Genomic DNA, 72,089 nt, shown 5'->3' with positions numbered 1-72,089 from the left:
TGGAACATTGCCTGTAACGTTTTTTGCTCCGGCAAAAAAACGCATCGCGCCACATCCGGCTGCTGCGGCGCATTTTTCAATGCATGCCTATGGATGCCGGATGCGGCAAAAACGCATTCCACTGTTTCTTCCACTGCGCATGCTCAGTAGCGTGCCGTAACTGGAAAAAACTGGACCGGCCGCATGTAAAAACTTATGCAAAGGATGCGGTGTTTTCGCCGCAGCCGTTGCATAGGTTTCACAGCCGGATTGAGCCGCACGGCTCAAACCGGATGTGTGAAAGTAGCCTTAGTCATGACATTCCTGCTGCAGCATGGAAAAAAAAAAATACTGAGGCAGTGGCAGAGAGGCAGCACTGGATCTGCAATGGGCAAGCATTTTTGCATTTTACACCTTTTGCAAGCCTAGAATGTAATAAAAATAAATCATCCTGGAGAGCAGCTTTAATGTAAAATGTCTAATAGTTGTACAGTACGCTAACATTGACGGCCCATCCTTAGGATACAGATCAGTGAGGGACTAACTTCCAGCACCATCCAATTTTCCAAAGTGCTTTATTTCATCAACATGTGCAGTTAAAAGTAGCGGGGAGTTAAAGGGGTTATCCGGCTTATTTCGCTTTTTTTTATTATTTACACTATTGGGCTACATTGGGGCAGGTAAGTAGATGGTGAGCACTTACCTGCCCTGCTGTCAGCCCCTCTCCCCCGGCTCAGAGCGGTCATGTGACCGCTCCTGCCGCGATTTTGCTGCTTCCGGTCATTTCATGTCTACATGGGCAGGACCATGTTGACATGCAAATCTGCCACTGCATGTTGCCGCCCTGCTGGGCGGGTACAGTGCGATGAGCCCCGCCCCCCTCCCTGTGCGCTGCTATCTGTGCCCTGTATGTCCTGGACAAACACAGGGTTGCCCTCTCTGTCTAGGACACTGTGAGTGCTGTTTGCCCAACAGTGTCCTCAGCTCATTATGGCTACTTTCACACATCCGGTTTGAGCAGTGCGGCTCATTCCGGCTGTGAAAACTATGCAACGGATGCGGCGAAAACACCGCATCCTTTGCATAAGTTTTTACATGCGGCCCGTCCGTTTTTTTCCGGTTGCGGCATGCTACTGAGCATGCGCAGTGGAAAAAACCGCATGCGGCGACCGGATGCGTTTTTTTCCGCATCGCGCCGCATCCGGCCTCCATAGGTATGCATTGAAAACTGCGCCACAGCGGCCGGATGCGGCGCGATGCAGTGTTTTTTGCCGGAGCAAAAAACGTTGCAGGGAACGTTCGATCCGGCTGCGGCATCGGCTAAATCTGCCGCATGCGGCAAAAACCGGACCGAACGCAAGCCCCTGCGGCACAATACGGCACTAATGTAAGTCTATGCAAAAAAACCCGCAACCGGCGTTACAAAAGCCGGTTGCGGTTTTTCTGCAGAACGCCGTATTGTGCCGCAGAGCAAAAATCCGGATTTGTGAAAGTAGCCTATGTTGTATGGTGCCCGGGAAACTGTGACCCCCCCCCCTCCCCCGTGCGCTGTCTCTGTGATGAATGCAGCCTCCCGTGCTCTTCGCTTCTGAATACAGTCAGAAGCAGGGATGTCACCTGACACCAGCGAACAACACTGAGCTCTGTATAGGACACTGCAATCATCACAGCACGGAGAAGAGACGGCATGCTGCATGGGTGAGAAGGCACTGACAGATCGAGCGGGAGGGGGAGGGGGCAGAGAAGAGCGTGCACGGCTGACAGAGTGGGGGGCAGAGAAGAGAGTTCATGGGTGACACAGCAGGGGGGGCAGAGACGAGAGTTTATGGGGGTGAGAGACAGGGGAGTGCTGGGGGGCAGAGGAGACAGTGCAGTGGGAGAGAAGAGAGTGCATGAGGAGGGATTATGTATAATATATTATATAACTCTGGGTGTGTCCTATAGACTCACATTACGGGGGATTATGTATAATATATTATATAACTCTAGGTGTGTGTGTGTATCGCCTATACACTCACATTAGGGGCTATATATAATGTTCATTACATAGTATTTATTTATCTACAGGTGCTGGGGTAGTATACTGACATGGAATGTGTGTGTGCAGAGGGCTGGCAGAGGGCGGGGCTGGACACTGAGGCCGGGGGCGGTGCCAGCTGTGACTGTCGGTTTGGCAGTCAAACATGTCATGTTAGATTATGCTGAATGTAAAAAAGGAGCTGCAGAGAATAAAGTGAAAAATCAAGAGAAACAAAAGTTAGAAAACAAAAAAATAATGTAGGGGGTGTTTTTATATGACAATACAGCACAGATTAACTTAATTTTTTTTTGGAGTTTATGTCAGACAACTCCTTTAAAAGTAGCGGGGAGAGAGCCGAGTGCAGGCCCACTAATGGATGACGGCCGTTTCGCACGTCCTGGTGCTTCTACGGGTCCACTCATTGGACCCGTAGAAGCACAAGGATGTCCGAAACGGCCATTGTCCATTAGGGGGCCTGCACTCGGCTCTCTACCCGCTACTTTAAGGGCTCATGCGCACATAACTGCTTATTATTCTGCAGCGATTTGACAGCACATGTCCGCTTCAAATCACTGCAGAATGAATGCAGTATTTTTGTTAAAAAAAGCCGATTTCATGCGCTATGGCTACTGCCCCCACCATAGACAGTGGGAGCTGCATCCAGAACGCACAAATAATTGACATGCTGCTTTTATGAACGCACGGATTTGGGTCAAAATTTTAGCACCCAAACCTAGAGTCATATCACAAGGGGCTCAGATAATCTCCCCATTATACCCCAGGAGCTGAACGAAAAATGGGATACAGACACCCCTGCAAATTACTACAAAATAGAAAAGGTTGCTCCAATCATATTCTATATAATATAGTATAACAGGGAGAAAAGATGAATTACTTCCCTGAGAAGCAGGAATCCAGACCTGCCAGGCCTCAATCATGGCAGGCCTGGATTCCTGCTTCTCAGGGAAGTAAGATATATATATATATATATATATATATATATATATATATATATATATATATATATATATATATATATATATATAAAATGTATGTATGTATGTATGTGTATATATATATATATATATATATATATATATATATATATATATATATATATATATGTCATATGAAAAAGTTTGGGCACCCCTATTAATGTTAACCTTTTTTTCTTTATAACAATTTGGGTTTTTGCAGCAGCTATTTCAGTTTCATATATCTAATAACTGATGGACTGAGTAATATTTCTGGATTGAAATGAAGTTTATTGTACTAACAGAAAATGTGCAATCCGCATTGAAACAAAATTTGACCGGTGCAAAAGTATGGGCACCTCAACATAAAAGGGATATTAATATTTTGTAGATCCTCCTTTTGCAAAATTAACAGCCTCTAGTCGCTTCCTGTAGCTTTTAATGAGTTCCTGGATCCTGGATGAAGGTATATTTGACCATTCCTGTTTACAAAACAATTCCAGTTCAGTTAAGTTTGATGGTCGCCGAGCATAGACAGCACGCTTCACATCATCCCACAGATTTTCAATGATATTCAGGTCTGGGGACTGGGATGGCCATTCCAGAACATTGTAATTGTTCCTCTGCATGAATGCCTGAGTAGATTTGGAGCGGTGCTTTGGATCATTGTCTTGCTGAAATATCCATCCCCTGCGTAACTTCAACTTCGTCACTGATTTTTGCACATTATTGTCAAGAATCTGCTGATACTGAGTTGAATCCATGCGACCCTCAACCTTAACAAGATTCCCGGTGCCGGCATTGGCCACACAGCCCCAAAGCATGATGGAACCTCCACCAAATTTTACTGTGGGTACAAAGTGCTTTTTCTTGGAATGCCATGTTTTTTTGCTTCCATGCATAACGCCTTTTTGTATGACCAAACAACTCAATCTTTGTTTCATCAGTCCACAGGACCTTCTTCCAAAATGTAACTGGCTTGTCCAAATGTGCTTTTGCATACCTCAGGCGATTGTTTGTGGCGTGCTTGCAGAAACGGCTTCTTTCGCATCACTCTCCCATACAGTTTCTCCTTGTGCAACGTGCGCTGTATTGTTGACCGATGCACATTGACACCATCTGCAGCAAGATGATGCTGCAGGTGTTTGGAGGTGGTCTGTGAATTGTCCTTGACTGTTCTCACCATTCTTCTCTGCCTTTCTGATATTTTTCTTGGCCTGCTACTTCTGGGCTTAACAAGAACTGTACCTATGTTCTTCCATTTCCTTACTATGTTCCTCACAGTGGAAACTGACAGTTTAAATCTCTGAGACAACTTTTTGTACCTTCCCCTGAACAACTATGTTGAATAATCTTTGTTTTCAGATCATTTGAGTTGTTTTGAGGAGCCCATGATACCACTCTTCATAGGAGATTCAAATAGGAGAACAACTTACAAGTGGCCACCTTAACCCCTTAACGACCTTGGACGTACTGAGTACGTCATGGTCACATGGTGCTAAACGACCCATGACGTACTCAGTACGTCCTGGCGAAATCGCGGTCCCGGAGCCCCGGGGAGTGAAATTTATTTACTTAAACGGTGGATTCGGGAAGGAGGGGACCTCTGCCTGACCTCAGGAGGGGTGGTGCCTCCTCCCCGAACCTACAGAGGCTGTGATTGGCTGACGAACGCCGCTCAGCCAATTACAGCCACTGTAATGTTCCAGCCATTGAAAATGGCTGGAACATTGAAATCCAGCCCTGATCAGTGCTGCTGTAGCACTGGCCATTGGCTGGAGCTGGGTGATCGATGCTTCACCCGCCCCCAGCTCTGATTGGAGAGACCGGTCTTGTGACCGCTCTCTCCAATCAATGCGGCCTGTGACCGTCCCTGGAAGCCGAGGAGAGCGGTAAGTTGTTGTCCCCGCCGCCCGCCCCTGTCCCCGATCGCCCCGCCGCCCCGCCCCTGTCCCCGATCGCCCCGCCGCTGCTCCCGCTTCACCGCTGTCCCCACCGCTGTCTCCGATCGCCCCGCCGCTGCTCCCGCTTCACCGCCGCTGTCTCCGATCGCCCCGCTGCTGCTCCCGCTTCACCGCCGCTGTCTCCGATCGCCCCGCCGCTGCTCCCGCTTCACCGCTGTCCACGCCGCTGTCTCCGATCGCCCCGCCGCTGCTGCCGCTGTCTCCGATCGCCCCGCCGCTGCTCCCGCTTCACCGCTGTCCCCGCCGCCATGCTCCCGCTGCACCGCTGTCTCCGCCGCCGCTCCCGATCCACCGCCGTCCCCGCCGCCATGCTCCCGCTGCACCGCTGTCGCCGCCGCCGCTCCCGATCCACCGCCGTCATGCTCCCGCTGCACCGCTGTCTCCGCCGCCGCTCCCGATCCACCGCCGTCCCCGCCGCCATGCTCCCGCTGCACCGCCGTCCCCGCCGCCATGCTCCCGCTGCACCGCCGTCTCCGCCGCCATGCTCCCGCTGCACCGCTGTCTCCGCCGCCGCTCCCGATCCACCGCCGTCCCCGCCGCCATGCTCCCGCTGCACCGCTGTCTCCGCCGCCATGCTCCCGCTGCACCGCTGTCTCCGCCGCCGCTCCCGATCCACCGCCGTCCCCGCCGCCATGCTCCCGCTGCACCGCTGTCTCCGCCGCCGCTCCCGATCCACCGCCGTCCCCGCCGCCATGCTCCCGCTGCACCGCCGTCCCCGCCGCCATGCTCCCGCTGCACCGCTATCTCCGCCGCCGCTCCCGATCCACCGCCGTCCCCGCCGCCATGCTCCCGCTCCACCGCTGTCCCCGCCGCCGCCGCTCCCGATCCACCGCCGTCCCCGCCGCCGCTCCCGATCCACCGCCGTCCCCGCCGCCATGCTCGCCACTGTCCCCGCCGCCGTCGCATCCACCTTTTTCAGCCGCTGCTGCTCCCGATCGGCGGCCGCCGCCGCCGCCGCCTCCTTCATCGGCTGCCCCTTCTCCATCGCCACACCACCTATCCCTCCATGTGCTGCAAGCCACCCTCCCCCCACGTGGGGGGAGGGTGGCTGGCTTGCAGCACATGTGGGGGGAGGGTGGCTGGCTTGCAGCACATGTGGGGGGAGGGTGGCTGGCTTGCAGCACATGTGGGGGGAGGGTGGCTGGCTTGCCACCCTCCCCCCACATGTGCTGCAAGCCAGCCACCCTCCCCCCACGTGGGGAGGGTGGCTGGCTTGCAGCACATGTGGGGGGAGGGTGGCTGGCTTGCAGCACATGTGGGGGGAGGGTGGCTGGCTTGCAGCACATGTGGGGGGAGGGTGGCTGGCTTGCAGCACATGTGCTGCAAGCCCCCCTCCCTCCCCCTACATGTGCTGCAAGCCCCCCTCCCTCCCCCTACATGTGCTGCAAGCCCCCCTCCCTTCCCCTACATGTGCCATCTCTCTCTCCCATCAGACTCTGCCCCCCTCCCCGATCTGCTGCCTGCTCTCTCCCATTTTCCATCTACTGCCCCCTCTCACCCTCCTCGATCTGTTGCCTCCTTCATCTGCTGCCTCTTCTGTCTGCTGTGATCCTGCTGCCTAGATCCATCCTGTAAGGTAGGTATCCCCATCTCACCCCCCCATCCTCTGCCGCTCCTCCATCCACTGCGCCATTTCCCATCCATCCGCTGCGCCATTTCCCATCATCCATCCGCTGCGCCCTTTCCCATCCTCTGCCGCTCCTCCATCCACTGCGCCATTTCCCATCCATCCGCTGCGCCATTTCCCATCATCCATCCGCTGCGCCCTTTCCCATCCTCTGCCGCTCCTCCATCCGCTGCGCCCTTTCCCATCTTCCATCCGCTGCGCCCTTTCTCATCTGCCGCCCCGCCCTCTCGCATCGCATCATCCAGCGCAGTTGCTCGCTTCCAGACTGCAGTGGATGATGCGATGCGAGACTCGTGCATTGCTCTCACGTTTGGCACTGGTCTTAGTGGCAGGCGCTCTTTTTTTTTTTTTTTTTTTTTTTTACTGATGTCTGTATTTTTTATTTCGCCAAACTAATTTTTTTTGTATGGGGGGGGGGGGTCTAGTTTCCAAAATGGGATCACATGTGGGGGAGCTCCATTGTTTAGGCACCTCAGGGGGTCTCCAAATGAAACATGGCGTCTGCTAATAATTCCAATCAATTTTACTGTGAAATGGCGCTCCTTCTCTTCTGAGCCCCGCCGTACGCCCAAACAATTGATTTCCACCACATATGAGGTATCGTCGTACTCAGGAGAAATTGCACAATACATTTTATGGTGCATTTTTTCCTGATACCCTTGTGGAAAAAAAAGCTACCTGTTTGAAAAAACAATTTTGTGGTAAAAAAAAGAATAAAATATTTTCACGGCTGAACATTACAAACGTTTGTGAAGCCTCCAGGGGTTCAAAGTGCTCACTAAACAGCTAGATAAATTCCATGAGGGGTCTAGTTTCCAAAATGGGGTCAATTGTGGGGGAGCTCCATTGTTTAGGCACTTCAGGGGGTCTCCAAATGAAACATGGCGTCCGCTAATAATTCCAACCAATTTTGCTGTGAAATGGCGCTCCTTGCCTTCCGAGTCCTGCCGTGCGCCCAAACATTTGATTTCCACCACATATGGGGTATCTGCGTACTCAGGAGAAAATGCACCATCAATTTTATGGTGCATTTTTTCCTGATACCCTTGTGATAAAAAAAGCTACCTGGTTGAAGCAACAGTTTTGTGGTAAAAAAAATTTTTTTTCTTTTCACGGCTCAACGTTATAAACTTCTGTGAAGCCCCCAGGGGTTCAAAGTGCACATCAAACATCTAGAAAAAATATTTGAGGGCTCTAGTTTCCAAAATGGGGTCATTTGTGGGGGAGCTCCATTGTTTAGGCACCTCGGGGAGTCTTCAAACCCGACATGGCGTCCGCTAATGAGTGCAGCTAATTTTGCACTCAAAAATTCAAATGGCGCTCCTTGCCTTCCGAGTCCTGCTGTGTGCCCAAACATTTGATTTCCACCACATATGGGGTATCTGCGTACTCAGGAGAAAATGCACAATACATTTTATGATGCATTTTTCCTGATACCCTTGTGAAAATACTAATTTTTATGGCTAAAGTAACATTTTTGTGTTAAAAAAGTAAAATTTTCATTTTTTCGTCTACATTGCTTTGGTTGCTGTGAAGCTCCTAAAGGGTTAATAAACTTCTTGGATGTGGTTTTGAGCAGAGTGAGGGGTGCAGATTTTAGAATTGGGTCACTTTTGGGTATTTTCTGTCGCCTAGGTTTCTCAAATCACTCCAAATGTGATGTGGTACCTAAACAATTTTTTTTTGTAAATTTTGTTGGAAAAATGAGAAATTGGTGATGAACTTTGAACCCTTCTAACTTCCTAACGGAAATTTTTTTTTTTTCAAAAATTGCGCTGGTGTAAAGTAGACATGTGGGAAATGTTATTTAGTAACTTTTTTGTGTGACATATCTCTCAGATTTATGGGCATAAAATTTCAAATTTTGAAAATTGCAAAATTTTCAAAATTTTCGCTAAATTTCCGAAATTTTCACAAATAAACGCAAAACATATCGGCCTAAATTTACCACTGACATGAAGTACAATATGTCACGAAAAAACAATCTCAGAATCGCCAGGATCCGTTGAAGTGTTCCAGAGTTATAACCTGTCAAAGTGACACTGGTCAAAATTGCAAAAAATGGCCGGGTCTTTAAGGTGAAAACAGGCTGGGGGCTGAAGGGGTTAAATACCTTTTCTCATGATTGGATACACCTGCCTATGACGTTCAAAGCTCAATGAGGTTACAAAACCAATTTAGTGCTTTAGTAAGTCAGTAAAAAGTAGTTAGGAGTGTTCAAATCAAGAAATTGATAAGGGTGCCCATACTTTTGCACCGGTCAAATTTTGTTTAAATGCGGATTGCACATTTTCTGTTAGTACAATAAACCTCATTTCAATCCAAAAATATTTCTCAGTCCATCAGTTATTAGATATATGAAACTGAAATAGCTGTTGGAAAAAGCCAAATTGTTATAAAGAAAAAAGGTTAACATTAATAGGTGTGCCCAAACTTTTTCATATGTATGTATGTATGTGTGTGTGTATATATATATATGTGTGTGTATGTGTGTGTGTGTATATATATACACTTATATATCACACCATACACACTTTTTTTTTTTTTTATTTTCACACATTTTTTCCTAGCCCCAGAAGAACGAATATATGCATTTTAAGTTGTTTTTTTTGCTGAAGCCCGGACTGTTCTGCTTTCACAATTCTGACCACTATGACACTGCTGGTCTTATCTCACGGCATTGGAAGTTCCTGCATATTAAGTGGAGCCTTAATGGAGCCGGTGACTGCACAGTTATATAGTGCAGAGTGCTCGGTTTATCACTCTGTGTTTGCTTTCACACATCCGGTAGGTGCAGAGCCGACCAGTCCGGCTCTAAAACCTATGCAACGGATGCGGCGAAAAAGCCGCATCCTTTGCATAAGTTTTTTAAATGCGGCCCGTCCGGTTTTTGTCGCTTGCGGCATGCTACTGAGCATGCGCAGTGGCAAAAACCGCATGCGGCGGCCGGATGCGTTTTTTTCCGCATCGCACCGCATCCAGCGTCCATAGGCATGCATTGAAAAATGCACCGCATTGGCCGGATGCGGCTTTTTTTGCTGCACAAAAAACATGCCAGGCAACGTTCCATCCGGCCGCCGCATCGGCTAAATCTGCCGTATGCGGCAAAAAACGAACGCAAGCGCATGCGGTACAATGCGGCACTAATTAAAGTCTATGCAGGAAAAACGCAACCGGCAGAAAAAAAAACGGTTGCGTTTTTCCTGCAAAGTGCCGGATTATGCCGCACTGGAAAAAACGGAGGTGTGAAAGCAGCCTAACTGTACTTACATTGTGTACCAGTATTAGGCAAAAGTAATGGCACAAACTCTGTTGTAGCTGTTAACCAAGTAAATCCCGCTGCTAATCTTTGACAGAGGATTTAATACATGCCTCATTCCCCGCTCCCAACGGCGGCCCTGTGGAGTGATTACGGGGTGCCGATGGGTTGTGATGATAGCAGGGGGGCCACTGATTACCCCTGTGTCTGTCATGATGATCCTCCTGTGAACGCCAGCTACGAGCGACATTCATAGGAGATTGTGATTTCTGCTGTACAGAGCGGGGCTGACGCTGATACCGATGCCAATGTCCTGCCCTATATAGCAGAAGCGATTGAACGATCGAAGCTTCAAGTCCCCTAAGGGGACTACTAAATACAATAATAAGAGCGGAAAAAAGTTTTTAAAAATATGAAAGAAATAAAAATACACAAAAGTTCAAATAACCCACTACACATATTTGGTATCTGTTTTCTTAAAATCTGATTTTATCAAAATATAAAATCAATTAATCTAATTGGTAAATAGCGTAATGAAAAAAAAATCAAAACGCCAGAAATACGTTTTTTTATGTTGCCACAACACTGCTTTAAAATACAATAAGAGGCAATCAAAATATTGTATACACCCCAAAATGGCATTAGTAAAAGTGTCAGCTCAGGGCAGAAAAAAAATAAGCCCTTACACAGCCCCAGATGCCAAAAAATGAAATAAGTTATGGGTCTTGGAAAATGGCAACAATAGCAAAAAAATGTCTTAAAAATTCCTATTTTTTTTTTCACCATTTAAAGGGAATCTGTCTCCAGGTTTTTGATCCCTCATCTGAGAGCAGGATAATGTAGAGACAAAGACCCTGATTCCAGTGATGTGTCACTTACTGAGCAGTTTGTTGTCATTTTGATAAAATCACTGTTTTCTCTGCTGCAGATCTATCAGTTAGGCCTCCTTCACACGTCCGTGCCTCCGGTTTGTGTTTGGTCCGTTTCCTCACGTACCGGAAACACGGGCACACGTAGACCCATTCAAATCAATGGGTCTGCGCACACGTGCATATTCTTCCATGGACCGTGTGTATGTGTGGAGCATACGTGTGCCCGTGTGCTCCACATGTACCATGTCCATTTTTCTCCGGCATCACAGGTGTCACACGGAACGCAAACGGACCACACGGATGTGTTCCGTGTGACACGAACCGGAGAAAACACATGTGACTGCGAGAAAAAACCCCAAAAACTTTACTTGCCTTCTCCAGCACTGCAGTCTCTGCCGCTGCTGTCACTTGCTGCCGACCGCTGCTCATTATGCTCATTGAATATTCACTTCACTGCGGCCGGAAGCAGCAGCAGCGGGGAGTCGGCAGGACTGGAGACCGTAGATCAGCACCACGGACAGCGACGCCAGGGACCGGTGAGTAGAAAGTTCCTGTTCTCCGTGTGTTATCACGGATAACACACAGAGAACACATGTGTGCCATAAACACGGCTCACGGAGGGCAAAACGCACCTTTGACACGTCCGTGAAAAAACGTGCGTGATTTTCACGGACGTGTGAAAGAGGCCTTATACAGAGCTCATGAATATGCTGGACTATTTGCAGTACCCCAAGTAGTCCTGTAATGATAATCTCCTGCTGATTAATCAGTGATTTTATCCAAACTACACTAAGCAGCTCAGTAAGTGACACATCACTGGAGTCAGGGTCTGTCTCTACACTATGTTGCTCTCAGATTAGGTGGCCAAAAACAAGCTTTCCATATGGTTATGGGAATGGAAACAAAACTTATGGCTCTTTGAAGAGAGGAAAAAACGAAATCGCAAAAACGGAAAATCGCAAGGTTGTGAAGGGGATAAGGACACCAAATTTCAAAAGGGAAACAAGAGAACCGCATTGGTGTTGCTAGTGCTGAAGATCCAGGACAGCGTAGGGCTTCTAGCCATGTTCTCCAGATCTTTGGGCAAGCGCCACTATGAAGTGTAACAGCACCCATATTTTGCTGATACAGTTGGATCCCGTTGTAGGGAGCGTCTTGTAGGTTCACTCCATCCTACGACCTGCAATACATCAGTGTTTTGTGCAGATGGTGCAATGGCGTTGCTCCATGGTGCTGTCTGTGCCAGGGGCTCTATGTGCCGGGGAGAAGAGGAATCAGTTGTGGGGGAGGTATGCAAGTGGCATTATTGCTTTTTGAGGGGGCGTCATCACTTTGAAAGGGGCACTAATACATCTAAAGGAGGCACCCGTGTTGTTTTAAGCATACACTTGGGGGCCATTATTACTGGATTAGGCCTCTTTCACACATCAGTTTTTTGCCATCCGGCACAATCCGGTTTGTGCCTGATGCAACGGATCCGTCACAGATTGTGGCAAAACTGATGATAAAAAAACGGATTCGTCGTACCACTTTTTTTCACTTTTTTTCTGACCAGAAATGAATTTACATCTCATTTGAGCACGCTGAGTTAAAATGCGTTTTGTTTCGCATTAAAACGGATCCGACGCCCATAGGCTTTCATTCTACAACATGCCACATGGCACTGGATCCGGTGCGGTGTGTTTTTTTGCCGGTGACAAAAAACGTTCCATTGTGCATCCTTTTCGGCAACTGGACAAGCAAATTTTGCCGGATGCGGCGCACGCCGGATGAAACACGAGGCCATGCGGCACAATCCGGCGCTAATACTAGTCTATGGGGAAAAAAACGGATCCGGCAGCAACAGACGCCTCATCTGTTTTTTCCGCAAATTGCCGGATTGTGCCTGACGGCAAAAAATTTGATATTTGAAAGAGGCCTTAGGCGGCACAATCCTTGCCTTGCACTAGGCATTGGTAACCCACGCTACACCCCTACACTAATATTCAATAGAATACACTTCTGACATGCTGCAGAGCGACTTATTATACCAGTGAAATATTGCATAATTTTTTTATAATTTTATATTTTATTCATTTATGTAGCGCTATTAATTCCACAGCGCTTTACATACATTGGCAACACTGTCCCCATTGGGGCTCACAATCTAGAGTCCCTATCTGTATGTCTTTGGAGTGTGGGAGGAAACCGGAGACCCTGGAGGAAACCCACGCAAACACGGGGAGAACATACAAACTCCTTGCAGGTGTTGTCCTTGGTGGGATTAGAACCCAGGACCCAAACGCTGCAAGACTGCAGTGCTAACCACTGAGCCATCATGCCGCCCCTTTTTGCATACATTGCACTTATATACAAGGTCCTCTTTCTTTTTGTCCCCTATTTGCCTTGACTTTCTTTGTCATTTTGTTGCGGGTTCTTTTGAGTCGCTGATTGTACCTGGCACAGAATATGTCGGCACTATGTATAAAGACTATTTATTTCCCTCCCCCCCCCACTCGCTGTAGTAAATGCAGCGCCACCTTGTGGCAGTCAGTGCTGTTTGGCCTGGATGCTGCCTTTGGTTACATAGTCCCAGCATTCTCCTTGGAACGACCTTGGGGACCGATCATGCACTGTGTAATGGTTTGCAGGAGATCAATATCGTTTCTGTTGTTGCTCATTTTTATTTAATACCAAAGTCTGGGAGTAAAGTTATATATATAGCCATCATTAAAAGTGACCATATTTGTTGATGGGAGACACAGTAGCACAGAAAAAAGAGCAATATAACACAGATCAATCATTTTATTATATTACAATTCACGCTCATAACTGGGGACAAAAAAAGCAAACTGTGCAGGAAGGAATGACGTAGCAGACAGTCAAATATTGAAGTATTTCTCCACTGACGGACAAAAACAGAAAAGAGCCCCATGTGCAAGAGCAGAATATGGGCCCTTTGCAGCCCAATATTTCATGATAATGCACATTTACACCTACTTTGGAGGTGGATGTGGCCCCTGAACTCCTGGGCCCTGTGCGGCTGCAAAGGATGCACCAATGATATGTCCACCCCTGTGTTTTCAATGTAAAATATTGACATTTTCATTGATTATACAATAACACCAGGGTTACTATTTATTTTTAGCCATAAGGTCACCCTTGTGGTAAGTGGTTATGTTCTATTCTTACAGAGCATCCTATTGGTTCCTTGTAGAAATGATCTATGACGTGTCGATATACACGAATGGCTAGGACAGAGTACTAAACCACGTCTTCTGTCCCTGCAGGATTGAAGTCATTGGCTCTGTGATGCTGCACAGAACACGTGACACGGCATGAAAAAAGAAGCACAAATCTGATGTCTTCTGTATATCATGGGTTCGTCGTCTCTTGTTGAGGCTGGACCACATCATTACCTAATGTTCATATGTACACAAGAGTTTTCACATGTAAAAAATATTTCCAAGTCATTTCCATCAATGCTTTAACCTTTTAAATATTTGTATAGAAGAACTGGAATGTTGCAATCTTTGACAAGTTTCCTAATTTTTGGATCTAATTAGTGTTTGTGCACGTTAAATATTTGCAGAGAAATTTTTGCACCATTTCTACATCCTTTGGAAGGAAAACCGGTGCGTAAAATATGCTCATTTTTTAAGTGTTTGGGGTTTTTTTTTGTTTTTTTGGGGTTTTTTTTTTGTGTGTGCAGCTTTTCACCCTCTCATTATTATGGGTAAGGTCTGCAGCAAAAACAAGAATTGACATGCTGCCGATTTAAATGTGCTGCAAATTTAAAAGGAAATAATATTCAACTTGTGCATGAGATTTAAGGATCTCATTCATTTTGCTGTCATTAGGAAATCCTTCAGGTTTTGTAACAAATCTGTGCAGAAAAAAAAACATGTCAAAACCGCAATAGGTTTCCTCCAGGATCTCCGGTTTCCTCCCACACTTCAAACACATACAGATAAGGAATTCAGATTGTGAGCCCCAATGGGGACAGTGTTCCTGACATATGTAAAGCGCTGCGGAATATGTTAGCGCTATATAACAATAAAAGTATTACTTATGTAGCACCCTGGAAAACCAGGCACAGGTACATTTAAGCCCCCGCATAACAACAGTCCCACAAAGGGTTACAGCAGCCAACCTGAAACCCTAGTCATCCCCCTCAGGGCAAGACAGGCACACGAGTGGGCGGGATCTGGTGGTTGGGAAACGCCCACCTAGGGGTCTAGACAGCCCGGTGCGGGAAAACAGAGAGATCAGTTTAGATTGAGTTCAAGTGCAGAGTGGAGGTGAAACTGACAGGTGCCAGGGTCGGAGCCCTGACACCTTGGCTAGGTGGCAAATGGTAGCCAGAGTCTGCAGGAGGCGGGAAGGCGGCTTCGGGGACCCAGAGTGGACCGGGACAGGGTTGTAGCCCGCCGGTACAGACACCGGAGAACCGTCCGGAAACTGTACGCACAGAGGGGGTACTTAGACCCTGAAGCCAGGACCGGCACCTACGGCCTAGCTAGTTAACCAATTGAGGGCAGGATTATAGGTCCTGTCCCAACCTAAGTCCCGAAAAGTAGACAACCACCCACAGAGAGGGATAGGGCAACCGCCAGGGCCCGTAGATCCCAAGGGTCAGCGTCAGACGGGCACGGCTCCCAACCAAATGATCGGGAGTGGACTCCTGTGTTTTACACCCGGCAGTCCCATCTACAAAACAGTGCAGAGGAGAGAGACTTTGACCACCAAACCCGGGTGTGGGATCAGATACACCTGTCTGCGGCAGCCGGCCACCATCACCTTGGTTTACCACAGGACTTGTGTGCTTTCTTCCACCGTGAGTAACATTTCTGGCCTGGACGGGTACGCCGGCCCCTGCATTCCCAATCCTCAGCATAAAGACACTGGGCCACGGGGCATCCATCCCTACCCACGGAGGGGTTAACATCCAGCTGCCATCACACCTCCCCGGGTCTCCCATAACTGCAGCGGTGGTGCTATTCTTCACCACACACCGTGGGTGGCGTCACAGACAACCTACAACCAACCCCGTACAAAAACGTCCCCATTTTATTCGGAGTGACCGTGCGACCACCAGGTCCGGAGAACCCCTCGAGCCGTCCTGTAGATCCGGATCCGAGCAGCGGCGGCTGTTGGCGTGGGGGCGGCACACCCCGAAACTTGGCGTCACAAACAGGATTCAAACCCATCCACCTACCTGGTGGAAGTGCGCCTTGAATTGGACAGTCAGCCGTTGAAAAATTTTCAGAAGTCGCCATTTTTGCCGCCATTTTTAGGCGCGAAAAACTTCAGCCCAGCGTCCTCTTCCCCGAGAAAGGGCGCGAAGCTGAAGCCCCGCCCCTGGGAGCACGGCCGGAAGGAAATAACACCCTGAGGCCGAAAATGAAACTGATCTGCCGCACAAGGGAGTGCTTGCAAAAGACCAAGGGGGGGCGGGTGAAGAGTCTGCAGCATGTGACCCGAGCAGATAAAGGGCTGGGATGCCAGGACTCTGCGACCCTTTTGTTCCTGGATCCCGACAGAGGAAGATGGCCAAGCAGTCTGGCAAGCCCATCATGGAGAGATTTGTGCCCGCAACAGCCGACTGAGTGGAAGCACAGACAACGCGGATGTGCCTCAGAATACGGGCTCAGGTCGACGTGCTGCTAAGGCGATGGTCGGCCGAGATGGCAGAGCTAGCTGCAGCCGTTCGGGCCCGTGAAGAGGAGGCAGCCTCGGAGGAGCGGGTAAGCGACCCACGCCCCTATGTCCCACCGGGACCGGCCCACCAGGCTGAGGAGCCTGGTCTTCCCCCATCCGCCACACTGCCTCCCTCACTGCCTGCACCTGCAGCCGACACCCCGCTCGGTCCGCTGCCACGTGCAACGGCAGCGGTACCCGTCCCGTCTGCCTGTAAGGACCCGCCAGCGGAATCCTCAGGCCGCGAGCACCCCACCGATCCAGCACCCACGCCAGCTCCAAGCCAGGCCGCGTCCCGGCAGATGTTCTGTCCGGTCCCGAGCCAAGCCGCAACCTTGATAACATCGCCCCCACACACACGGGCACTACCTCTCCAACCATCACCGCACATACACCGTCACTACTGCACCCATCATCACCGCACACACCCCGGCACTACCGCTCCAATCATCACCGCACACACCCAGGTACTACCACCCCTATCACCGCATACACGCAAGCACTACAACCCCTATCATCACCACACACACAAAAGCATTACCTGAGTGACGTCCCCGCTGATAGCGCGACTCACTTCAGTTGCTGTGTGGAGAGCAGAGACAGACAGAGTCGGGCGATGAGAATGAACTCGGATGAACTTCACCCGACTTCATTGTCATCCCGCGGCTCTGTCTCTGTGTGCTGTCATGAACTCAGATGAACCTCTGAGGTCAGTGCCAGGACACAGGAGTCCGCAGCAGTGACGTCAGAGCTTCACCCGATTTCACTGACATTGCGTGTCTCTCTCTCTCTCTGTGTGGCAGCCTGATATGCGGTCACACGTGAAGGACTCACCTGTGGTTGCAAATCTCCTGAGTGACTGCAGTGAGCCGCGCGATCAGCTGTGCTTTCACTCAGGTTACTTGCGGCCTCAGCTGCAGTCCTCCACCTGAGAGCGGTGGCCGCGAGTAACCTCAGTGACAGCAGAACTGATCGCACGACTCACTTCAGTTGCTGCATGGAGCTCACAGGAGCGGCGGTGTTCTACTGCCGCTCCTGTCAGCTTCCGATGTAGCAGAGCTGAAAGCGTCGTGGGACCTCGAGTGGATTACGTCGGACCTGGAGGGGTATTTGGATGTTAATAAAGGTGAATGGGGGTGTTTTTTGTCTTTTATTTCAAATAAAGGATATTTCGGTGTTTGTGTTTATTTACTTTCACTATAGATTAATCATGGAGGGTGTCTCATAGACGCCTGCCATGATAAACCTAGGACTCAGTGGCAGCTATGGGCTGCTGCCATTAACTCCTTATTACCTCGATTGCCACCGCACTAGGGCAATTCGGGATGAGTCGGGTAGAGTCTTGGGACTGTCGCATCTAATGGATGCGGCAATTCCGGGCGGCTGCTGGCTAATATTTTTAGGCTGGGGGGCTCCCCATAACGTGGAGCTCCCCATCCTGATAATACCATCAGTTGTGTGGCTTTACCTTGGCCATATCAAAATTTGGGGGACTGCACGCCGTTTTTATTTATTTGACTGCTCGATATACAGTTAGGACCAGAAATATTTGGACAGTGACACAATTTTTGCGAGTTGGGCTCTGCATGCCACCACATTGGATTTGAAATGAAATCTCTACAACAGAATTCAAGTGCAGATTGTAACGTTTAATTTGAAGGTTTGAACAAAAATATCTGATAGAAATTGTAGGAATTGTAAACATTTCTTTACAAACACTCCGCATTTTACGAGGTCAAAAGTAATTGGACAAATAAACCAAACCCAAACAAAATATTTTTATTTTCAATATTTTGTTGCGAATCCTTTGGAGGCAATCACTGCCTTAAGTCTGGAACCCATGGACATCACCAAACGCTGGGTTTCCTCCTTCTTAATGCTTTGCCAGGCCTTTAGAGCCGCAGCCTTCAGGTCTTGCTTGTTTGTGGGTCTTTCTGTCTTAAGTCTGGATTTGAGCAAGTGAAATGCATGCTCAATTGGGTTAAGATCTGGTGATTGACTTGGCCATTGCAGAATGTTCCACTTTTTTGCACTCATGAACTCCTGGGTAGCTTTGGCTGTATGCTTGGGGTCATTGTCCATCTGTACTATGAAGCACCGTCCGATCAACTTTGCGGCATTTGGCTGAATCTGGGCTGAAAGTATATCCCGGTACACTTCAGAATTCATCCGGCTACTCTTGTCTGCTGTTATGTCATCAATAAAGACAAGTGGCCCAGTGCCATTGAAAGCCATGCATGTGTCGCAGGCGGGGAGGAGGGTGTCAGCACTGCGCTCACCCCCACTGCTCAGGTCCGGCTGCTGCTGCTCAGTGGTGGCTCGAGCGGTGGGCCGGATCCCGGGGGTTCTCGAGCGGCACTCCTCGCCCGTGAGTGAAAAGGGGGGGGGGGTTGTTTGGGTGTTTTGGGGATTTATTGTCCGTGACGCCACCCACGGTTGTGGTGACTTGTTAACACCACCGCTGCTCTGTTTGGGAAGCCCGGGAGTGGTGGTGCGGAGCAGCCAGTTGTTGATGAGCCCCTCCATGGGTAGGGGTGGTGGTGCTCCCGGGGCCCAGGGATGGACTTGTAATGATGGGCAGGTGGGTAGGGGACCCGTGGAGGTGCAGGGGCGCAGGGGGCAGCACAGTGCATTGCGGCACTGTGGTACTCCCTCAGCCAGTAAACACGACACAGTTCTCGGTAAACAAACGGCTGGTTGGATGGGTCCCTCGGACGGTTCACGGTGCTGCGGTTCCCTGCAGTTAGCGGTGATGGTCTCTTCCCTGCACCTTTTGAAATGTCTGTTTGGTAGCGATGGGTTCCCACCGGTTACCCGCTCCCCGGCTACAATCTGGACCGGAGGAGCCACTCTCTTGCCTGCAGGCGCCGGCCCTGGGAAACTGGTGCCTTGGCGGTGGCGGTGTTTCCCCGTTGTGGTTGGACCTTTGCCGTCAATCAGGACTTGCTTGTTGGGAGACAGACGTCCACTTCACTAACGGATTTGGCAATTTACGGCGACTCCAAGCCTTGCCGGGATCCGAAAGGCCCCTGCCCTGGTGCTGACTGCCCTTTGTATACTGCTCCAGACCCCCGGGCACACAGCCTCCGTGGTCCTTCCAGCAACCTCCAGACAGTCCCACTGCAGACCTTCACCGCCGTCTGCTGACCTTGCTGACTCCGTCCGGGCACACAGCCACAGACCAACTTCAGGCTTTCTGTCACTTACACTGATGTTTCACTTCACTCTAGCTCCCTCCTGAGCTACACTCTGTTCACCTCCTACTCCTTCACTCAACTCTTCTCAACTCTGTTCACTTAGCTCCTCACTCAAACTCCTCCTGAGCTAATCTCTCTGGTTCTTCCTGCCTCCAGGGCTGTGTACTCCTTGGTGGGCGGACACCAACCGCCTGGCTCCACCCCCTGGTGTGAACACCAGCCCCTGGAGGAAGGCAACAAGCATTTTTAGGTTAGCTGGTGTACCTGCAGGGAATGTGGGGTGCATGTGGTGTTGTGACCTGTGACCCCTGGCTTGCCCAGGGCGTCACACATGCCCATGCCATCACGTTGCCTCCACCATGTTTTACAGAGGATGTGGTGTGCCTTGGATCATGTGCCGTTCCCTTTCTTCTCCAAACTTTTTTCTTCCCATCATTCTGGTACAGGTTGATCTTTGTCTCATCTGTCCATACAATACTTTTCCAGAACTGAGCTGGCTTCATGAGGTGTTTTTCAGCAAATTTAACTCTGGCCTGTCTATTTTTGGAATTGATGAATGGTTTGCATCTAGATGTGAACCCTTTGTATTTACTTTCATGGAGTCTTCTCTTTACTGTTGACTTAGAGACAGATACACCTACTTCACTGAGAGTGTTCTGGACTTCAGTTGATGTTGTGAACGGGTTCTTCTTCACCAAAGAAAGTATGCGGCGATCATCCACCACTGTTGTCATCCGCGGATGCCCAGGCCTTTTTGAGTTCCCAAGCTCACCAGTCAATTCCTTTTTTCTCAGAATGTACCCGACTGTTGATTTTGCTACTCCAAGCATGTCTGCTATCTCTCTGATGGATTTTTTCTTTTTTTTCAGCCTCAGGATGTTCTGCTTCACCTCAATTGAGAGTTCCTTAGACCGCATGTTGTCTGGTCACAGCAACAGCTTCCAAATGCAAAACCACACACCTGTAATCAACCCCAGACCTTTTAACTACTTCATTGATTACAGGTTAACGAGGGAGACGCCTTCAGAGTTAATTGCAGCCCTTAGAGTCCCTTGTCCAATTACTTTTGGTCCCTTGAAAAAGAGGAGGCTATGCATTACAGAGCTATGATTCCTAAACCCTTTCTCCGATTTGGATGTGAAAACTCTCATATTGCAGCTGGGAGTGTGCACTTTCAGCCCATATTATATATATAATTGTATTTCTGAACATGTTTTTGTAAACAGCTAAAATAAAACTTGTGTCACTGTCCAAATATTTCTGGACCTAACTGTAGACCCGCCCACCGGTGGCTGTGATTGGTTGCAGGGAGACAGCTGTCACTCAGCGTGGGGGCGTGTCTGACTGCAACCGGTCATAGGCGCTGGTGGGCGGGGGAAGCAGGGAATACGTGATGGAATAATGAGCGGCCGGCATTTTCAAAAGAGGAGAAGCCGCCAGAGCAGTGTGACAGCTGTGCAGCGCTGCACCCATTATCGGTGAGTATAAAGGAGGGTGAGACTGACCGACAGAGAGAGAGACCGACGGACCGACCAACAAAGAGAGAGACTATTTACACACCGTCTGGGCATGCCCAGAAACAAAAAACGGAAACCAGCGCCGGCTTCCGGCATATGACGGATGATGCCGGATCCGGTGTCCATAGGCTTCCATTATAAAACACGCCGTACGGCGCCGTATCCGGCGCAATCCGTTTTTTTTGCCGTACACAAAAACGTTCACCTCAACATTCCATCCGGCCGCCAGACAAGCAAATTCTGCCGGATCCGGTGAAAGCCGGATGGAACGCAAGGCCATCCGGCGCTAATAGAAATCTATGGGGGAAAAAACGCATCCGGTGTCAACAGATATATATATATATATGTGTGTGTGTGTATATATATATATATTGTGAGACTGTGACCGGGGTTATCTATGACGGCCGGTATGTCTCGCCCCGGTTGTGCTCACTCCATGATAGAAAGTAACTCCACTCCAGGGTTAATGCTGTTTCCCTACAGGCTGAAAGAAGGGTTAAAAGGAAACTGGAACAAGGGCGGGTGTGCCGGGTGTGAGGGAGTGAACACAACTCCCTGAGTTCTCTGCCGGAGAGGCACATGTGTACTGTGGTGGACTTATGTTTGAATATTAAACCGTGTGCTGTGAACCTTGGTGCCTGGATCCCGTGTCTTCTGCTGCGCAGCCGACCACGCTACCTCACATATGGTGGAGAATGCGGGCATGCCAGCCCGGTGAGGTGTAGCATCCATCCCTGGTGACCCAGCAGCGCATGTCCTGGATTCGAGCGGCTATACTACAGCCCAAACCCGGCGACGCCATGGAGGACCTACTAAAGCAGCTGGCTCAGGCTACTGCACAGCAACAACAGACGAATACACACCTGCTCCGGACGTTGGATCATCAGCAGCAATCCTTGAAATTGCAGGAACAGAGGCACCAAGAACAGATGGTACTCCTGGCCAAGTCGATCCGTGCCGGACCGGCAGCAACAACCCCGGGATCGGGTGACGACGGCAGCGTCCGGAAAGCGGTGAGACAAGCGTTGCAAAAGATGACCCCGGGGGATGATGTGGAAGCGTTCCTGGCGGTGTTTAAGCGGGTGGCCGAGGGGAAAAAACTGCCGACCCCCCAGTGGGCTGAGGTATTATCGCCCTATCTGACGGGGGAGCCCCAAAAAGCGTACCTGGACCTCTGTACCGAGGACGCCATAGAATATGCGACTTTGAAAGCCGAAATACTGGCTCGGTTGGGGGTGAATACCTATGTACGGGCTCAGCGGGTAAATCAGTGGTTCTATGAGGAAGCCAAACCCGTACGCTCCCAGGCCTATGACTTGTTGCATCTCGTAAAAAAGTGGTTGCAGCCTGACACTCTGAGCCCGGTGCAAATGGTGGAAAGGGTAGTAGTTGATCGTTTTGTGCGCACTTTACCCGTCACCATTCAACGGTGGGTAGGACAGGCGACCCGAGTACCCTGGACCAATTAGTGTCCCTGGTAGAGCGGCATGTGACTACGCAGGACTTGATACGGGACACTGAGACTTTGCGTACCGCCCGTCGTTCCGGCCCCTCCAAGCCTAGGGCCAAGGACCCACCGCCGACACCGGTGCAGGAGTCCGCTACCGTCCCGTCTGAGGCCGCGCCCGCCGTCCCTGAGGTCCGGAAGGCTATGTACCCTAATCGACAACTCGTCAAGGGGGTTTCCTTCCCTATTAGATGTTGGCGGTGCCAGCGGGTGGGACATATGGAAGCCCAGTGTCCACTCACCACGGAGCCCATGGATTGTGGGGTTACCCGGCGGGGTTCAATGTATGCTCAGGTGGTGTGTACCGCTGACCTGGTCTCCCCAGAGACTGAGCCCCACTTGTGCCAAATACAGGTGAATGGATGTCCGGTTACAGGCTTGTTGGATTCCGGGAGCTTAGTGACCCTTGTGCGATCTACCCTAAGGGCTAAAGTAAAGGCCACAGGACGTACCGTGGGGGTGGTTTGCATACATGGGGACCGCCGAGACTATCCCACGGGGATTGTCACCATCACAGCACCTTGCGGTCAGGTGCAACATGAGGTGGGACTTATTAACACTCATCCCTATGACGTGATCCTAGGAAGGGATCTGCCCTATTTTTGGACTTTATGGAAGGGACCTCCTAAGTCCCCTCAGATATTGGTCAGTCCGGGACCTGAGCCCTACAATCCTGAATCCGGGACGCCTGCCGTAGGGGTTCCCATGATAGGGACAGAATATGAACCCGATAGGTCGCCCCTAGAGGTATTGGCAGGAGAGGCTGAGACGGTCGAGCCCATCCCGGAGTTGGAGGCGTCCCCGGATACGTTTGGGACAGCCCAACTCCAGGACCCTACATTAATACATGCCCGGAGTCGGGTGACAGTAGTTGACGGGGTGGCACAGCTGCCCGGTGCCCAGGTAAGGTACCCCCATTTCGCTTTTAAGCAGGATTTACTCTACCGGGTAGATGAAATACGGGGCGTGGGGGTAGAGCAGTTGGTGGTGCCCCAACCGTATCGCCGGCGGGTCCTCGACTTGGCTCATCAACACCTGATGAGTGGCCACTTAGGGGTCAAGAAAACGCAGGAGCGAATATTGCAAAGGTTCTATTGGCCCGGGGTCTTTGGGGAGGTAAAACGGTTCTGCGAAACCTGCCCGGAGTGTCAGCTTACCGCACCCCTGACCCACTTTCGCAGTCCGTTGGTACCGCTACCCATTATAGAAGTCCCTTTTGAACGGATAGGGATGGATCTGGTGGGGCCCCTCGTAAAGTCTGCTCGAGGGCACCAACACATCCTTGTGATCGTTGACTATGCCACCCGGTATCCAGAGGCGATACCTCTCAGACATACTGCGGCGAAGCTCATAGCTCGGGAGTTGTTTGCGGTGTTCTGCCGGGTGGGGTTGCCCAAGGAGATCCTTACGGATCAGGGGACCCCATTCATGTCTAAAGTGACCAAAGAGCTATGCCGGCTACTCCAGATCAAGCAGTTGCGTACGTCTGTCTATCATCCTCAGACGGATGGGTTAGTAGAACGATTCAATAAAACCCTGAAAACCATGCTCAAAAGGGTGATCTCCAAAGACGGGAAGGACTGGGATATGATGCTTCCCTATTTGATGTTTGCCATACGAGAGGTGCCACAGGCATCCACGGGGTTTTCGCCTTTTGAGTTGTTATACGGGCGACATCCCCGGGGATTGTTGGACCTGGCAAAGGAAACATGGGAGCAAGAGCCCACCCCCCATAAAAGTGTGATTGAACACATTTTAGGAATGCAGAACCGCATAAGCGCGGTCATGCCGATTGTGAAGGAGCATTTACAGGAGGCTCAGGTCGCGCAAAGCGGCCGCTACAATAGACAAGCCACCGTGCGGACCTTTAAACCCGGGGATCGGGTGTTGGTTTTAATCCCCACGGCGGAGAGTAAATTCCTGGCTCAGTGGCAAGGCCCCTACGAGATAAAGGAAAGAGTCGGGGTGGTCAACTATAAGGTATTGCAGCCCGGTAGGCGGAAACCTGAACAAATATACCATGTCAACCTATTAAAACCGTGGCAGGAACGGGAAAGCCTGATGGTTGTTTTTTCCCCATCTCCCTCCTCTTTGGGTCGTTCACATCCGGCTCCAGCGACCTCCGGAGAGGACGAACCGGAAGTAAGGATTGGAGAAGCCCTCACCAAGACACAGAGGCGAGAGGCCAGACGGCTGGTTCAGCAGAACCCCGATGTCTTCTCCGAGCTGCCTGGTAGGACCAGTCTGATACGACATGATATTGTCACCGAGCCCCACCTGAAGGTACGCCTGAAGTCATACCGCGTGCCGGAGGCTCGAAGACAAGCCATATCAGAGGAAGTGAAGACAATGCTACGCCTGGGGGTCATCGAAAAATCCCGGAGTGAATGGGCTAGTCCGATTGTCCTAATACCAAAACCCGATGGCTCCTTAAGGTTCTGCAATGACTTTAGGAGATTGAACGAAATATCCAAGTTCGATCTCTACCCCATGCCCCGGGTGGATGAGCTGATTGATAGGCTGGGACAGGCGCGATATTTCACCACGCTCGACCTGACCAAGGGGTATTGGCAGGTGCCACTGACGCAGTCCGCCAAGGAGAAAACCGCTTTTGTTACGCCGAAGGGTCTCTTCCACTATGTTGTCTTGCCTTTTGGGTTACATGGCGCTCCGGCCACGTTCCAGAGGTTGATGGACTTGGTGCTGGAACCCCACCAGGCGTATGCATCAGCGTACCTTGATGACATCATTATTTACAGCTCCGAGTGGCAGACCCACTTGGAACAGGTACAAGCGGTGGTGGACGCGCTTCGAACAGCCGTATTGATAGCCAATCCCAAGAAATGTGCGTTGGGACTCACGGAAGCCCACTACTTGGGCTACGTGATAGGCCAAGGAGTGATTAAGCCCCAAATTAACAAGGTTGAGGCGATCCAGAAGTGTCCTAGACCCCTGACCACGAAGCAGGTTAGGGCCTTCCTGGGTATTGTGGGGTACTACAGGAGGTTTGTAAAAGATTTTGCGGGACTATCAGCCCCCTTGACGGACCTTCTCAAAGGCAAGAAGTCCGTCATGGTGCGCTGGACTCCGCAGGCCGAGGACTCCTTCCGGGCCCTGAAGGGGGTTCTGTGCGGACAGCCCGTTCTTGTAAACCCCGATTTCCGGAAGGAGTTCATAGTACAGACTGACGGATCGGAGGTCGGCCTGGGGGCAGTGCTGTCTCAAGTGGTTCAGGGGAAGGAACACCCCGTCACCTTCTTAAGTAGGAAGCTCACCCCTCCCGAGCGGAATTATAGCGTAGTGGAGAAGGAGTGCCTGGCGATCAAGTGGGCCTTGGAGTCCCTACGCTATTACCTGCTGGGACGGCAGTTTCGCTTGGTCACGGATCACTCTCCACTGGTCTGGATGAGGTCCGCCAAGGAACGGAATGCCCGGGTTACCCGGTGGTTCCTTTCTCTACAGAACTTCCGGTTTACGGTTGAACACCGGGCCGGTAGGTTGTAGGGCAACGCCGATGCCTTGTCCCGCGGCCCGTGTTTGATGGCGGGAGTTCAACCCCGCACGCTTGAACTGAGGGGGGGTATGTGAGACTGTGACCGGGGTTATCTATGACGGCCGGTATGTCTCGCCCCGGTTGTGCTCACTCCATGATAGAAAGTAACTCCACTCCAGGGTTAATGCTGTTTCCCTACAGGCTGAAAGAAGGGTTAAAAGGAAACAGGAACAAGGGCGGGTGTGCCGGGTGTGAGGGAGTGAACACAACTCCCTGAGTTCTCTGCCGGAGAGGCAAATTTGAGATCTTTGGATCCAACCACTGTCTCTTTGTAGAAAAGGTGAACAGATGGACTCTACATGGCTGGTTCCCACCGTGAAACATGGAGGAGGAGGTGTGATGGTGTGGGGGTCCTTTGCTGGTGACACTGTTGGGGATTTATTCAAAATTGAAGGCATACAGAACCAGCATGGCTACCACAGCATCTTGCAGCGGCATGCTATTCCATCCGGTTTGCGTTTAGTTGGACCATTTATTTTTCAACAGGACAATAACCCCAAACACACCTCCAGGCTGTATAAGGGATATTTGACTAAGGAGAGTGATGGGTGCTACGCCAGATGACCTGACCTCCACAGTCACCAGACCTGAACCCAATCGAGATGGTTTGGGGTGAGCTGGACCGCAGAGTGAAGGCAAAAGGGCCAACAAGTGCTAAGCATCTCTGGGAACTCATCAAGACTGTTGGAAGACCATTTCCGGTGACTACCTCTTGAAGCTCATCAAGAGAATGCCAAGAGTGTGCAAAGCAGTAATCAAAACAAAAGGAGGCTACTTTGAAGAACCTAGAATATAAGACATATTTTCAGTTGTTTCACACTTTTTTAAGTATTTCAATCCACATGTTTTAATTCATAGTTTTGATGTCTTCAATGTGAATCCACAATTTTCAGAGTCCTGAAAATAAAGAAAACTCTTTGAATGAGAAGGTGTGTCCAAACTTTTGGTCTGTACTGTGTATGTATGTATGTATGTATGTATATATATATATATCTATATCTATATATATAATTGCCTTATTCTGTCTGTCTGTCTGTCTGTCATGCTCCAAAATTGTGTCCTTACGGTGACACAAAGCTGATTGGCCGCTGGGCTCGCCATGGCCCCGCCCCCCCTCACGCAATGCACGCTCGCTCTGGCCCAACTGACACGGAGCTCCGACTACCAGGTGAGTACACACACACACATCAGATCACACTCACTCTCACACACACCTCACACATCACATCCACACACTCACAACATCCTGGGATATCGCTTGCTTCTACACCGGCTCCGTCACGATCCCATCAGCGCCAGACATAACCTTGCGATGCTGGGATCTTGACGGAGCCCGTGAACGCTGGTAACCATTATACACATCGGGTAACTGGGGGATGTAGCACGATGGGGGATGTAGCACGATGGGGGATGTAGCACGATGGGGGGTGCGCAGCATGGGGGATGTAGCACGATGGGGAGTACGCAGCATGGGGGATGTAGCACGATGGGGAGTGCGCAGCATGGGGGATGTAGCACGATGGGGAGTGCGCAGCATGGGGGATGTAGCACGATGGGGAGTGCGCAGCATGGCAGATCGAGCACGATGGGGAGTGCGCAGCATGGCGGATGGAGCACGATGGCGGGTGCGCAGCATGGGGGATGTAGCACGATGGGGAGTGCGCAGCATGGGAGATGTAGCACGATGGGGAGTGCGCAGCATGGGGGATGTAGCACGATGGGGGGTGCGCAGCATGGGGGATGGAGCACGATGGGGGGTGCGCAGCATGGGGGATGGAGCATGATGGGGAGTGCGCAGCATGGAGGATGGAGCACGATGGGGAGTGCGCAGCATGGAGGATGGAGCACGATGGGGAGTGCGCAGCATGGGGGATGGAGCACGATGGGGGGTGCGCAGCGTGAGGGATGGAGCACAATGGGGAATGTGCAGCATAGGGGATGGGGCATGATGGGGGGTGCGCAGCATGGGGGATGGAGCACGATGGGAGGTGCACACCTCCCCCCAACACACACACACACACACACACAGGGAACCACAAACACCGCCATACACAGACACCCACACACACAGACAACGCTGCACACACACAACACCCAACACACAAACACCGCGGCATACATAAATATACGCACATACCGCACAACACACACATGGCACAAAACATACCTCCCCCCAAAACACACCACACCCACACAAACCGCGCAACACACACACACACACAACACACATACAACACCGCTCTCACCCCCCGCCACACCCAGACAACACCCAGAACATGTACAGCGCCCTACACAAACACTTGGTAACTACACACAACAACATATATATATATATATATATATATATATATATATATATATATATATATATATATATATAATCTATATCTATAACAAAAATCATACATGAACTACACAATACGTAAATTCTAGAATACCCGATGCGTAGAATCGGGCCACCTTCTAGTATATATATAATTGCCTTATTCTGTCTGTCTGTCTGTTGTTTGTTTCCTTACAGTGACAACCGTCGGATTGGCCGCTGGGCTCGGCCTGGCCCCGCCCCCCACATGGATTGGCCGCTCGGCCTGGCCCCGCCCCCCACATGGATTAACCGTTTTGCCAGGCCCGCCCGCCGCACGCGATGCCCGCTAGGCCACGCCCCCCGCACGCGATGACCGCTAGCCCACGCCCCCGCACGCGATGCCCGCTAGGCCACATCCCCTGCACGCGATGCCCGCTAGGCCACGCCCCTGCACGCGATGCCCGCTAGGCCACGCCCCCCGCATGTGATGCCCGCTAGGCCACGTCCCCATGCATGCGATACCCGCTAGGCCACGTCCCCCCACACGCGATGCCCATTCGGCCACGCCCCCCGCACGCGATGCCCATTCAGAATGGGGGGGATGAAACACGATGGGGGGTGTGCAGCATGGGGAATGGAGCACGATGGGGGGTGCAGCATGGGGGTTGGACCACGATGGGGGGTGCCCAGAATGGGGGGATGAAACACGATGGGGGGTGTGCAACATGGGGGATGGAGCACATTGGGGGTGCAGCATGGGGGATGGAGCACGATGGGGGGGTGCGCAGCATGGGGGATGGAGCACGATGGGGAGTGCAGCATGGGGGATGGAGCACGATGGGGGGGTGCAGCGTGGGGGAGGGAGCACGATGGGGGGTGCCCAGAATGGGGGGGATGAAACACGATGGGGGGTGCGCAGCATGGGGGATGGAGCACGATGGGGGGTGCGCAGCATGGGGGATGGAGCATGATGGGGGGTGCGCAGCATGGGGGATGGAGCACGATGGGGGGTGCGCAGCATGGGGGATGGAGCACGATGGGGGGTGCAGCATGGGGGATGGAGCACGATGGGGGGGTGCGCAGCATGGGGGATGGAGCACGATGGGGAGTGCAGCATGGGGGATGGAGCACGATGGGGAGTGCAGCATGGGGGATGGAGCACGATGGGGGGGTGCAGCATGGGGGATGGAGCACGATGGGGGGTGCAGAGTGGGGGATGGAGCACGATGGGGGGTGGCCAGAATGGGGGGATGAAACACGATGGGGGGTGCGCAGCATGGGGGATGGAGCACGATGGGGGGTGCGCAGCATGGGGGATGGAGCACGATGGGGGGTGCGCAGCATGGGGGATGGAGCACGATGGGGGGTGCGCAGCATGGGGGATGGAGCACGATGGGGGGTGCAACATGGGGGGTGGACCACGATGGGGGGTGCACACCTCCCCCCAAAACACACATGCACCGCACAACACACCACACACACACTGGGAACGAGAAACACTGCCCTACACTGACACCCACACACACACAGACAACGCCGCACACACACAACACCCAACACACAAACACGTCGGCACACATAAATATACGCTTATACCGCACAACACACACATTGCACAAAACATACCTCCCCCCAAAACACACACACGCACCCCACAGCCACACCCACACAAACCGCGCAACACACACATCACCACACACACACATCACCACACACACACACAACGCTTCAGACACACAGCGCTCCACAAACAACGCAACACACAAACAACACCGCTCCCCCCCCCCCCGCACACCCAGACAACACCCAGAACATGTACAGTGCCCTACACAAACACTTGGCAACTACACACAACAACATCTATATATATATATAACAAAAATCATACATTAACTACACAATACGTAAATTCTAGAATACCCGATGCGTAGAATCGGGCCACCTTCTAGTATATATATAATTGCCTTATTCTGTCTGTCTGTCTTGCTCCAAAATGACGTCATTACAGTGACAACCATTACATTGGCCGTTCGGCTCGGCCTGGCCCCACCCCCTGCACGGGTTAACCGCTTGGCCAGGCCCCGCCCCCCGCACGGATTGGCCGCTCGGCCCCCTGCACGCATTGGCCGCTCGGCCAGGCCCCGCCCCCTCACACATTGGACGCTCGGCCTGGCCCCGCCCCCTGCACGCATTCCACGAACCCACACGGAGCCCCGACTCCCAGGTGACTGCTGCACCCCCGGGAGCCCACACCGGCAACCCAGCCGAGACATACCCTTGCGTTGCTGGGATTGTGCTGGAGCCGGCGTACGCTGGTAACCATGGTACACATTGGGTAACCATGGAAACCACTTTGCTTAATTACCCGATTGTGTACCATGGTTACCAGCGTATGGCGGCTCCCTGCCCATTCAGATCGTTGGTCTCCGGCTGTTAAACACGTCGATGCGTGCTGCACAGCAGGAGACCAACAAACAAAAAATGAATCTGCACTGTCACTTTGAATAGTTACCTGATGTGTAACATGGTTACTAGCTTACCCCGCCTCCCGACACACGTGTGCCGGAGGCGGCGTACGCTGGTAACCATGGTACACATCGGGTAACTATGGAAACCGCTTTGCATATTTACCCGGGCCCCGCACACTTTGCCCGCTCAGCCATGCCCCCCACACACTGTACCCGCTCGGCCATGCCCCCACACACTGTACCCGCTCGGCCACGCCCCCCGCACACTGTACCCGCTCGGCCATGCCCCCCCGCACTCAATGCCCGCTCAGCTACGCCCCCCACACACTATGCTCGCTCGGCCACATCCCCCGCACACATTGGGCTCCTATATACCTCCCTTCAGGACTACTACACCTATTAGACACCTCCCCCAAGGACTACTCCACCTATTAGAAACTTCCCTCAGGACTACTCCACGTATTAGACACCTCCCCCAGGACTACTCCTCCTATTAGACACCTCCCCAGGACTACTCCTGCTATTAGACTCCTCCCACCAGGACTACTCCTCCTATTAGACTCCTCCCCCCAGGACTACGCCTGCTATTAGACTCCTCCCCCCAGGACTACTCCTCCTATTATACTACTCTCCCCCCAGGACTACTCCTCCTATTATACTCCTCTCCCCCAGGACTACTCCTACTATTAGACTCCTCCCCATCCAGAACTACTCCTGCTATTAAGCCCGCTTTACAAGCTACAATAAATCTTACGATGTGTCGGTGGGGTCACGTCGTAAGTGACGCACATCCGGCATCGTAAGTTACATTGTAACGAGTAAAACCTCCATGCAATTGCGATTGAACTAAAATCCGTTCATCGCATGCACATCATTCATTTCTCAAAGATGGAATGTGAGGTTGTTCATTGTACCCGGGGCAGCACACATCGCTCCGTGTGACACCCCGGGAATGATGAACAGATCTTACCTGCATCCTGCGGCACCCGGCCGGCAATGCGGAAGGAGGAGGTGGGCGGGATGTTTACGTCCCGCTCAACTCCGCCCCTCCGCTTCGATTGGCCGGCTGCCGCGTGACGTCTATGTGATGCCGAACGTCCCTCCCACTCCAGAAAGGGGACGTTCGCCACCCACATCGAGGTCGTATGGACGGGTAAGTATGTGTGATGGGGGTTAATCGTTTGTGCGGCACATTCAACAAATTGAACGTGCCACACATACGATGGGGGCGGTTACGATCGCATACGATATCGTATGCTAGATCGTAACATGTAAAGCAGGCTTTAGACTCCTCCCCCCAGGAGTACTCCTCCTATTATACTCCTCTACCCCCAGGACTACTCCTCCTATTATACTCCTCTCTTCCCAGGACTACTCTTCCTATTATCCTCCTGTCTCCCCATGACTACTCCTCCTATTATCCTCCTCTCTCCCAGGACTACTCCTCCTATTATCCTCCTCTCTCCCCAGGACTACTCCTCCTATTATCCTCCCCTCCCCTCAGGACTCTTCCTCCTATTATACTCCCCTCCCCCCAGGACTCTTCCTCCTATTATACTCCCCTCCCCCCAGGACTACTCCTCCTATTATACTCCTCTACCCCAGGACTACTCCTCCTATTATACTCCTCTTCCCCCAGGACTACTCCTCCTATTATACTCCTCTCCCCCCAGGACTACTCTTTCTATTATACTCCTCTCTCCCCAGGACTACTCCTCCTATTATACTCCTCTCCCTCCAGGACTACTCATCCTATTATCCTCCTCTCTCCCCAGGACTACTCGTCCTATTATCCTTCTCTCTCCCCAGGACTCCTCCTATTATACTCCTCTCCCCCCAGGACTACTCGTCCTATTATCCTCCTCTCTCCCCAGGACTACTCCTCCTATTATACTCCTCTCCCACCAGGACTACTCATCCTATTATCCTCCTCTCTCCCCAGGACTACTCCTCCTATTATATTCCTCTCCCCCCAGGACTACTCGTCCTATTATCCTCCTCTCTCCCCAGGACTACTCCTCCTATTATACTCCTCTCCCCCCAGGACTACTCCTCCTATTATACTCCTCTCTCCCCAGGACTACTCCTCCTATTATATTCCTCTCCCCCCAGGACTACTCCTCCTATTATACTCCTCTCCCCCCAGGACTACTCCTCCTATTATACTCCTCTCTCCCCAGGACTACTCCTCCAACACACACACACACTGCACAAAACATACCTCCCCCCCAAAACACACACCCACACAAACCGCGCAACACACACACACACACACACAGCACCACACACACACAACGCTGCAGACACACAGCACTCCACAAAACACGCAACACACACAAAGCAACACACAAACACCTGTGGCGCCCCAGGACCTGGTCGCCACAACAGCATTGCCCCTCCAAAGGGTTAATGAGCCTGGAGGTAATTGGGAGGTCTATTGGCCAGTAAGTTTAACATCCAACGCAGTTCTCCCTCAGGCCAGCAGGGGGAGCTCTGAACCTGGAGTTCCAGGGAGCATTCCTTAAGTCTGGCCTGAGGGAGGAGTTAGTGGTCAGTCTGTAGAGAGAAGTCAGAGCAAGCAGATGCAGAGTAGTGCTGTCCTGTGGAACTGGGGCCTAGAGCTGGAGCAGCTTGGCCCAGTGAAACAGGAGGAGCAGAGAGGCACAGAAGAGACTCGGACATCGGAGTCTGTGGCCACCAGGGCCTAAAATACTCCCTGGTAGCCGAATCCGAAGGGCAGGAGAGCTGCAAGCACCTGGCCCATAAACAGCCCGAAGGTACAGCTGCATCATCAGGGCCCGGTGTGGACTCCCCAGCAGAGAAGCACCAGAGAGGGCCTGTGCAGCCTACCACAGAGGGAAAGGGACGTACCACCGGTCCCAGCAGCAAGAGGGCCATTGCTAAATCCAGAGAGCAGGGTCCTATCACAGTAAGGAAAAGAACAGGAGTAGGCCTCATACTCATCTGGCCAAAACGACATCTCAGTTACTTCCAGGCCGGCCGGAGCCCTCTACCACCTGTAACGGTCTCCCAGGACTAACCGTTTGTGAAGTAAAAGAGGAGAAGGTAAAGAGACTGTTGTTTGTGCTTGTTTCTTTCATTGCCTGTCGGCCCTGCACCATGTTACCTACACAACACCATAGACTCTCACGAGCACCAACAGTGTCCCCGGGGCACCGCTCCACCTGTGGGGAGCAGTACCACCATTGCTGCCATATCATCACCCCGGAGGCCTTACACAGCAGCGGCGGCTTAATAGCCGCATACCACAGGTGGCGTCACGAACACAAACCCCAAGTCACCAGCCATATTTGACTGACACCCACCAGGGCCACGGAGTCGGGCCCCGCCACCACTGACTACCCCCGGACTAGTCCGGCCCGGCACCGGGTGTCCCATAGCCCTGGGGTGGGCGAGTCACACCGCTCTCACACACACCCCCACACCCAGACAACACCCAGAACATTTACAGCGCCCTACACAAACACTTGGCAACTACACACAACAACATATATATATATATATATATATATATATATATATATATATATATATATATATAACAAAAATCATACATTAACTACACAATAAATTCTAGAATACCTTAGAATCGGGCCTCCTTCTAGTGTATATATATATATATATATATATATATATATATATATATATATATATATATATATATATATATATATATATATATAAGTTTTCACAAGAGGTTATTCTCAATCTCAGCCTTTACTACTTTTTGTAAGCAGAATTCTGGTGCCCAACCTTTGATAAATTCACCCTGTACTTCAAATAACACAAACTCCTGAAATAACTAATACAGAAGCTTTATTCAGCAGCAAAACCACCAAACTAAGGGAGGTCTCCTCCACATTTTCCATGGTCATCCTCAAAATGTAGTCCCTTCAGCTCTACTGTTGCTGCTATAATCAGCCAGCTCCTCTGTATATAACTGTACATCCTGAGCCATGATCTCGCCACTGACAGTCCTGCCATATATTCCTCTTCTTAAAGGGAACCTGTCATCAGAAATTTAGCTATAAAGCTAAAAGTTCCCCCCTCTGCAGCTCCTGGGCTGCATTCTAGGAAGCTTCCTATAGTTTTTGTGGCCCCTTTTATTCCAAAATAAATACTTTATAAACTTGTACCTTTTCTTATGCAAATTTCTTTAATCGTCCATGGGGGCGGGCTGCCTGATGTACGTTGCTGTCCTCCTGCTGATTTACGCCGCCCCCGAACGCTGAATTTCAAACCTCAGGACGCCGCCCCTGGGCGCCCGTGGTCCCGCGCATGCGCTGTGCTACTGTAGCGGTGCCGTGCACGTGTGACCGCTGGTGACGCTTTGCGCGGGCACCGACTGCTCCGTCCGCTCCTCCCATCTATTTCCTGCTGCTGAGCAGGATGGGAAGGAGGTGACGTCCGGTCATCTGGCCAGCGAGCAGAACGCTGGAGGAATAGGCGAAAGTGCGGTCACGAGGTTATGGGCGGCACTTGCTGATGACACTCACAGCGCCGCCCATAACCTCGTGCCCGCGCAAAGCGTTACTAGTGGTCACACGTGCACGCAGTGCATGGCACCGCTACAGTAGCACAGCGCATGCGCGGGACCACGGGCGCCATGGGGCAGCGTCATGAGGTTTGAAATTCAGCGTTCGGGGGCGGCGTAAATCGGCAGGAAGACAGCAACGTACATCAGGCAGCCCGCCCCCATGGACGATTAAAGAAATTTGCATACGAAAAGGTACAAGTTTATAAAGTATTTATTTTGGAATAAAAGGGGCCACAAAAACTATAGGAAGCTTCCTAGAATGCAGCCCAGGAGCTGCAGAGGGGGAAACTTTTAGCTTTATAGCTAAATTTCTGATGACAGGTTCCCTTTAAGATGCTGCTGGAAAAAGATTGCCAATTAATCCAGCAATTAAATGCCTAATGGTGCCAGAGGTGGACATACCGCAAGTACAGCTAGCACGTGGGTTGAGGGACCCCTAGCTTCTGTATGTGTTCAGTAGGTGCTCTATATGTAGAAAATTATTTGCTTTTATTTCAAGATTGGAAAAAAAACTATCTATTTTATGGCAAACAAACAATTTTGCAATATTTAGCAGTGATGAGAATTTTCTCTGCCCAAATATCAAATTAGTCTTCTTCTTTACAGGCACTTTGTACTGGTACACACAGATATCTCTATATACTAGTAGGGTATACACAGACACATAGTTCTATACCAGTACAACTCTACAGAATATACCTGTATATTAGGGGGTAAAATAAAAGTCAGATACTTTTTCTTTTTTTTTTCCCTATAAAAACAATTAAAAATAATGAACTACATTTATAATTATAATGTTTTTTTACTACACTTTTTAAAAGTAAACGTTACAAATCAGTAAATAATATAGACATATTTGATATCCTTGTAATCGTAATAACCCATACAATACAGATCAATGATGGTGATGGGAAAATGGCATTAATTAAATGTTGTATTTGTTTTTCGCCATTAAACTTATAAAATAAGTTATGTCAGAGTGTGAAATAAGATGGCAGCCTGAGAGTTTTATATCTTTTTGCATGCATGCTTCTGCATTAGATACATGCCTGTTTTTCAATAGATTATCTATCTATTCTGACAATTGCACCTCTTCTCACATTTCTTTTTATGTTCGTCTTATTTTTTGGGCAGAAACTCTATTGAAAAAAATAACATTTTACAGGAAGAACATATAGGGACAGTCGTTGTACAAGAGGGGGCACCATGTTATATGTCTCTATAAGGGTGCCAATCTCTCAGGCTATGCAATATAATGTTTATAACGCCATTCCTTGCTTCCATCGGGATTACCGTGACGTGATCAATGGGCTGTCCTGACAGTTAGGGGTCAGCTGAATTTAAAAAAAAAAAAAAAAAAAAAGAATTATACATGTTTGTTATCTACGTACTCGTATAGACCTAAACAATCATACTGCCAGGTCAGTTTGACCATATAGTGAGCATGGTAAACAAAAAATCCCAAAACCCCAAATGTGGAATTGCACTTTTTTGCAATTTCACCGCTCTTGGATTTTTTTTTCCTGTTTTCCAGTACATCGTATGGTAAAATTAATAGATTAAAAAAGTACAACTCGCCTCGCAAAAATACGAGCAGTCACATGGCTATATTTACCGAAAAATAAAAAAGTTATAGTTCTTGGAAGAAGGGGAGGAAAAAACAAATACGAAGAAACGTAAAATGGCCAGGTCATGAAGGTGATAAATTTATTTTTATTAAATATGCAGTAAGTATTTTTTTGTGTCTTGTTGGTTCTAGATGCTCATGGCCCCCTTTTGATGCTCCTGGCCCCCTATTGATGTATTTATGTTCCTGGCCCCCTATTAATATATTGATGCTCATGGCCCCCTATTGAGGTTTATTGATGCTCATGGTTCAGAATTGATGTATTAATGCTCATGGCTCCCTATTGATGTTTATTAATGCTCATGGCTCCCTATTGATGTAATGATGCTCATGGCTCCCTATTGATGTTTATTGATGCTCATGGCTCCCTATTGATGTAATGATGCTCATGGACCCCTATTGATATTTATTGATGCTCACGGACCCCTATTAATGAATTGATGTTCATTGCCCCCTATTGATGTGTATTGATCCTCATGGCCCCCTATTGATGTACTGATGCTCATGGTCCCCTATTGATGTACTGATGCTCATGGCCCCCTATTTATGTTTATTGATGCCCATGGCCCCCTATTGATGTACTGAGGCTCATGGCCTCATATTGATGCTCACAGCCCCCTATTGATGTGCATGGATGCTCACGGCACCCTATTGATGTGTATTGATGCTCATGGCCCCTTATTGATGTATTGATTCTCATGGCCCCTTATTGATGCTCATGGCCCCATATTGATGTATTGATGCTCATGGCCTCCTATTGATGCTTATGGTCCCCTATTGATGTATTGATTCTCATCGCCTCCTATTGATGCTCATGGCCCCCTATTAATGTATTCTTGTCCAGTGTTTTTTTCCTTTATGGATAAAAAAATCAGAAAGGGGCCCTACTATAAAGGGGATCTCATTACATACATGCAGGAGTACCATTTCTTCTCCTTTCCTTAATAGCCAAGCATCAAAGTAACAGTCCAGTTGAAGTGAGCACCCAACAATTTCTCCAATGATGCAACATGGTGGTTTTCCTCCATATCTGAAAGGCCGGCTCCGGTCTCCGACAGATATTTGGTTTCCTTTTTATAATGAATTATTTCAGAGAAGTCCAAGTTTTATGTCTCTTCTACTTTATAGACGCTCATTTTACAGACCAGGGTAAATCCAGAGGTGACTGTAAATTGAATTAAATGTCGGCTAGAGATTCTTTGCTCACAGCATTGTATAATTCCAGATCACTTTCGCTGCTTGATGGGATAAGTGTATATTCTGAGTCTGCTCTGATGCGTTTTCTTTAATCTCGGCTGAAAAGTTTCATAAAAGGTGCCAACACGCAGGATACTGTGTGGCCGACAATGACCCGTGCCGATAGCCACATGTTCGATAGGAAATTGGGCCATTGTAGTTTGGTGTTAGCGACCTGCAATGTCTCTTGTATCCGAGACATTTCGGAATCTTTGACATCTTCAGGGATTGATGGTAAAACAATCTGATTATCGTCAGGTATATTCATGATGACATGTCCGCTCTGCCCGGGATCATGTGGGTTTGGATGGAGGGCGTCACCTAAAGGCATGGTAATTGCCAAATCCACCGGCTGTGCTCTTTGCTTCTGCACACGCTTTGGCCCTTTGCTCTGTACATTTAGCCTTTTGATATGAATACATGACCTGGTGACATCACATTTCTGGATTTTGGAAATCTTCCATAGACAACTCGTAATATAATTTAGGAAACAAACCACCGGAACTGAGAGAATTGGGATATCTGCAAAATATAGAAAAATACACCGAAAAATGTGTTAACTGTTTAGGCTATGTGGACACGCTGCAGATTTGGTGCAGAAATTTTCTTACTTAAATTTTCACACTTATCAGAAATTTCCTGCACCAGATTTGCATACTGTGGCAAAAAAAGCGTCAAAACCGTATGTGGTTTTGGTGCGTTTTTTTTTTTTTTTTGGGCCAACAAAAAAGTCAATGAATTGAAGTCAGTGGGTGAAAAAACGCTGCTAAACCTGATCAATAATTGACATGCGCAGATTTTAGCTCCATCAAAACCACACAGGAAAAAAAACGCACTGTGTGCACAGCAAAACTAAAATCCCATAGACTTTGCAGGCTTCAGGAGAGGCATGCAGATTTTGATGCAGATTTTAAAGAAACTGCATCAAAAACCGCAGCATGTGCACAGGACCTTACACAAACACACCGACAGTATAGGTATCATACACGTTATGTGGCGGATTACCAAATGTTCTGGACTTGAGTACGGTCATTACAAAGAATATATAAAACTTAATCTGGGTTCTCATCTGAGTCTGATTTTTCATCTTGAGGTTTTATTGTCGAAGCAGAAAATTGGAATCAAAGCTGAGTCACAAAATAAAATTATTCTTTGTCTACGTTAGGTCACAAAGCTTTACCCCCTGACTTTGCAAGGTGTTTTTTTTTCTTTTTTTTTTTTTTTTTTTTGCAGCAAGGCCAAATTCTTTAGGGAATTTGAGATTTGGAGAGTTTCCATATTATTTCCATTCGGTTTCTGCTCCAAAAACTGCTCCAAAATGTAACTGTGCACAGAGTCTTCGAATATGACCAGTCTAAGTTGTTTGTTGTTTTTTTTTCAAGTTTTTGGAGCAGAAACTCTCTAAGGACATGTGCACACAGGATCTGTTTTTTCCAGGCAGATTCTGCCTGAAAAAAAAAAACTTTCAAAAAATTACAAAACAATTTTTGCATTTATGTATAACAACAACTTGCTCTGCACATGTTCAGGTTTTTTAACGTCTTTTAACCACTTCAGGTTTCTTAAACCGCCAGCCGGTTAAAAGAAGTGATGGACCATTCTTCTGGCGTTTTCTGCTCCGAAGACGCTCTGTATTTCACAATACTAGTCAATACGAAAGCTCATGATATGCCCGGAAGATGACCAGATTTTTTCAAGTATGCTTAAAAAACAGTAGCAGTTTATTATCTAATGGAGTTAAAAAAAATAGGCAAAAAACGACAGTAAAAAAAGACTTCACGAAAACCCTCCAAAAAGCCACCGGTGGCTAAAGACATCAGAAAAACACTTAGGGCTTATGTACACATGGAATCACTTTCTGGAGCTGAGCTTTTTGGAGTAGAAAATCTCAAAAAATAACAAAGAATATAAAAAACCACAAGTTTTTATTAGGGATTTAGGGTGTGTGGCCACGATCAGGTTTGCAGCGTTTTGGATGTAGCATTTTTTTGCTGCGTCCAAAATGTTGCGTTGTTCAGTACAAGCACACTGGATGGGATTTCTAGAAATCCTGTGCCGACTGTGCTTGTTTTTTCCGCAGCAAACATTGACCTGCGGTGCAACTTTCCAAGCTGCAGCATGTCAATTGTTTCCTGCGGATTTGCAAAAAATTGACAATGCACAGCAATGTCAAAATGACACTGCTGTGAACATGTTCAGTATCTTGTTGCTTCTTTTAACAGTTTAACGCTGCGACCGCACTTTGCGTTGCCCTAGATGCAGTTTAGAACGCACGTTTTTGCCTTAATTGATTTGACCAAAGTTGCCTTTTTCAGAAATTTAGCGCTAAAAACGCATGCATATTTACCGCGTTTTTGATGCGTTTTCAGCGCTTTTTACCTGCGTTTCCACCTGCGTTTTGATAGATGCGTTTTGAACATCAAGACACTGCTTAATAAAGTTTAAAGAGTCAAACTCATTGAAAAAAATGGAAAAAAATAAACAATTCTATATTTTTGTTATAATTAATGGAATTAGATTTATTTAATGAAATTATAGCGGTAATATGATATTTAATGGCAAAATAGCTATAATTTAATTAATTTCTTATTTTTAATTGGCGGACTATGTGTGTGTGTAAAGGGACATATGAAATCATTATTTTGATTTCCAAAAAGCATGCGTTTTGGTAGTCCAAAGCGTATGTTTTCTGCACATAAAAAGCAGGTAAAACGCTGCAATTTGCAGGAATCGTGGTTTTTGCCATTTCTCATTGACTTTAATGTTACCAAAACGCACCCAAAATGGCAAAAACAATTGACATGCTGCTTCTTTGAACGCATGGTTTTTGCCACAAAATATGCAAATTAAACGCAGCGTTTTAAAACGCAAAGTGCGGTCTAGAAATCCCCATTTTCCATAGACTTGGCTGTAAAATCAAAACGCATGCCTTTTGGCATGAAAAAGGTGCTTCTCAAAACGGACCTAAAAAGCAGCTGAAACGCAAAGTGCAGTCTCAGCCTAAGGCCCCTTTCACACGTCAGTGATTCTGGTACGTTTGTGCTTTTTTTTCTACGTACCAGAATCACTGACATACGCAAACCTATTATAACCAATGGGTCTGCTCACACATCAGTGATTTTTCACTGAACGTGTCTCCGTGCAGCGTGCACCCGTGTCCGTGATTGCTGCACGGAGACATGGCCATTTTTTTCTGGCATCACTGATGACCCACGGACCACACTATGGTGTGATCCGTGAAACACGTGTCAGAAAAAAACGTGCTTCTAAAATAAAAAGCAGTTCTACTCACCCGGCTCCAGCGACGCTCTGTGCTCTCCGTGCAGCCTGCTGCTTCTGAGCCGGCTCATTACTGTCGCGCATATTCATGATGCACGACACAGCCGACCCGGAAGCAGCTGCAGCGGGGGTCAGCGCCGGACGGATGCTGCACCGCGGGAGCGCTCAGCACCATGGAGAGCGGGAGCGGGCGCAGGTGAGTTGATTTCTAAGTGCAATCACGGGCCATGGAGAACGGAGCCTGGATTGCACTTAGACAACCCACGTGTGCCGTGAATCACGGCACACGGAGGGACATGAGCGTGTTTTTCACTGACGAGTGAAACGGGCCTAAGGATTCAGAAACCCTGAAGCAGTTAAAGGAAGTAGCCGTTCATTCTGTGGGCGGTTTTATTTATAAGCAACACGCTCTGTATAATAGAAGATATAGGCAAACAATGCTGCAAAAGTTGGATTGAAGACATCATGTGGCCATAGCCAGCTTCTGCTCTAAAAACTCTGCAAAACGTGTCTGTTTGTACACACAGACAATAGAGAAAAATGTTCAAAAGTCTGAACAGGAAAATGGTTTTACAATAGAAATGTAGGAGTCATTCAAGAATTTTTTTTAAGCAATTTTTTTTCAGATTTTTTTTTTTAGTGGACTCACACCAAAAATGTTTATTTGCACATCAGATATCCTTAGGCTATGTTTACACAAGTTATTTTTACTTTTTTCATGAATCCACTCAAAAATATTCCTATCTTCATATTAATTTCTATGGAAAATCCACTTTACTATTAATTTAAGGAGTTTTTATTGTCCTTGAGTCACCATGCTCAGGTGCTTGGGACTCGTAACATGCAGGTCGGACACACAGATGGGCTTGACTCTAGTACTGAGTATAATAGAAGTCAATGGGAAACTCAAAGATATTTCCAAAAAAATGCTCGAGTTCCTCGTTGACTTCTATTATCCATGGTACATGAGTTGAGCCAGTTGGAGTGTCCGAGTTACGAGTACTGAGCATGGTAGTGCCCACTCATCACTAGTTACAAGTACTGAGCACCCGAGCATGGTAGTGCCCACTCATCACTAGTTACAAGTACTGAGCACCTTAGCATGGTAGTGCCCGCTCATCACTGGTTACGAGCACTGAGCACCCGAGCATGGTAGTGTCCACTCATCACTAGTTATGAGTACTGAGCACCTGAGCATGGTAGTGCCCGCTCATCACTAGTTACAAGTACTGAGCACCCGAGCATGGTAGTGCCCGCTCATCACTAGTTACGAGCACTGAGCACCCGAGCATGGTAGTGCCCACTCATCACTAGTTACAAGTACTGAGCACCCGAGCATGGTAGTGCCCACTCATCACTAGTTACAAGTACTGAGCACCTTAGCATGGTAGTGCCCGCTCATCACTAGTTACGAGCACTGAGCACCTGAGCATGGTAGTGCCCACTCATCACTAGTTACAAGTACTGAGCACCCGAGCATGGTAGTGCTCTCTCATCACTAGTTACGAGTACTGAGCACCTGAGCATGGTAGTGCTCGCTCATCACTAGTTACGAGTACTGAGCACCTGAGCATGGTAGTGCCCACTCATCACTAGTTACGAGTACTGAGCACCTGAGCATGGTAGTGCTCACTCATCACTAGTTACAAGTACTGAGCACCTGAGCATGGTAGTGCCCACTCATCACTAGTTACGAGTACTGAGCACCTGAGCATGGTAGTGCCCACTCATCACTAGTTACAAGTACTGAGCACCCGAGCATGGTAGTGCTCTCTCATCACTAGTTACGAGTACTGAGCACCTGAGCATGGTAATGCTCGCTCATCACTAGTTACGAGTACTGAGCACCCGAGCATGGTAGTGCCCACTCATCACTAGTTATGAGTACTGAGCACCTGAGCATGGTAGTGCCCACTCATCACTAGTTATGAGTACTGAGCACCTGAGCATGGTAGTGCCCACTCATCACTAGTTATGAGTACTGAGCACCTGAGCATGGTAGTGCCCGCTCATCATCACTAGTTACAAGTACTGAGCACCCGAGCATGGTAGTGACCGCTCATCATCACTAGTTACAAGTACCGAACACCCGAGCATGGTAGTGCTCGCTCATCACTAGCCACTATAAAAATATTTGACTAAAAGATCAAAAAATGCCTAACCCTTTCACGACCAATGACCTACCTATACATTATTAGTCGGGTATGTCCCTTTAATGCAGGCTCGCCCACATTATTCCCTGCACATGTCTGCTGATCTGATCAGCAGTTATGTGCGGGTGGATCTCCAATCCACCAGCGCCTGTTGACCTCTTAGATTGCGCTGTCAAACTCTGAAAAACTGAAAATGGAAAAATTGCCCAGGGGCGAAGGGGTTTAAACAGCAAAGTTTATGAAAAATAAAATTTGTGTAAGCCTCAAAACGTTTGACCAAGGCTGTGCATTGATCATAATCCCTTTTCTGAATATTTATAGAAATGACACCCAGTAGTCCGTTCACATTGCAGTATTTATCTTGTATAGTCACATTCATATTCCACGTGTCCCCTATATCATATCTATATGAGCTGACTTGTTGTTGTGCACCATGATCCACATAATCTGTCATGTCAGGTTGGATGACTGTGGATTGCTATGGGCACAGGCTGGTATTTCATTAGACACCTGTGTATTAACAAGTTACCGCAGGATATAATCCTTGCAGGAATTCCGCTCGGATCAGGCTGAGGAACACCCAGGAAAGTATTAGACTTAAGTCAAACTCTATTAGTGGACTAAACGGAAAACCAGGAGCAGTCAGGTGAAACGGAAAACCAGGAGCAGTCAGGTGAAACGGAAAACCAGGAGCAGTCAGGTGAAAAGTAAAATGTCAGAATTGTATGCCGAGAGCTGAACATTATCTGTACAATTAATGGTCCTGGTTATCTGGAGGCTGAATCATCACTAGGGACTAGGTCCCATTCAGGCTTGGACTGGCCTACAGGAGAACCGGAGAATCCTCTGGTGGGCCCCTTTGCAGTAAAACGTCACTTACCCCCAACATAATCAGTAGTTGGCACAATACACTTGTTTCACTATGTACAAAGGAAGCATCTCATCATTCATTTTACAAACTACCCAGTATATTATTATATAGAAGCATAGGTAAATTTGTAAATATAATATTTGCATGTAGTTGATCAGTGGGCCCTCAGAGTCAATGTTACTGGTGGGCCCCTGCTTCCCAGTCTGACACTGATACCAATTATATTAAATTATGCAAATCTAATTTTGGAAGTCATTTATACAATTTTCATGATATTGACTATAAATTTGTACCTCTCAGCTTCATGACTTCTGCCCTTATGGGGGCCTTATAACCCTTAAAAAGGCAAGCTATTTATTTTTCCAGACGTGAAAAAATATATACTGTATATATATATTTTTTATCAAACAAACTCCAACAAATCAGTATTTTTCAGCACATATGGGTAAATATATCCACCCGTCAACTGTGAAAAATGATTGATAGGAATAGAATGCTGCGCAGCTGAGATTCCACTCCATAGTGAAGTCACAACAGCGCGTATTACATCATCTCCAGATACTCATGTCCTTTATTGCTGTCCTTGTTGGTTTAATCAATTGTGCATTACATATTGCCTTATAATGGCAGCAGACTTAATATAAACTTTCTATAGGTACTTATTATGACTGCCACATCTAATATATAAAGCTGAGTGAGTGTGTGTGTGTGTGTGTGTGTGTGTGTGTGTGTGTGTGTGTGTGTGTGTGTGTGTGTGTGTGTGTGTGTGTGTGTGTCCGCTAAAGGAATCCGCACCATCGCATTTACAATCATGAAATTTTGCACAGACGCCTCATGTGACCCAGGGAACGTCGTAGACTATGTTTTGACAGAAAAATGTAACCCCGTGCTTTACAGTTAGTCTCTAAAATCCTGCCGCCATTAAACTGAATGGAGGTGGGAGCTATAGGTCATTAATAGCAACTGTTAGTGGTTGTTATAGGAACAAAATACATTGTTAGTTGAAGCTTGTGTGTGAGGTTATATGATGTCGGTGGAGAGATGGATAGAGAGACAGAAAAAGACAGACAGAGACACAGACAGAGACAGATGGGGAAAGAGACAGACCTGGAAAGAGACAGACCTGGAAAGAGACAGACCTGGAAAGAGACAGACCTGGAAAGAGACAGCCGGGCAAAGAGACAGCCGGGGAAAGAGACAGCCGGGGAAAGAGACAGCCGGGGAAAGAGACAGACCTGGAAAGAGACAGACCAAGACAGATGGAAAAGAGACAGATACAGAGAGAGAAAAAGAGACAGACAGACACAGAGATGGAGACAGGTAGACTGATACAAATACAGACAGAGATAGAAATTGTCAGACAGAGACATAGACACAGACAAACAAGGAAAAGACAGACAGAGAGACAGACAGATAGCGACACACAGGCAGAGACTGGGAGAGAGACAGAGAGACAGTTACTATCCTGGGCAACGCCCGGGTACTACAGCCAGTCTGATATATAAAGCTTAGTGTATGTGTATGTCCGCTAAAGGAATCCGCACCGTCGCATTTACAATCACAAAATTTTGGACAGACGCCCCATGTGACTCAGGGAACGTCATAGACTATGTTTTGATGTGAAAATTTAATCCCACGTGTTAGTTACTCTCCAAAAAACCTGCCTCCATTAAAATCAATGGAGCTGCCAGCTATAAGTTATTAATAGCAGCTGTGAGTGGCTGCTATAGGAACAAAATAAATTGTTAGTATAAGAAGCTTATGTGTGAGGTAATAAGATGTCGGTGGGGAGACGGATAGAGAGAGACAGAGGCAGACAGGGAAAGAGGCAGACAGGGAAAGAGGCAGACAGGGAAAGAGGCAGACAGGGAAAGAGGCAGACAGGGGAAGAGACAGACAGACAGTCAAAGAGACAGAGGCAGACAGACACAGACAGACAGGGAAAGAGACAGAGAGAGACAGTCAAAGAGACAGGCATATAGAGACAAACACAGACAGAAAGGGAAAGAGACAGGCAGACAGAGAAAGAGACAGACAGACAGGGAAAGAGACAAAAACAGGGAAATAGACAAAAACATGAAAAGAGACGGGGAACGAGACAGACGGGGAACGAGACAGAGACAAAGAGACAGAGATAGACAGACAGAGAGAGACTGGAAGAGAGACAGAGTGACCGTTACTATCCCGGGCAACACCGGGTACTACAGCTAGTGCAATATAAAGATTGCAATATTGCTGAGGGTAATGAAAGAAAGATGTTCAGTAACATTTTAGCCGCTTTGAACTTTTACAATATTGTTTCCCTTATAACAAACAACTAGATCAGGGGCTTCTAACGCTGTTACAATACAATATTGGTTGAATCTGATGTATAATCTTCCTTTATATGCAAAGTACCGATATCACCACTAGAGGGCAGCCTTACACATATAATATGGATAGAAGGACCTTAAGGCTGAGTTCACATGTCCAGTAATCATTCGTTTGAACAAATCTGATGGGAAAAAAGTTCTGTAAACACAACCTTTTTGTCTGTTTTTTAAAAAATAGATTTTTGCGGGATCAGTTTTTCTTTTTTATATGGGAGTCTATGGAAAACAGATGTGATTGCGTTTTAGCCATCCGTTTTTCTTGCATTTGTAAAGGATCTGTTTTTTTCTTACTGGATCAGTTTCAAATGGAAGATGTATAGCAATCAGTTAACGTATCCGTTTTTCATAGACTTCAATGTTAAAAAAAACAAACCCTGATCCTGCAAAAAGCAATGTTTTTGAAAATGCACAAAAAAAAGCCCTGCATTTGCACAACTTTTTTTCCAATGGATCGCTACTGGATCCGTCCTAACGGATGATTACTGAACATGAGATCTCAACCTTAATAGAGCAATTGGGGTACATGTTAACAATGAGTGGAGGCGATTAACAGAAATCTTCGGCTAACTGGGCTTCTTTTTTACATTGGAAAAACGCACCGCAGATCAGTTAATGCAATCAGCAGCAGGTCAGTTTGCGAATACTGTGCAGAACATTATGTGCGGAAATCACAATAGATTTGTATTAGGTGCGGAAAATCTGCAGATGAAAAACGCACATGCATTTTTAGTGCATGTCTGCAGCGTAAATGCATCATAAACGCATGTAGTCCGCATCTAAGAATGCCAATATCAGAAGAGGCTTCAGAAGAAGGAGGACAAAGATGGCCGAAAGAGGAGGCGCTGGTACCGGAAAACAGACACCCATCCGACCAGTCCGCACCACTTCTTCGATGAGTATTATAAAGTGATTTTTACGTTAAACCCAGCGGCCTGGGCTCTTATATACAGCATGTTAGAATGCTGTATATATGAGCCCACTGGTGGTGGCTGCAGTTTATAGGCCCCAAATCTGGTGACAGGTTCCCTTTAAAAACAGCACCGCTCAAAATTTACAAATCTGCTGTTGGGTAGTTTTTATTAAAAAAAATTTACCACGTAAAGTAGCTAATTTCTGAACAGGCTGCTAAAGCCACCAGACTCCAAAGCCATAATTTAGATTTGAATTGCTATGACAACCATCAGGACCACACAATCATCATCTCAGAATGTGGATTGGGTTAACGACGGAGCCCCCTCTTAGATGAGGTAGTCACTATTTACAGCAGCATCTAAGGGCCATTTCACACATCCGGCATTTTACCAGATCCGGCACACTCCAGTACAGTGTAAGGCCTCCAACACACATCCGTGAAAAACACGCACGTGTCATATGGTCCGTTTTTCAGGTCCGTGATCCGTTTTTAGGTCCGTTTTTATGGTACGTGTGGCATCCGTGTGAATGGCGTATCCTAGCCGTATGTGCGTGTGGAATGTCCGAGTGTGCGTGTGAAACGTAACTGACGTGTGTGTGTTGTCCATGTGAAATGTTGCGTGTGTAATGTACAATGCCGTTGATACATACCTGCTGACAGCAGACCCGACTTCATTATCATACCGCGGCTCTGTCTGTGTCTCGTACTGATTAGCGGTCACCCATGAAGGATTCACCGGTGACCGCTAATCCCCTGAGTGACTGAAGTGAGCAGCGCGATTACCGCTGCTGTCACTCAGGCTACCCGCGGCTAGCTGGAGTCCTCCACCCGAGACTGCAACTCACCTGTGACTTAATCGCTGTCACTCGGGCGACTTGCTGTCACAGTTGGAGGACCCAGCGGTGGCCGCGAGTAACCTGAGTGACGTTATCGATGATTGCGCGACTCACCTCAGTTGCTGCGTGGAGCTGACAGGAGTGGCGGTGTTCTTCTGCAGCTCCTGTCACCTTCATGTAGCAGAACTGAGAGCGACGTGGGACCTCCGTGGATTACGCCAGACATGGATGGGTTTTTGGGGCTGAATAAATTGGTGAACGAGGGTATTTGTTAGTGTTTATTATTGCAAATAAAGGATTTTTTTTCGGGTGTATGTGTTTATTTACTGTATCTTACAGATTACTCGTGGAAGGTATCTCGGGGAGACGCCTGCCATGATTAATCTTGGACTTAGTGGCAGCTATGGGCTGCCATTAACTCTTTATTACCCCGATTGCCAACGCACCAGGGCAATTCGGGAAGAGCCGGGTAGAGTCCCAGAACTGTCGCATCTAATGGATGCGGCAATTCTGGGCGGCTGCTGGCTGATATTGTTAGGCTGGGGGGCTCCCCATAACGTGGAGCTCCCATCCTGAGAATACCAGCCTTCAGCGGTGTGGCTTTACCCTGGCTGGTATCAAAATGGGGGGAACCGCACGTCGTTTTTTTTTTTAAATTTATTTATTTTTTTTACTGCTCGATATTGACACGCCCACCAGTGGCTGTGATTGGCTGCAGTGAGACAGCTGTCACTCAGCGTGGGGGCGTGTCTCACTGCAACCAATCATAGGCGCCGGTGGGCGGGGAAAGCAGGGAATACAAGATTGATTAATGAGCGGCCGGCTTTTTCAAAATAGTAAAAGCCGCCGGAGTTTTTTTAACAGCCGTGCAGCGCCGCGCCGTTGATCGGGGAATGGTGAGTATGAGAGATGGGGGGAGACTGACCAACAGACTGAGAGAGGGACAGACAAGACAGAGAGACCGAACGACAGAGAGAGAGAGAGAGACCGACCGACCGACTGAGGGAGATTGACCGACATAAACAGAAAAAGAAAGAATGACCGACATCGCTACAAAAAAGCACAAAACATACACGGAGCATACGGAGATGCATCCGTGTCATTTACGTGTGCGCACAGACCCATTGACTTTCATGGGGTCCGTATGTGCATGTAAAACGGACATGCTTCCATGTAAAACGGAAACACATACGGATCACGTACACGGACACACGGACATTATGGAACAACGCACGTGTGACCTCAAACATAGCCTAACATTGGTGCACGTTTGTCCGTGTCTCCGGTATATACGGAAACAAACCAAATATGCACGTGTTTCACGGATGTGTGTTGCAGGCCTAATACAGTACAATGGCATCGCGGCAAGCACCGGTCACATGCTGTCATGTGACCGGAGCATGTGACCGGAGCTTGCCATGATGCCATTGTACATTATTAACACTGTACTGGAGTGTGCCGGATCCGGTAATCCGGCGAAATGCCGGATGTGTGAAATGGCCCTAAGGGTAATTGGCCATGGTCAGTGACATCACCCATTGTGACAGCTACTGCATTTTCACCCATTTGGGGATGCTATTCTCTTATACGAGGGGCTACTGATAAGTGTTTGGCTTTTACCCAGAAAGAAACGAGATAGGATGATGAAACTTTACATTTATTCCACATACTCTCCATTGATGTCAATGATGGGGGAAGGGGGGTAGGTGATGGCTGGCATTGCTCCGCTTCCCTTTCTCACTCCAGTGTTGTGCATCTGTTTGGCCCGGGCTGGGGGGTGCGACACTTACTTGCACCTTTGATGGCTCGTCTGCCACCCCGTCGCCAGTCGCCATCACAGACATCGTACTTGGGCAACACATCACCGACAAAGTCTTCCTTGAACTAAAACTTATTCAACATACAAGCTTTCTGGGAGACATCTTCATAACACACATTTCAATCTTCATATCAACCTTCCCAGGACAGACATGCCACTTTCTCCTGTGTTACCGTTCTGCTGCCACTGCTCAATGGACTAACCTTCTGTCCTAGGCACTCTTCTAGCAGCCAAGTCTGACTTCTATGGTCCCTGTCTCTATCAGCTGTGCTCGTAGTCCACAATAAAGGATTCCTCCTGAGGCCTGGGCAAACTGGAACAGAGTGCGTGGTCCCAGGACCTCCTGTGCAGCACACTGATGCATCTTCATTAAAGGGAACTGTCGCAGGCGGGGAGGAGGGTGGCAACGCGCTCTCCCACTGCTCGGGTCCGGCTGCCGCCGCGGCCGCTGCTGCCGCTGCTCGGTGGCTCGAGCGATGGGCCGGATCCCGGGGACTCGAGCGGCGCTCCTCGCCCGTGAGTGAAAACGGTTTGGTTTTGGGGATTTATTGTCCGTGACGCCACCCACGGTTGTGGTGATTGTGTAGACACCACCGCTGCTCTGTATGGGGGTCTCGGGAGCGGTGACGGGGAGCAGCAAAGTTGTTAGTTCTCCCCTCCGTGGGTAGGGGGTAGTTGACCCGGGGCCCAGTGATGAGGTGGGTGATGCAGGGCTTGGTGGGGTGCAGGGGCGCAGGGGCAGCGCTGTGCCGCACGGCACGGAGGTACTCACTCAGCCAGTAAACACGACACAGTTCTCGGTAAACAAACGGCTGGTTGGACGGGTCCCTCAGACGGTTGCGGTGCTGCGGTTCCCTGCAGTTGGCGGTGAAGTCACTCTTCCCTGCACCCATGTTCTCTGATGGTAGCGATGGGTTCCCACCGGTTACCCGCTCCCCGACTACAATCTGGGCCGGAGGAGCTCCACACTTTGCCCGCAGGCGCTGGCCCTGGGAGACTGGTGCCCTGGCAGTGGCGGTGTCTCCCTCTTCGGTTGGACTGTTGCCTTCAATCGGGACTTGGTTGTTAGGAGACAGAGGTCCCCGTCACTAACGGATTTGGCAAATTTGGCGACTCCTAGCCTTGCCAGGGTCCGAAAGGCCCCTGCCCTGGTGCTGACTGTTCTTTGTATACTGCTCCAGTCCGCCGGGTCACCACCCGTCCGCGGTCCTTCCAGCAACCTCCAAACAGTCCCACTCCAGACAGTCTCCGCCGTCTGCTGACCTTGCTGTCTCTCAGTCCGGGGTCCACACCCGGACTCAGTTCAGACCGTCCACACGGTCACTCAAACTCCACTTCTCCTACTCCTCTCCTCCTCTACCACTTCACTTTTACTTCCTCTTACTTCCTCTCCCTAACTGATCTGACTGTTCTTCCCGCCTCCAGGACTGTGTACTCCTTGGTGGGCGGACACCAACCGCCTGGCTCCACCCCCTGGTGTGTACATCAGCCCCTGGAGGAAGGCAACAAGGATTTTCTGGTTAGCAAGGTGTACCTGCAGGGAATGTGGGGTGCGTGTGGTGTTGTGACCTGTGACCCCTGGCTTGCCCAGGGCGTCACATTCCTCCTTAGCAAAATGCAGACCGTCCTCGGACTGCCCGTCCAACACCGGTTTTATTTTCCTTTTGTTTTTCTGTAAAAGATATATGAAAGGTAAAACGGTAACACAATAACATGGCATCATCCCAAGTCGGGAGTGTGAGGTAGCGTGGTCGGCTGCGCAGCAGAAGACACGGGATCCAGGCATCAAGGTTCACAGCATCCGGTTTAATAGTCAAACAAAAGTCCACAACAGTACACATGTGCCTCTCCGGCAGAAAACTCAGGGAGTTGTGTTCACTCCCTCACACTAGGCACCCCCCGCCCTTGTTCCTGTTTCCTTTTAACCCTTCTTTCAGCCTGTAGGGAAACAGCATTAACCCTGGAGTGGAGTTGCTTTCTATCATGGAGTGAGCACAACCGGGGCGAGACATACCGGCCGTCATAGATAACCCCGGTCACAGTCTCACATACCCCCCCCCCTCAGTTCAAGCGTGCGGGGTTGAACTCCCGCCATCAAACACGGGCCGCGGGACAAGGCATCGGCGTTGCCCTGCAACCTACCGGCCCGGTGTTCAACCGTAAACCGGAAGTTCTGCAGAGAAAGGAACCACCGGGTAACCCGGGCATTCCGTTCCTTGGCGGACCTCATCCAGACCAGTGGAGAGTGATCCGTCACCAAGCGAAACTGCCGTCCCAGCAGGTAATAGCGTAGGGACTCCAAGGCCCACTTAATCGCCAGGCACTCCTTCTCCACTACGCTATAATTCCGCTCGGGAGGGGTGAGCTTCCTACTCAAGAAGGTGACGGGGTGTTCCTCCCCCTGAACCACCTGAGACAGCACTGCCCCCAGGCCGACCTCAGAGGCGTCAGTCTGTACTATGAACTCCTTCCAGAAATCAGGGTTGACAAGAACGGGCTGTCCGCACAGGACCCCCTTCAAGGCCCGGAAGGAGTCCTCGGCCTGCGGAGTCCAGCGCACCATGACGGACTTCTTGCCTTTGAGAAGGTCCGTCAAGGGGGCTGATAGTCCCGCAAAATCTTTTACAAACCTCCTGTAGTACCCCACGATACCCAGGAAGGCCCTAACCTGCTTCGTGGTCAGGGGTCTAGGCCACTTCTGGATCGCCTCAACCTTGTTAATTTGGGGCTTAATCACTCCTTGGCCTATCACGTAGCCCAAGTAGCGGGCTTCCGTGAGTCCCAACGCACATTTCTTGGGATTGGCTGTCAATCCGGCTGTTCGAAGCGCGTCGACCACCGCTTGTACCTGTTCCAAGTGGGTCTGCCACTCGGAGCTGTAAATGATGATGTCATCAAGGTACGCTGATGCATACGCCTGGTGGGGTTCCAGCACCAAGTCCATCAACCTCTGGAACGTGGCCGGAGCGCCATGTAACCCAAAAGGCAAGACAACATAGTGGAAGAGACCCTCCGGCGTAACAAAAGCGGTTTTCTCCTTGGCGGACTCCGTCAGTGGCACCTGCCAGTACCCCTTGGTCAGGTCGAGCGTGGTAAAATATCGCGCCTGTCCCAGCCTATCAATCAGCTCATCCACCCGGGGCATGGGGTAGAGATCGAACTTGGATATTTCGTTCAATCTCCTAAAGTCATTGCAGAATCTTAAGGAGCCATCGGGTTTTGGTATTAGGACAATGGGACTAGCCCATTCACTCCGGGATTTTTCGATGACCCCCAGGCGTAGCATTGTCTTCACTTCCTCTGATATGGCTTGTCTTCGAGCCTCCGGCACGCGGTATGACTTCAGGCGTACCTTCAGGTGGGGCTCGGTGACAATGTCATGTCGTATCAGACTGGTCCTACCCGGCAACTCGGAGAAGACATCGGGGTTCTGCTGAACCAGCCGTCTGGCCTCTCGCCTCTGTTGCTTGGTGAGGGCTTCTCCAATCCTTACTTCCGGTTCGTCCTCTCCGGAGGTCGCTGGAGCCGGATGTGAACGACCCGAAGAGGAGGGAGATGGGGGAAAATCAACCATCAGGCTTTCCCGTTCCTGCCAAGGTTTTAATAGGTTGACATGGTATATTTGTTCAGGTTTCCGCCTACCGGGCTGCAATACTTTATAGTTGACCACCCCGACTCTTTCCTTTATCTCGTAGGGGCCTTGCCACTGAGCCAGGAATTTACTCTCCGCCGTGGGGATCAATACCAACACCCGATCCCCGGGTTTAAAGGTCCGCACGGTGGCTTGTCTATTGTAGCGGCCGCTTTGCGCGGCCTGAGCCTCCTGTAAATGCTCCTTCACAATTGGCATGACCGCGCTTATGCGGTTCTGCATTCCTAAAATGTGTTCAATCACACTTTTATGGGGGGTGGGCTCTTGCTCCCATGTTTCCTTTGCCAGGTCCAACAATCCCCGGGGATGTCGCCCGTATAACAATTCAAAAGGCGAAAACCCCGTGGATGCCTGTGGCACCTCTCGTATGGCAAACATCAAATAGGGAAGCATCATATCCCAGTCTTTCCCGTCTTTGGAGATCACCCTTTTTAGCATGGTTTTCAGGGTTTTATTGAATCGTTCTACTAACCCATTCGTCTGAGGATGATACACAGACGTACGCAACTGCTTGATCTGGAGTAGCCGGCATAGTTCTTTGGTCACTTTAGACATGAATGGGGTCCCCTGATCCGTAAGGATCTCCTTGGGCAACCCCACCCGGCAGAACACCGCAAACAACTCCCGAGCTATAAGCTTCGCCGCAGTATGTCTGAGAGGTATCGCCTCTGGATACCGGGTGGCATAGTCAACGATCACTAGGATGTGTTGGTGCCCTCGAGCAGACTTTACGAGGGGCCCCACCAGATCCATCCCTATCCGTTCAAAAGGGACTTCTATAATGGGTAACGGTACCAACGGACTGCGAAAGTGGGCCAGGGGTGCGGTAAGCTGACACTCCGGGCAGGTTTCGCAGAACCGTTTTACCTCCCCAAAGACCCCGGGCCAATAGAACCTTTGCAATATTCGCTCCTGCGTTTTCTTGACCCCTAGGTGGCCACTCATCAGGTGTTTATGAGCCAAGTCGAGGACCCGCCGGCGATACGGCTGGGGCACCACCAACTGCTCTACCCCCACGCCCCGTATTTCATCTACCCGGTAGAGTAAATCCTGCTTAAGAGCGAAATGGGGGTACCTTACCTGGGCACCGGGCAGCTGTGCCACCCCGTCAACTACTGTCACCCGACTCCGGGCATGTATTAATGTAGGGTCCTGGAGTTGGGCTGCCTCCAACTCCGGGATGGGCTCGACCGTCTCAGCCTCTCCTGCCAATACCTCTAGGGGCGACCTATCGGGTTCACACTCTGTCCCTATCATGGGGATCCCTACGGCAGGCGTCCCGGATTCAGGATTGTAGGGCTCAGGTCCCGGACTGACCCATATCTGAGGGGACTTAGGAGGTCCCTTCCATAAAGTCCAAAAATAGGGCAGATCCCTTCCTAGGATCACGTCATAGGGAAGAGAGTTCATAAGTCCCACCTCATGTTGCACCTGACCGCAAGGTGCTGTGATGGTGACAATCCCCGTGGGATAGTCTCGGCGGTCCCCATGTATGCAAACCACCCCCACGGTACGTCCTGTGGCCTTTACTTTAGCCCTTAGGGTTGATCGCACAAGGGTCACTAAGCTTCCGGAATCCAACAAGCCGGTAACCGGACATCCGTTCACCTGTATTTGGCACAAGTGGGGCTCAGTCTCTGGGGAGACCAGGTCAGCGGTACACACCACCTGAGCATACATTGAACCCCGCCGGGTAACCCCACAATCCATGGGCTCCGTGGTAAGTGGACACTGGGCTTCCATATGTCCCACCCGCTGGCACCGCCAACATCTAATAGGGAAGGAAACCCCCTTGACGAGTTGTCGTTTAGGGTACATAACCTTCCGGACCTCAGGGACGGAGGGTGCGGCCTCAGACGGGACGGTAGCGGACTCCCGCACCGGTGTCGGCGGTGGGTCCTTGACCCTAGGCTTGGAGGGGCCGGACCGACGGGCGGTACGCAAAGTCTCAGTGTCCCGTATCAAGTCCTGCGTAGCCACATGCCGCTCTACCAGGCCCACTAATTGGTCCAGGGTACTTGGGTCGCCCTGTCCTACCCACCGTTGAATAGTGACGGGTAAGGTGCGCACAAAACGATCAACAACTACCCTTTCCACCATTTGCGCCGGGCTCAGAGTGTCAGGCTGCAACCACTTTTTTACGAGATGCAACAAGTCATAGGCCTGTGAGCGTACGGGTTTGGCTTCCTCATAGAACCACTGATTTACCCGCTGAGCCCGTATATAGGTATTCACCCCCAACCGAGCAAGTATTTCGGCTTTCAGGGTTGCATAGTCTATGGCGTCCTCGGTACAGAGGTCCAGGTACGCTTTTTGGGGCTCCCCCGTCAGGTAGGGCGATAATACCTCAGCCCACTGGGGGGTCGGCAGCTTTTCCCGCTCGGCCACCCGCTCAAACACCGCCAGGAACGCTTCCACATCATCCCCCGGGGTCATCTTTTGCAACGCTTGTCTCACCGCTTTCCGGACGCTGCCGTCGTCACCCGGTCCCGGGGTTGTTGCTGCCGGTCCGGCACGGATCGACTTGGCCAGGAGGACCATCTGTTCTTGGTGCCTTTGTTCCTGCAATTTCAAGGATTGCTGCTGATGATCCAACGTCCGGAGCAGGTGTGTATTCGTCTGTTGTTGCTGTGCAGTAGCCTGAGCCAGCTGCTTTAGAATGTCCTCCATGGCGTCGCCGGGTTTGGGCTGCAGTATAGCCGCTTGAATCCAGGACATGTGCTACCGGGTCACCAGAAATGGAAGCTACACCTCACCGGGCTGGCATGCCCGCCGATTCTCCACCATATGTGAGGTAGCGTGGTCGGCTGCGCAGCAGAAGACACAGGATCCAGGCATCAAGGTTCACAGCATCCGGTTTAATAGTCAAACAAAAGTCCACAACAGTACACATGTGCCTCTCCGGCAGAAAACTCAGGGAGTTGTGTTCACTCCCTCACACTAGGCACCCCCCGCCCTTGTTCCTGTTTCCTTTTAACCCTTCTTTCAGCCTGTAGGGAAACAGCATTAACCCTGGAGTGGAGTTGCTTTCTATCATGGAGTGAGCACAACCGGGGCGAGACATACCGGCCGTCATAGATAACCCCGGTCACAGTCTCACAGGAGGTTCACTTCTTAAACGTTACGGTAACATTTTAAACATTTGCAAACGGTTGCCGCTCTCTCCCACCCAAGTAACCTGGCCCTGATGCTGCCACTAACAAACAGGCAGCACCCCTTGACCCCAGTCCAGCACAAGTTACCCGAGCGGGATCGGTCCTTCCCCTCCAGAGGGTGGCCACCGGTTCCTGTGGTGGCTGGGCCCCAGCCTGCTCCACTGCGGGCCCTCCCTCCAACCTGCCTCTCCGGAGGCGGTAACGGTCAACGGTAGCAAAACATTTTTATTTACAACCCACTAACGTTTGTGGTTGCCCGTCAAGTTCACGGGCTTGTCCATAGGAGTTCCTATGCAAATAACTTTTCAAACGGTCCCCACGGGGACAACGGTGCCGGTCACAACCGGTTTCAATCACGTAGTCAATCTGGTTACTGTTCGGTAATCATCACTTTTCATTTTTGCACTTTCAAACTTTTAAACTTTTCAAACTTTCAAACACTGTAAACTCACTGACTGGTGGTCCCAACGGGGACGGTGCAACGGTGCTCCGCTGCCATCACTGGTTGTTTTCATCATCCTCCGCCGGCCCTGGGTGGAAGAGCACAGGCACCAGCCCCTCCAGCGCATAGCAGGCGCGACGAGGAAGGGCCGCCCGGTATCCGTTGCTTCCACGCCGGGAAATACAAGTGGCCTCCGTGCCCTGCAGAGCGACGACTCCTTCATCTTCCTCCGACACGGGCTCGGTGTCGGGACCGGAGTCGCTATCATCCGCTTCTTCACCAGGCGGGTTGCCGCCAGCTGCCGCAGCTTCCAGGCTCGCTACTCTCTCGGCCACTGTAACAAAGGGGTGTACGCCCGACGGGCCATGTGCAACACGGTGCACGAGCAAGGAGGACGGAGGTGGTGAGGGGGCCAGAGGTAGACCGGGTCCCTCAGCCGCAGCGGCCGGTCCCTCGGGGACATAGGGGCGTGGGTCACTCACCAGCTCCTCCATCATGGCCTCCATTCCATACACTCGGGCAACCGCAACTGCATCCTCCACCTCCGCGGTCCACTGTTCCATCAGCCGGCATATCTGGCTCCGGTAGTATCGGCAGATCCCGGCCGTTCGGGCCCTCAGCCATGCCGCTGTCCCGGGCACCGGTTCAGTGGCCTCCGCATAGCCAGGCGGGGCAGACATCCTTTGCAGGGCTCCGGCGTCTCTGCTCATATAGCTGCGAGCTACACGCCATCAGTCGCCATTTCGTCCCCCTTAGCTTCTTTTCGGCCCCTCTATCGGGGCGGGGTTTTGGCCTTCGCGCCTCTGCTACTCGAGAAGACGCTCGAGCGGGAACTTTTCGCGCCAAAGATGGCGGCTTCTCAATTTTTCTGGCCGGATCTCTCCGGCGGTCACAAGGCGCACCTCTACCCAACGGCAGAGCGGTAAGATCCTGTTCGTGACGCCAAGTTGTCGCGGGCGGGGAGGAGGGTGGCAACGCGCCCTCCCACTGCTCGGGTCCGGCTGCCGCCGCGGCCGCTGCTGCCGCTGCTCGGTGGCTCGAGCGATGGGCCGGATCCCGGGGACTCGAGCGGCGCTCCTCGCCCGTGAGTGAAAAGGGGTTTGGTTTTGGGGATTTATTGTCCGTGACGCCACCCACGGTTGTGGTGATTGTGTAGACACCACCGCTGCTCTGTATGGGGGTCTCGGGAGCGGTGACGGGGAGCAGCAAAGTTGTTAGTTCTCCCCTCCGTGGGTAGGGGGAAGTTGTCCCGGGGCCCAGTGATGAGGTGGGTGATGCAGGGCTTGGTGGGGTGCAGGGGCACAGGGGCAGCGCTGTGCCGCACGGCACGGAGGTACTCACTCAGCCAGTAAACACGACACAGTTCTCGGTAAACAAACGGCTGGTTGGACGGGTCCCTCAGACGGTTGCGGTGCTGCGGTTCCCTGCAGTTGGCGGTGAAGTCACTCTTCCCTGCACCCATGTTCTCTGATGGTAGCGATGGGTTCCCACCGGTTACCCGCTCCCCGACTACAATCTGGGCCGGAGGAGCTCCACACTTTGCCCGCAGGCGCTGGCCCTGGGAGACTGGTGCCCTGGCGGTGGCGGTGTCTCCCTCTTCGGTTGGACTGTTGCCTTCAATCGGGACTTGGTTGTTAGGAGACAGAGGTCCCCGTCACTAACGGATTTGGCAAATTTGGCGACTACTAGCCTTGCCAGGGTCCGAAAGGCCCCTGCCCTGGTGCTGACTGTTCTTTGTATACTGCTTCAGTCCGCCGGGTCACCACCCGTCCGCGGTCCTTCCAGCAACCTCCAAACAGTCCCACTCCAGACAGTCTCCGCCGTCTGCTGACCTTGCTGTCTCTCAGTCCGGGGTCCACACCCGGACTCAGTTCAGACCGTCCACACAGTCACTCAAACTCCACTTCTCCTACTCCTCTCCTCCTCTACCACTTCACTTTTACTTCCTCTTACTTCCTCTCCCTAACTGATCTGACTGTTCTTCCCGCCTCCAGGACTGTGTACTCCTTGGTGGGCGGACACCAACCGCCTGGCTCCACCCCCTGGTGTGTACATCAGCCCCTGGAGGAAGGCAACAAGGATTTTCTGGTTAGCAAGGTGCACCTGCAGGGAATGTGGGGTGCGTGTGGTGTTGTGACCTGTGACCCCTGGCTTGCCCAGGGCGTCACAGAACCTGTCACCAGATTTGGGGCCTATAAGCTGCGGCCACCACCAGTGGGCTCTTGTATACAGCATTCTAATATGCCATATATAAGAGCCCAGGCCGCTGTGTAGAATGTAAAAATGGCTTTATAATACTTATCTGTCAGTTCGTGCAGACTGGTCAAATGGGTGTCTCCGTTCTCCAGGTGCGGCGCCTCCTCTTTTGGTCATCTTTGTCCCCCTGCTTCTGAAGCCAGGGTGCATGACGTGTCCTACGCCATACACACTCACCGGCATTGAGGTCCTGCTCAGGCGCACTTTGATCTGTCCTGAGCAGGGCAAATCAAAGTATTGTAGTAAGCTAAGGTGCTGAAATTCTGCAGGGTCAAAAACCTCTCCAAATATTGATCATGGGAACACAGCATTGGATGCAGCGTTCAGTACAACGGGGTCTTCATGGTTGGACCTTTAGCAATGCTATGTCCTAAATTTGCTTCTTTGAGTTTCTAGAATAATATACTTTTTAAAGCATGCAAAATAAATAAATAGAAAAAGATATAATAAGATATTGAAACGGCATCATCAAGTCATGGGATTATGGAAATCAAGAATCAAAACAATATAATAAGATATAATTGAAATTGTAGCACCAAGTCATGGGGCTATGGAAATCAAGAATCAATAGATACTGATGTGCAAATGAATCAGATAAGAGGTTCCCATGATTGCTGCTGGTGGGGGGGTCTATCCATTGGAATTGCTTTTGGCTTTGCAGAGCGCTGTCTGAATGGAGCAATGGTCTAACCTCCACTCTGTTGGTCCTGCATTTGAGTACAGAGCTCCACAGCCCCACAGAGAATGGACAGAACCAAGTTGCGCATTCAAAACCTCTGTGCCATTTGGCTATGTTCACATGTTGCGTTTTTGTTTTATTTTTTTTTTTGCAACATTTTTTCATGGGTTCCATGCTAATTAAAAGCTGCTTTTTACAGTACAAGAAAAAGTGAGATTCCAGAAAAGGAAAATTGCTGCGTTTAAATGTTTTTCAGCATTGGAAGCAATAAGAATTTTACTGCTTTTGTGGTGAATGACACTATGACACTATATTTAAACATGTACTGTGGACAAATGACACACCAAAAACACAGCCAAAAAAAGGCAACACAAAAACGCTGCAAAAGCACAAAGTGTGAACGTAGCCTTTAGATGAGTCTCCATAGAGCTCCTTTTTTCTGTAATTGAACTCTAAAGGGTGCTTTACATGCTGCGACATCGCTAGCAATTGCCAACACCAACCGCCTGGCTCCACCCCCTGGTGTGTACATCAGCCCCTGGAGGAAGGCAACAAGGATTTTCTGGTTAGCAAGGTGTACCTGCAGGGAATGTGGGGTGCGTGTGGTGTTGTGACCTGTGACCCCTGGCTTGCCCAGGGCGTCACATTCCCCCTTAGCAAAACGCAGACCGTCCTCGGGCTGCCCGTCCAACACCGGTTTTATTTTCCTTTTGTTTTTCTGTAAAAGATATATGAAAGGTAAAACGGTAACACAATAACATGGCATCATCCCAAGTCGGGAGGTTCACTTCTTAAACGTTACGGTAACATTTTAAACATTTGCAAACGGTTGCCGCTCTCTCCCACCCAAGTAACCTGGCCCTGATGCTGCCACTAACAAACAGGCAGCACCCCTTGACCCCAGTCCAGCACAAGTTACCCGAGCGGGATCTGTGCTTCCCCTCCAGAGGGTGGCCACCGGTTCCTGTGGTGGCTGGGCCCCAGCCTGCTCCACTGCGGGCCCTCCCTCCAACCTGCCTCTCCGGAGGCGGTAACGGTCAACGGTAGCAAAACATTTTTATTTACAACCCACTAACATTTGTGGTTGCCCGTCAAGTTCACGGGCTTGTCCATAGGAGTTCCTATGCAAATAACTTTTCAAACGGTCCCCACGGGGACAACGGTGCCGGTCACAACCGGTTTCAATCACGTAGTCAATCTGGTTACTGTTCGTTAATCATTACTTTTCATTTTTGCACTTTCAAACTTTTAAACTTTTCAAACTTTCAAACACTGTAAACTCACTGACTGGTGGTCCCAACGGGGACGGTGCAACGGTGCTCCGCTGCCATCACTGGTTGTTTTCATCATCCTCCGCCGGCCCTGGGTGGAAGAGCACAGGCACCAGCCCCTCCAGCGCATAGCAGGCGCGACGAGGAAGGGCCGCCCGGTATCCGTTGCTTCCACGCCGGGAAATACAAGTGGCCTCCGTGCCCTGCAGAGCGACGACTCCTTCATCTTCCTCCGACACGGGCTCGGTGTCGGGACCGGAGTCGCTATCATCCGCTTCTGCACCAGGCGGGTTGCCGCCAGCTGCCGCAGCTTCCAGGCTCGCTACTCTCTCGGCCACTGTAACAAAGGGGTGTACGCCCGACGGGCCATGTGCAACACGGTGCACGAGCAAGGAGGACGGAGGTGGCGAGGGGGCCAGAGGTAGACCGGGTCCCTCAGCCGCAGCGGCCGGTCCCTCGGGGACATAGGGGCGTGGGTCACTCACCAGCTCCTCCATCATGGCCTCCATTCCATACACTCGGGCAACCGCAACTGCATCCTCCACCTCCGCGGTCCACTGTTCCATCAGCCGGCATATCTGGCTCCGGTAGTACCGGCAGATCCCGGCCGTTCGGGCCCTCAGCCATGCCGCTGTCCCGGGCACCGGTTCAGTGGCCTCCGCATAGCCAGGCGGGGCAGACATCCTTTGCAGGGCTCCGGCGTCTCTGCTCATATAGCTGCGAGCTACACGCCATCAGTCGCTATTTCATCCCCCTTAGCTTCTTTTCGGCCCCTCCTCTATCGGGGCGGGGTTTTGGCCTTCGCGCCTCTGCTACTCGAGAAGACGCTCGAGCGGGAACTTTTCGCGCCAAAGATGGCGGCTTCTCAATTTTTCTGGCCGGATCTCTCCGGCGGTCACAAGGCGCACCTCTACCCAACGGCAGAGCGGTAAGATCCTGTTCGTGACGCCAAGTTGTCGCAGGCGGGGAGGAGGGTGGCAACGCGCTCTCACACTGCTCGGGTCCAGCTGCCGCCGCGGCCGCTGCTGCCGCTGCTCCGTGGCTCGAGCGATGGGCCAGATCCCGGGGATTCGAGTGGCGCTCCTCGCCCGTGAGTGAAAAGGGGTTTGGTTTTGGGGATTTATTGTCCGTGACGCCACCCACGGTTGTGGTGATTGTGTAGACACCACCGCTGCTCTGTATGGGGGGTCTCGGGAGCGGTGACGGGGAGCAGCAAAGTTGTTAGTTCTCCCCTCCGTGGGTAGGGGGAAGTTGTCCCGGGGCCCAGTGATGACGTGGGTGATGCAGGGCTTGGTGGGGTGCAGGGGCGCAGGGGCAGCGCTGTGCCGCACGGCACGGAGGTGCTCACTCAGCCAGTAAACACGACACAGTTCTCGGTAAACAAACGGCTGGTTGGACGGGTCCCTCAGACGGTTGCGGTGCTGCGGTTCCCTGCAGTTGGCGGTGAAGTCACTCTTCCCTGCACCTATGTTCTCTGATGGTAGCGATGGGTTCCCACCGGTTACCCGCTCCCCGACTACAATCTGGGCCGGAGGAGCTCCACACTTTGCCCGCAGGCGCTGGCCCTGGGAGACTGGTGCCCTGGCGGTGGCGGTGTCTCCCTCTTCGGTTGGACTGTTGCCTTCAATCGGGACTTGGTTGTTAGGAGACAGAGGTCCCCGTCACTAACGGATTTGGCAAATTTGGCGACTCCTAGCCTTGCCGGGGTCCGAAAGGCCCCTGCCCTGGTGCTGACTGTTCTTTGTATACTGCTCCAGTCCGCCGGGTCACCACCCGTCCGCGGTCCTTCCAGCAACCTCCAAACAGTCCCACTCCAGACAGTCTCCGCCGTCTGCTGACCTTGCTGTCTCTCAGTCCGGGGTCCACAGCCGGACTCAGTTCAGACCGTCCACACGGTCACTCAAACTCCACTTCTCCTACTCCTCTCCTCCTCTACCACTTCACTTTTACTTCCTCTTACTTCCTCTCCCTAACTGATCTGACTGTTCTTCCCGCCTCCAGGACTGTGTACTCCTTGGTGGGCGGACACCAACCGCCTGGCTCCACCCCCTGGTGTGTACATCAGCCCCTGGAGGAAGGCAACAAGGATTTTCTGGTTAGCAAGGTGTACCTGCAGGGAATGTGGGGTGCGTGTGGTGTTGTGACCTGTGAGCCCTGGCTTGCCCAGTGCGTCACAGAACCTGTCACCAGATTTGGGGCCTATAAGCTGCGGCCACCACCAGTGGGCTCTTATATACAGCATTCTAATATGCCATATATAAGAGCCCAGGCCGCTGTGTAGAATGTAAAAATGGCTTTATAATACTTACCTGTCAGTTCGTGCAGACTGGTCAAATGGGTGTCTCCGTTCTCCAGGTGCGGCGCCTCCTCTTTTGGTCATCTTTGTCCTCCTGCTTCTGAAGCCAGGGTGCATGACGTGTCCTACGCCATACACACTCACCGGCATTGAGGTCCTGCTCAGGCGCACTTTGATCTGTCCTGAGCAGGGCAAATCAAAGTATTGTAGTAAGCTAAGGTGCTGAAATTCTGCAGGGTCAAAAACCTCTCCAAATATTGATCATGGGAACACAGCATTGGATGCAGCGTTCAGTACAACGGGGTCTTCATGGTTGGACCTTTAGCAATGCTATGTCCTAAATTTGCTTCTTTGAGTTTCTAGAATAGTATACTTTTTAAAGCATGCAAAATAAATAAATAGAAAAAGATATAATAAGATATTGAAAAGGCATCATCAAGTCATGGGATTATGGAAATCAAGAATCAAAACAATATAATAAGATATAATTGAAATTGTAGCACCAAGTCATGGGGCTATGGAAATCAAGAATCAATAGATACTGATGTGCAAATGAATCAGATAAGAGGTTCCCATGATTGCTGCTGGTGGGGGGGTCTATCCATTGGAATTGCTTTTGGCTTTGCAGAGCGCTGTCTGAATGGAGCAATGGTCTAACCTCCACTCTGTTGGTCCTGCATTTGAGTACAGAGCTCCACAGCCCCATAGAGAATGGACAGAACCAAGTTGCGCATTCAAAACCTCTGTGCCATTTGGCTATGTTCACATGTTGCGTTTTTGTTTTATTTATTTTTTTTGCAACATTTTTTCATGGGTTCCATGCTAATTAAAAGCTGCTTTTTACAGTACAAGAAAAAGTGAGATTCCAGAAAAGGAAAATTGCTGCGTTAAATGTTTTTCAGCATTGGAAGCAATAAGAATTTTACTGCTTTTGTGGTGAATGACACTATGACACTATATTTAAACATGTACTGTGGACAAATGACACACCAAAAACACAGCCAAAAAAAGGCAACACAAAAACGCTGCAAAAGCACAAAGTGTGAACGTAGCCTTTAGATGAGTCTCCATAGAGCTCCTTTTTTCTGTAATTGAACTCTAAAGGGTGCTTTACATGCTGCGACATCGCTAGCAATTGCTAGCGTTGTCACGAATGATAGCACCCGCCCCCGTCGTTCGTACGACATGTGGTGATCGCTGCCGTAGCGAACAATATCGCTACAGCAGCGTCACACGCACATACTGTTCAGCGACGTCACTGGAGACACCGAACAATCCCTCCTTCAAGGGGGAGGTGCGTTCGGCGTCACAGCGGCATCACTAAATGGCCGCCCGATAGAAGAGGAGGGGAGGAGATGAGCGGCTGGAACATGCCGCCCACCTCCTTCCTTCCTCCTTTCCGGTGGAAGCAGGTAGGATGATGTTCGTCGTTCCTGCGGTGTCACACACAGCAATGTGTGGTGCCGCAGAAACGACGAACAACCTGTGGAATGAAACACCAACGACATTATAATTAGGAGTGATGTGTCAACGATCAACGATTTTTGCCTGTTTTGCGATTAAGGTTGCTCCTAGCTGTCACACGCTGCGATGTCGCTAACGACACTGGATGTGCGTCACAAACACCGTGACCCCGACGATAATATCATTAGCGATGTCGCAGCGTGTAAAGCACCCTTAAGACCCTGTGAGCATAATGCGTTTTTGGTGCAGTTTATCGTTCAGTTTGTTTCCCAAATCTGCATGTCCCAGCAAAGTCTATGAGATCTCAGAAGTGTGTGAGCACGTTGCTTCTTTTTTCCTTGCAATTGTTGGTGCAGAAAAAAAGAAGCAGCATGTCAATTGTTGGTTCGTTTTTTCCTGCGTTTTTTTAGCCCTTTCAGCCATTGAATACACCAGAAAAACACACTAAGAAAGATGCCAAAAATGAATTCAGTTTTTGGTGCAGAAAATTTCACATACCCTAAAGGGGGCTTTACACGCAACGAAATCGCTAATGAGATGTCTTTGGGGTCACGGAATTTGTGATGCTCATCCGGCCTCGTTAGTGACGTCTTAGTGTGTGAAACGTATAAGCGACCGCTAATGATCAAAATTACTCACCAAATCGTTGATCGTTGACACGTCGTTCATTCCCCAAATATCGTTGCTCATTTTGGACGCAGGTTGTTCGTCGTTCCTGAGGCAGCACACATCGCTACGTGTGACAACCCGGGAACGACGAACAACATTGTACTTGCGTGCTCCGACAACGGGGTGGGCGTGTCTTTCATGCGGCTGCTCTCCGCCCCTCCGCTTCTATTGGACGGCTGCCGTGTGACGTCGCTGTGATGCCGCATGAACCGCCCCCTTAGAAAAGAGGCTGTTCGCCAGCCAGAGCTACGTCGCTAGGCAGGTAAGTCCGTGTGACGGGTCCTAGCGATATTGTGCGCCACGGGCAGCAATTTTTCCGTGACTCACAAACGACGGGGGCGGGAGTTTTCACGAGCGACATCGTTAGCGATGTCGCTGCATGTAAAGCACCCTTTAGGTTGTGTGCACAGACTGCGTTTTCGACGCCTTTTGATGTGTTTTGTTTTCTGGATTTGTCACAAAACTGCAAGCATATCTTGATGCCAGCAAAGTCAATGAGAATTCTGAAGTGTAGTGCACACGTTCAGGATTTTCTCCTTGCAGGTTTGGTGCAGAAAATAATCTGCAGTATGTCTATTCTTTGCGCGTTTTTGGCTACATTTTTCACCATTGAAAGCATTGAAATAGAACGCATGGAAAAATGCATGAAAAACTCATCAAAATGTGCATCTTTGCAGCTGCATTTCTCCTGTCTAGAGATAAGGAAATAGTGCAGAAATTTCTGCAAACAAATCTGCAATGTGGCACATAGCCTTAAAGGGGTGGTTCACTACTTAGAAGTACTGGCCACATCGATACAATGTTGAGAAACAAGGCTTTTCTCAAATACCTTGTGTTGGCAATAGAGTATGTGAGTGGCGCTATTGCGGTCCGCTCATTCCCGTCACGTGACCCCCGGGCTCTGTGACCTCTGAAATCTTGTGATGTCAGGTCAACTTCCAGTTGACCTGACATCACCAGACCGTTGCCCGTTCCTCCTCAGTGACTGGGCTGTGGGCGGAGTTTCACCCCTCGTCACAGCCAGCATCGCTCCTGCTTGCGGCTCTCTGCAATGAAGGAGAGAGCACGTGAGATGCTGGCTGTGATGAGCTGTGAAACTCCGCCCACAGCCCAGTCACTCCGGAGGAATGGGCCTGGCCTTGGTGACGTCAGGTCAACTGGAAGTTGACCTGACATCACCAGATCTTAGAGGTCACGGAGCCCGGGGGGGTGTCACGTGATGGGAATGAGCGGACCTCAATAGCGCCGCTCACAGGCACTATTGGCAACACTAGGTATTTGAAAGACGCCTTGTTTCTCAATGTTACTTCACTGTGGCTTGGAAAACTAAGTAGTGAACTACTCCTTTAATCTCCCTCTACGCATAGTTATATAATGAATGCTGGGTACTTGCAGTTACCAATAGCCGGAGACTGTGTAAGCTGAGTGCACACTATACTACCATTGTGTTCAATGCACTAAGCTCGTGAGCCCCCCCTAGTGTTGACTGTCAACTGCAAGAATTTAAATATTTGTGCTTATACAGGACATTTTCAGCTCTAGCTGCTATAAAAATTAATTATGAAATTGCTCAGAATGTTAGAACTGTTTATATAGAATGTTTAAAGACCTTTTTGAAGCTTTATTTATAAACACTAAAGCATTTATATTATGTAAATTTTACTGTGTTCACTATTGAAGCCTATGCAGAGTACGCAGTATATGCTGGGAGAAAATATACATTGATATTTAATAATGTTATTACCAAAATCCCATGGCACACACTCCGTAATGCACCCATTATGTAACATGATGTTTTTGACAGCAGGTGACTGACCCTGACTTAGTAGTGAGTCCGAACTGGAGTAGAAGCCAAAAGTCCAAAGGTCTTCACTTCTGAATGATATTATCATATTGGTGACAGTCTTGCCCTGTGACACACCACTGCTAGCCAAATGGTTACTTGGCTAGCCACTATCACCTTTCATGCTCAAAAATCTGTAAGTCTATCATAAAGCATGCTTATGCTGAGACCAATTTTCGTTCTTCTTTTGTTTCCCCTCCCCAAAAGCCATAACTTGGACATAGTCCTAGGACAACTTGTTTTTTTTTTTCTTTTTACTGGACAAGTTGCAGTTTTCAAGGATACCATTATTGTAAAAAAATGGGTAATAAACTCCAAATGTAGTAAAATGGTGAAAAAACGCATTTTCGGCATTGTTTTATTTTCACAGCATTCTTCATGCGATAAATATTATCTAGCGAAATGATTCTTCAGGTTAGCACAATTTCGACAATAACAAACATTATTATTATTATTATTATTATTATCTTAGCAACTTAAAAAATCGATTGGAACTTTAAAAAAAACAACTAAAAGTAAAGAATAAAAAAATTAAATAAATTATATATATATATATATATATATATATATATATATATATATATATATATATATATATATATATATATATATATATATATATATATATATATATATATATATATAAGCTGAATGTGTGTGTATGTCCGGGATTGACATCTGCACCGTCGCAGCTACAGCCACAAAATTTTGCACACTCACACGTCTGGACCCTGAGAGCGTCATAGGCTATGTTTTGAGGGGAAATTTTAACCCCGTGCTTTACAGTTATTCGCCAAAAAACCTGCCTCCATTAAAGCGAATGGAGCTGGGAGCCACAGTGCAGCCAGAACTTCAGAAGAATGCACAGCCACGCCCTTATATGGAATGTTGGCGTGTCACAATGCAGCCAGGGAAAGAGACAGACACAGACAGGGAAAGAGGCAGACACAGACAGGGTAAGAAACAGACATAGACAGGGTAAGAGACAGACACAGACAAAGAGACAGACACAGACAAAGAGACAGAGACAGACACAGGGAAACAGACAGACAGGGAAAGAAAGGGAAAGAGACAGACAGGATAAGAGACAGACAAAGATAGGTAAAGAGACAGACAAAGACAGACACAGGGAAATAGACAGAGAGAAAGAGACAGACAGGGAAAGAGACAGAGATAGATAGACAAACAGGGAAAGCGATTGAGACAGACGGAGAAAGAGACAGACAGACAAAGAGATAGAGAGAGAGACAGAGAGATATATACAGAGGGGGAGACGGACAGAGAATGGGAGAGAAACAGAGAGCCAGTTACTATCCCGGGAATGTTAATACATTCTATTTATACATTCTATCCCGGGAATGTTAATACATTCTATTTTGTTAACAACAGTTATTAACCCGGGCGAAGGCGGGTAGTACAACTAGTATATATATATATAACATAAAAGTAGAGGAACAACCAGCTTGGTCATTCAGTTCAGAGAGCTATGGGCCAATTGCAGGTTCGGCTGATGGCTCTTTCTTTCGACTTCTCTATACACAAAAATAGGCTTTGAGTAGACATAAATTTGCTGGACCCTGGTGCAGCGGACAGGCCAGCATTCTTTGACCACGAGCCAGGAGCCCTGCAAACCGCTTCCTCCATGATGCCATCTGCGGCTCTCCTTTTGATTAGCTGGCTTGGTGTGACCTTGTGAGCCACAGCGATGATGGCGAGTGCCAGCCCAACTGATCAAAAGGGGATGCCAGCAGGTGGGCAACAAAATTTTTTGCCACATTTAGAAAAGGCTCAAATAATAAATCAGGTTAAAACATCTGGATAATAAAAACATCGCCAACATTGTTGAATAAAAAAGAGAGAAAAATCCAAGTGAAGTTAACGGGCATCTTTTAATGAGATCAACCTTCCTAAGCTGTCTATATGGGCATGTAGGTCATAGGAAGTCGAATAAAATAATAATTTGATATCTGTGATCTAATGTTTTATTCCAGTGAAATCCACGTTTATCTTAATATGTAAATGAGCTGTTAAGATCTATGGGCTGGACATAGATCTCCCTGAGAATCTGTCTCCAGAGCTTATTTTAAATAAAAGGGGGTGTTAAAAGTGTGAGACATGTAAATCATGAGAGCAGACTGTCAGTCGTTATATGTCTCACACTGGTAACTCCCCTTTTCATTTGGAGGCAGATTCTTAGAGAGATCTATGTCCAATCTATAGATCTTAGCAGCTCATTTACATATTAAGAAAAACATGTATTTCAAAAACAAATGCTGAATTGAGGCCTAAATGTTTTCAATTTCAGATTACGTATGGTGCCCCTTATACTGTACCGACTGTGACGTATGCTTTATGTACATTTAACAGAACAAGAGCCTGGATGTGTTGCCCCATTTATGTAAGGAGCCTGGTGTAAAAGCTACATGGATACCGAGAGATAAGAAGAATGCAATCTCCCATATGTTCCATGTGTCATCTGCATATACAGCACATAATCCATATGAAGCTTTTTGTTTGTGTATCGGGTGTGTATCTACATAACTGTATCTGATCTGAGATAAGCTTGCAGACTGATTGGAGACTCTGGTCAGTGATACTCAGGGGATTATAAAACGTACCTAATAGCAACTAATATAAGAACGCAGGATAATTAATCGCTTCATTGGTCGAAAAATGGTTCTGCTTTATTTTTATAGAAACAGCGGCACTTTTGACTTTAGGCTGTGTCTGATATTACAGCTGATCCCTATCAAAAATATTAAATAGAATGCTGTAATACTTTGCACCATCACTAAAACAGTAAACCTTTGGTGTTTGCAATAATAAACTGGTTTGAGACCATTAAGAAGGCTGCAGTAATCCCAATGGGGCTTCTTCTAACAGTTGACAGTTGTACCCCTAGTATTGGCACCCCTACCAAATAATTATCGATTGCCTCTCCTAAGGCCTCTTTCACACGTTCGTGAAAAACCACGCACGTTTTTCACAGACGTGTCAGAGGTGCGTTTTGCCCTCCGTGAGCCGTGTTTATAGTCTCCGTGTGTTCTCCGTGTGTTATCCGTGATAACACATGGAGAACGGGAACTTTCTGCTCACCTGCCTTGCTGTCCGTGGTGCTGATCTACGGTCTCCGGTCCTGCAACTCCCCGCTGCTGCAGCTTCCGGCCGCAGTAAAGTGAATATGCAATGAGCATAATGAGCTGCGGTCGGAAGCAAGTGACAGCAGCGGCAGAGACAGCAGTGCTGGAGAAGGTGAGTTAAGTTTTTTTGTTTTCTCCGGCGCGCCTCCGTGTGCTCATTGTGATCTTTCTTCGCAGGGTTCAGCTCTGGGCGCCCGTGACCTTGTCACTAATTCACAAGTTGTCCAGTTATGTTCAGATAATAAATGTTACTCATGTTACCCATCAGTGGTGTTAATGCTGTAGATTTTAAAAATTTTGGTGTGCCTTATCCCTACACAGCACAACTCCATCAGTAGCTCTGCATGGCCACTGCAGCTGTGCTCATGTATTGTTATTGTCAGCGCTGATCACTGCCTCCTGTCTGCAGTCAACGTGGGATTTGGCCAAGAACGTGCACTTCTCTGCCTTTCTGTGATTTTTCCAGTCTCTCTGTATCTCTGTACAACCTGCTGGTGACACTCTAAGCTCAGTGGCCACTTCCGTCTGAAAACATCCTACTTGAAGCCTCGCAATGGCGCGGTACTGCTGATCAATTGTTAGGTGTCATTTTGGTCTCATGTTGTTAAAATGTGAACAGCATAATGATGAGGACTGT

This window comes from Anomaloglossus baeobatrachus, chromosome 11 (genome assembly GCF_048569485.1).
Source record: "Anomaloglossus baeobatrachus isolate aAnoBae1 chromosome 11, aAnoBae1.hap1, whole genome shotgun sequence".
Taxonomy (NCBI): Eukaryota; Metazoa; Chordata; class Amphibia; order Anura; family Aromobatidae; genus Anomaloglossus; species Anomaloglossus baeobatrachus.
Note: the sequence above shows the minus strand (reverse complement) of the source record.